The 72,089-nt window shown below is 36.0% G+C and overlaps 3 protein-coding genes across 6 annotated transcripts in view; 1 reads left to right on the plus strand and 2 right to left on the minus strand.

The window, feature by feature from the left end:
* Positions 1 to 10,410: 10,410 nt before the first annotated feature.
* Positions 10,411 to 11,842, plus strand: LOC132637798 (uncharacterized). The gene is made up of 3 exons (XM_060354835.1): positions 10,411 to 11,008; positions 11,144 to 11,532; positions 11,819 to 11,842. Exons 1-3 carry the CDS (start codon positions 10,411 to 10,413, stop codon positions 11,840 to 11,842), a joined length of 1,011 nt encoding a protein of 336 aa, XP_060210818.1.
* Positions 11,843 to 18,927: 7,085 nt separating this feature from the next.
* Positions 18,928 to 41,543, minus strand: LOC132636503 (uncharacterized). 3 transcript variants are annotated; one of them, XM_060353410.1, is made up of 14 exons: positions 41,256 to 41,543; positions 39,020 to 39,562; positions 36,807 to 37,985; positions 36,393 to 36,720; positions 35,623 to 35,878; positions 35,324 to 35,540; positions 33,933 to 34,285; positions 33,299 to 33,835; positions 30,871 to 32,062; positions 24,813 to 25,154; positions 24,448 to 24,685; positions 21,030 to 23,686; positions 20,801 to 20,928; positions 18,928 to 19,447 (listed from the first exon to the last, which is right to left on the minus strand). In XM_060353410.1, the coding sequence occupies exons 1-14, from the start codon at positions 41,370 to 41,372 to the stop codon at positions 19,174 to 19,176; spliced, it is 8,361 nt and encodes a 2,786-aa protein (XP_060209393.1). In that variant the 5' UTR covers positions 41,373 to 41,543; the 3' UTR covers positions 18,928 to 19,173. The 3 variants fall into 3 exon arrangements, with proteins under 3 accessions (XP_060209393.1, XP_060209392.1, XP_060209394.1); XM_060353409.1 differs by having other exon boundaries at positions 36,807 to 37,991; XM_060353411.1 differs by lacking the exon at positions 24,813 to 25,154 and having other exon boundaries at positions 36,807 to 37,991.
* Positions 41,544 to 68,381: 26,838 nt separating this feature from the next.
* The window catches only part of LOC132636504 (uncharacterized), a 17,409-nt gene continuing 13,701 nt past the window's right edge, over positions 68,382 to 72,089 (minus strand). For both annotated transcript variants that reach the window (XM_060353413.1, XM_060353412.1), the window contains exons 13-15: positions 70,035 to 72,089; positions 69,758 to 69,888; positions 68,382 to 68,872 (exon numbers count right to left, since the gene is read on the minus strand). The exon at positions 70,035 to 72,089 is cut by the window's right edge and continues 593 nt beyond it. In XM_060353413.1, the coding sequence (XP_060209396.1) occupies positions 68,608 to 68,872; positions 69,758 to 69,888; positions 70,035 to 72,089 (2,451 nt within the window). In that variant the 3' untranslated portion in view covers positions 68,382 to 68,607. The remainder of the gene's footprint in view (positions 68,873 to 69,757; positions 69,889 to 70,034) is intronic.

Consider the following 72,089-nt stretch of genomic DNA (forward strand, 5'->3'; position numbering starts at 1 on the left):
ATATAACGATTGTTACGCCCTATTTTGAACGGGTCCAAGATAGTTTGCAACTTCCCCGTTCTTCTAACTGGTTTAAAAGGATTAGAGTCGTCACCTTATTTTTAAGGGGAAAAAAAAGGAAACCTATATGTATTTGTGTGTCTACTCCATTTTTAGTCCACGAAACCTATGAGATTCTAGATAAGAGTTTTATTTACCCCGAGAGAAAGATATTAAGCATCCCTCAGAACCTGTCCAAAGACAGTCCTTAAACTTAGTTTAACTGAACACTAAAGGGGGATTATTTATCTGTTTATCATTTTTATTACTTGTTTCAAAATATTGTGATTTCATGGAAGTTACACTAGGTGATAATATGCTAAGTGTATACAGTGTATGAAAAATGTATGTATATCAAGTATCAAGAATTTATAAAGAATGTATATCGATATGAATGTACAAAGAAGTGTAAAGAAAACATACCGCGTTCGTATGGTAGTGTATTTATTAGTAAAATAAGTGTATATTTATTGGCACAAAAGGTATATCAGATGGTGTAAAGAATGTATACAACTATATAAAAGATGTATAAAATATATGAGAGTGTAAATAGGTATATCAAGTATATAAAGAATGTGTGTCCATGTATATTAAAAGGAGGTATGTATATTAAACATATAAAGAACATATTTCAAGTATAAAAGAGTGTATATCAAACATAGAATGTATAAAGAATTGTATAACTAGGTATATTAGTGCATAAAGAATGTAAAAATAATTTACGGATATTCATTGGTGTAAAAAGTTTATATAATAAAATTATTTAGAAAAGTGAAGTTGATTCGACTTGTTTCTACCGTTTAGTTAAAAAGAGTGTTCGTTTGGTGAATATCCTATCAAAAGAATAAGGAGCAAAAGGATAGTAAAAAGTTTTGGTAAAAAATAAGTATAAAGAATTATGTATTAAACAAAGGCATTAAAAAAATGAGTGAAAAGATATAATGCCTTTAAAGAATAAAAGATTTGTAAATAGACGGCCTAGTATCTACCTAGCGTCAAAAATGTGGATTTAACTTAACTAAAATATGTATCAGTGTATACGAAACAATATAAAATGTACGTTGTATTAAAAGTGTATAAAAATATAAAATAAAGGATGGACTAGTATTTTTGCCTAAACAGTAAAAGTGTGAATTTAATTAACAAAGTATTTATACTAAGTCAATTTAATTTATTTATGAAAGTATTGATGGCCTAAGTCTTGCCTAAAGCGAATGGAAATTTTTAAGTTAAACAGACAAGGCGACACGTAAATAAATATAGCAACCCGTCATTCCAAAAATAAAGTTTTCACTATACTACGAATTTATGTTTTGTACAGTTATAAAGAATACGGAAAGTAAATATAAACAATGATTCAGGTTCCTTCCAAGTATCGTCTTCGAGATGTATTTCCCAGTACCTGTATAAACACTTCGTAAAAATATTAGTAAGATAATAAATAACTATCTAATGAATTAAAGAAATGATAAATAAACTTAAAATAAAAACCCGTCTTTTGTACAGGGGAGGCCTTGGAAATCATACGGTAATTTCTTCATCGGCCAAAACTGTAGTATTTGTAATAAAATATAAGATGAAAGAAAAATGTATTGGTTAAAATAATTTGAAGAGTCAAGAAGTAAGGAATGTGACATAAAGTCTTTCAAAAGTGATTTGATATAAATTTTAAAAAGGTAATTTGACATAAAATCTTTAAAAAGGAAATTTGACAAAAGTGAGGGTGAAACTTGATTTGACCTTAGGATATGTATGTAATGTAAAAGTGTACATGTAAATGATGTATATAAAAGAAATATATGAATATAAAAATTAAAATATATGTAAATGTAAATATGATGTAGAGAAAATGTAAAGAGCAAAATGTAGAGGAAAAAAAATAGGCATGTCGTGTGATGATACAAAAGATGTAAAAGAAAAATGCTTGAAATGTATACATGTATACAAATAAATAAAATTGTAGTGACAATATAACAAAAATATAAAGATAATGTATGAAAAATATATAGATAATGTAGATATAATAAAGTGTATTCTTTTTAATGAAAAATTTCTCCCTTTACTTTTTGGTCAATAAAGTGCACTCTCTTTTTATGAAAAGTTTCTTCCTTCTTCACTTAATGGTTAGGTAAAGGAAGTATGTACATGTCTATGTATATAATGTATGGTATAAAAATATATAAAAGAATATAGAGATGTAAAATGATGTAAAGGAAAAAGTGTGGTTAAAGTGGAAAAAAAATGTATGAAAAATGTAGAGAAAATATATGAAGAAAATGTAGAGACTATGTATGAATAAATGTAAACAAAAATTCATGAATAAATGTAAAGAAAATGCATGAATAAGTGTAGAGACAAATGCCTGACTAAATATAAAGACAAATGCATGAGTAATGTATAGACAATGCAAGAATAAATGTAAACACAAATGCATGAATAAATATAAAGACAATGTATGTTATGTATATAAAAAATATAATGTAATGCATATAATAAATTTGAAGATAATGTATGAAAATATAAAGACAATGTATAAAAAAAAGAAGAGAGAAAAAAAAATATAATGTCACGACCCATTTAGCCTAGGTCGTGCGGACACTTACCTTTTCACCTCGGTAAGCGAACCTTCACCCAACAATGGACCAATACACAACAGGATGAAAATTAAGTAACAGAATAGAATAAATACATAAGTCTCATATATATATATATATATATATATATATATATATAAGTAGTAGAAAATGCGGAAGACAATAAACACACCCAGGGTCTAGTCTGAATAATACAAGAGCATCTAAGGGAAATAATACAATTTGGAATACTAATACAGAAAATGTCTATGTCTCTAAAATAAATAGGAAATATGATAAGAAAATCTTCAAGGTCAGCGGACAACCATGGTCACCCTGGAAACTCGGGAGAAGGCTGAATGCGTCTATCAGCCATGGGTCACGGAAGTGGATCCGACCTGATACTCTGCATTCATAAAAGAATGCAGCAAGTGCAGGTCAGTACAAACAATAGTACTGGTAGGCATCATCAGCCGACTAAGCATAGCGAACACAATTCAGATAATAAAGCAGATATGCAAATAAACCAACCAAGCATAAGATAATAATCACAACTGAGTATCCGTCATCGTCTATGTAAGCATCTAATCCCAATTATGTCAAGTTTGAATACATCCGATCCAATCCAACATCACAATCCAATCATCAAGCATCTCAATCAAATCATAATGCGATGCAATGCCATAATGGTATGAATGCAATGCAATGCCATGCAAATGAGGTGTACACATGTACTCCAGACGGAAATATCGACGTCTCAGTAGCACAACCTAGTCAACTTCGGGTCAAACATTTTTCACTTTAAGCCTTTATCTCCCAAAAGTTGTCTGAATCCGGTCTAGACACCTCGGGAAGCTTGCCACCGGTCCCCTCGGATCAAAATGAGCTAATCAATGCTCGGAAAAATGGAAAAAATGCCGGAAAGACTATAACGACCAAATGGGTCGTTACATATAAAGAGAAGAGGAAGAAGTCTTCCTATGAAGAGAAAATATGAAGAGTGTAGAGAGAAGAAAAAAATATATGTGAAGTAGTGTGAAGTGGTGGTCGGGGGCTAAGAGTGAAGGAATGAGAAGGAGGAGGAGGAGAAGATGTGTTTTAGGGTTTTCTTATAGAGGAAAAAAATCTGAAAATTAAGTTGTGTAGTGTGTAGAAGGTGAACATAAAATTAACCTCTCTCTTTTCCTTTATAATACAAAATGGCCCCTTGTTTTGACTAAAGAATAAAATAATGCACCCCTTTGTCCCCTTTATCTCTTTTAACTAATGTGTAAAGATGCATTAACCAATGGACGAAGAATCCAACCCATCACTTCAAATGTCACCTTTTTAAAAGGTGACAAGACCTTGTCTTGATCGAATTCTTTCTCCGAGTTTAAGATTAATTGCTCTGGTTTTTCTGTACACTAACGGGCTGTACTAAAATATAGTTAACTAATATATGTATAAATAATAATGTAAGTATATAAATAAAAACCTAGGTATTAATGTATAAGATATCAAAATGCACTTGCTGTAAAACTAAGAAACGATTATTAATTGCACAAAAATCGTAGTATTATGTTGTACATGTGAAAAATAATGATTCTTAAAAATGACAATAAATTGATAAAATTCCTCAAATAAGGATAATTGTCGAAAAATGTAAAATGTGTTAAAATGCTATGTCGCTCTTTAATAATTCAGGATCGCCCGAAACGTTAATTTTAAGCACGTCGAGCCAAAATTAAGTGTCAACAATGATAATAAAAATCTTCAAACTGTCTAGTCATACCATAAATAGATAAAGGTGCGGAAGTCCTATCTATTACAACCCTAAAATCCGAAAGTCATCGTACAAGGACTCTAAAACATAATTGTCTAAAGAATGAACATCAGTCTGAAATAAATATAAATGTCTGAAATAAAATAGACATCCAAAATGAGAAAGATCTTCAGGCGGCCTGCCATGGGTAGGAGCTCACCCTCAAATCTATCGGAAATTGGCCTCACGCTAAATATGAGGTCTGGTAGACGTATCTAGATCATAATATGTACTCAAAAGAATGCAACAAGGTAGGATCAGTACAAACACTACGCATCGGTAGATATCATAGGTCGATTAAGATTAGTATCATGCATAAAGTCACAAAATCAATAGAATAGACATATAGGCACAACAACACATAACCATATGAAGCTATCAACAAGAATCACCCAACACCGAAATAAGATAAGCCTACACAAACAGTAATCAATAAAAGTAACTCAATTCGTGTCATTACCAACACAATCATAACTCATGAAATATCTCAATTTTGTCACATATCCGCACACACACGCTAAATAGTATTGTTTGCCCAAATAGCCTGACCTGCAGGGTACCTATGGTGTCCATTTACCACTTGCTCTGGAACGGACCTCGGAGCACGAGGTCATAAATAGGCCACATCCTCACCCCCTGTCAAATATGTCTTTTCATATTTATATTATCTTTCTCATCACAATGTATTTTCGTTCCAAAATCAATAAGGAATGTGAACAATCAATAAATTAATATCAAGGAACACAAGTCACCAGGTCGCAAGTCATATCAAGACTCAAGAATCAATTCATCAATAGCATGAATAAAGGATTACTCCAAGTCAGAAAGAAGAGTATTCATTAACTCCTTCTTTATCATATCATAATAGTTAATCACATAATCAATCAACCAATATTAAATAAAGGAATTTTCAACCACACTTTATGTCTGAAATCCTAATCATGCTTCTTCTATCAATTTCATAACATATACAATTAACTAATCAAAGTCTAACTTAAGTAGACCGTAACCTACCTCAAAGCCGAACTGAAAGAATGCAATCACTTCGCAATAGCTTTCCCCTTTCGCAACGCTTCAGAACGTTCAAAGTCTAGCAATCATAACGATAAATAAATAATGAGTCATCTACTCAACAAACAACAATTGGGGAAGAGAACCAAACTACTTCTATCCTTTTTCAAATGGGTGAACTATCACTAAGTAATCATATTCTATCCATTTATGAGTTTTCTAATCAATTCAACTCATTTACAAGCAGTTTTATGTTAAAGTTACCATCTTTATGGAATCCTAAGTCTCAATACATCATTCTCATTATTTAATAATTGAATTCTCATCCTAGAAAGTGATAATCTATACTCCTAAATGATTAAACAGCAATAAAATCAATAACCCATTCATTTATTCAAGGGTTCGCAATTTCTAGGGTCCTATCCTTTCATTCACTATTAGAAAACCTTTAACTAATCATGGAATCTAATAATATGATGGAATGAACAAAGTGAAGGGTTGCAGCTTACCTTTCAAGAGTATTTTAGCCCTAGCCTTAGAATTTCGCCACAGGAGTTCTTGGAAACTATTTTGGAGTTATGTGGGGAATGGGTTCGGATTAAAGAATATAAAACACTGATTCTGCCTCCCGTCGACCGCTGCAGCAGTTAATGTCTCGCTGCAGCAATCTCGCTATAGTAGGAAACCTCCCGCTAGGGCGGACCTCATTTAATCCCCTGCTCCCCGCGACGACGAGCCTAGCCCTTCTACGATGGACCTACTACAACAATCCCCCACCGGCTGCAGCAGTCCATTTTGACCAGTCGCTCGGGTTGCCCCCCAGTTTTTCACCCAAAAATTCCAACACCAATACGAGGCCCTACAGATGCAAACAAAACATGCAAATATACATAATAACACGCTACGGACTCACCCGCGACCTCGAAATTTCCAACGGAGGTCTTGTTTTCTAAGTCACCCCCCATAACAACCTAACGGGTCATTACAACTTAGTATTGAACGAAAATCTTCAATTGGAAAAGAATCCATGTCTGTAACACTTTAATAACATGGAATTAAGTATGATGCTTGGAAGTTATTTGATTTTAAGTTGATTGAATCATTTCGCTAATGTACATGTACTTCATGGCAATGCTCGAGCAAAAATGGCTATCAGATGTTCTTTTTGGGTTGTTGGTATTTTTGACATTAAATGTCCTTAGTTCATTTGAAACAACTCATGAAAGAGCTGAACAATGAGGATATTCCTAGGTAGCCACTGCCAAGTAGACAGACTCCTCGCCTTTATGCTCCTGCTCGATGCCACATCTTTTCGGGGAGATCTCCAACTCCACTTCTTGTGTAAAATGCAACATTTTAAGTTGGGGGAGCCTTTATTTTGATAGATATTTTTGTGATGTTGTGTCAGGATGGATGAGAATTTGGTAGATTGACTTTATTTTGGTTTTTTTTTTTTTTTTTTTTTTTTTGTTTTTGTATTATGATTTGCTTGGTTTTTCTTATTAATAGGTTCTTTAGTTTTTTGTTAGTTAATTTTTTTTTGGAGCAATATCCTTGACTTTTTTTTGTGCCGCGGTTCTTTACACGAGGATACTAATTTTCTTTTGAACGGGGTGTTTTTAGGTAGATTTTTAGTGATGTTGGGTGGTGCCTTTTTGCCCTTTGGCCCATGTGTGGCTTGCTTTGTACCAACACAATTTAAACTTTGGCATATGAATTGTTGGTTTTTGATTTTTTTTTAAATTTTTTTATTGAAGTGATGATTCTTTTTGTGACCATTTAGACTCAATTTTTTGCTCTTATGATCACTAATTAGTCTCTTTAGGCTATGGGTGACTTTTTGAGTTCATTTGTTTCAATTGGATCTTGGATACATATTCTGCTTAAGTTTTCATGTGACATGTGTGGTGAGGTTTATTTGTGAGTTATTTTGCATATCTTGTGGTCTAGAACGTGGCCAGAATGTGTTTCAAGGCGAAATCCTAGGCTACACTTGGTTTGGAAAATGATGTTAGGCCTTCCTTGGACCGTTTTTGCGCCTTAAATTGCCTACCCTTGCATACTTTCCCTAGTCAACCCCTTTTAAGCCTTTAACCTTTTATTTGGCAACCATATTACAAGCTTTAACCTTTTGTTCTTTATTACTCTATCTTTTGGCACCCTACCTCCCTAAGTGTTTTGAAAGTGAAAACATAGGCTAAAAGCCTAAGTTTGGGGGTGATGATTGGAAAAATTTATGATGTGGGAGTTACTTTATAGGTGAAAAGGTGGAAAAAAAGTAGTAGAATAGAACAAAAAAAAAATTGAAAACTTCCTTGTTATTTTGAAAAAAGAAAAAGGAAGGAATAATAAAGAGTTGTGAATAAAGGGAAGACTAGTTGGTGAAATGAAAAATGAAGAAAAGGGTGGAAAAGTTTGAAAGGAAGTGTGCTTTGATTGTTGCAAACTGCAGTGCTTAGGGAGGTTTTGAGTCACTTTTACCCATATTGTGTCATACCTTAAGTTAGGAGTGGGCGTTCCGTTCTTCAGTTCGATTTTATCAAACTTCAGTTCGGCTATTTCGGTTTCGATTTTTTGAAGGTGGACACCGAACACCAAACCAAACTAGTTCGGTTCTTTCAATTTTTTGAAATTCGATTCTATTCGGTTTCGATTTTTGAAATTCGATTTTTCTGATATGATATTAGAAACGATTCCATTTACACTAATTCATATTCTCAAAAGGAATAAAACATAAAACTGATAAATTGAAATCAAAATCAAATAAACAAGATACACAAAAATAAAAAACCATAACCATGATGTAGGATTACTAGGTGTTTTATACATACAGTAAGAATAACTAAGAAAACACATAAAGGACATACATTAATACTAAAGACACATCCTAGTCACCTTCCTTTGTTAAAGATATTTTATTTTCTCAATTAAAGTTGAAAATTAGGGATACAAAAGCAAAAGAGGGCTTATTACAATTGGGGTTTTTCTGGGCATAAACTTAATGGGTTTGGACTATTTTAATTTTTTTGGTAATGTATTAAATTTCGGTGGGCGTTCGGTTCTTCAGTTCGATTTTATCAAACTTCGGTTCGGCTATTTCGATTTTGATTTTTTGAAGGTGGACACCGAACACCGTGGTTCGGTCTTTTCACTTTCGATTTTTTAGAAGTTCGGTTCAGTTCGGTCCGATTTTTCGGTTTTAAGTATTTATGCCCAACCCTCCTTTAAGTCCTAATTGATTTTGAACTAGGTGTGTCTACATTAGTGGAGAAGTAAATGAAGGGCAAGCCTATGGTACTACTTGTGTGCATGTGAACGTCTTTGTGTGTGTGAAAGAGAGAGAGTTAATTCTTTCCATTTGATATCTAATAAGTATTTTGAATTGCATTTTATGAGTTTGGGATTCTCTCTTGATTGTGAGAGCACATGAAAATTTGAGTGAATTTGATCCAATTTCCAATCGGAAGGAATGAAGAAAGAAAGTCGTTTCTGATAAAGAGGAAAATTTTGAAACTTTAGTGTCATGACTTGATTGTTATTTTGATTAGTTTGATATTTGAGCACTTGAAAAAAAAAAGGATTTTTGAGATGTTGGTGATTCATATGTTTTGGATTAATTGTTGGTACCATCAAAGTCACGTTTTTGTCCTTAAAGTAAACTTTTTGACTTGGTATGATGTTGGTGCACCATTTGGTTGATTCCTTGGAAGGAGATTGTATGTTTTTATTTGCTTGAGGTCAAGCAATAGTATTTTACCAATTTATCTTTTCTTTAATCTTAGATTTTTGTTATGTTTGATTGAGAAAATAGTGCATATAATGTCATTTACTTTCATTTTACAGGTTTTATGTGATTTAGAAGTGATCGAGAACAAACCAAGGGAAAAACAAGTCAAAAATATGTCAAATTGAAAAAATGAGAAAAATGGCTAAAAGCGTAAAAAGTGGCCAGATTTGTATATCTGAAAATTAGGGCTTATTGTCATATTTTGACTTTGGAAATTTGGGGATTATAAAAGGAAGACTTGGGGGAAATCATTTTCATCTTTGGCCATTCTTCCAAGTTTAGGAGCAAGAAACTACACATAGGGTTTGAAGATTTGGAGACACTCAATGAGAATTTCTTTACTCCTTTCTTCAACTCTTTCTTTTATTATATATCTAAGTATGTAGCATTTTATTCCATCACCTTAATCTTGTTTATGGAAATATTCATTTGCAAAGTTGGATTAAATCTCTTGTTATGCTTAGGTATTGAATGATTTTAATTTCTTATTGAAGTGGGTCTTTTCTCTCTCCTCTACTCTCTCTCTCCTCTACTCACCCTCTCCAACGGTAAGATCTGCTCCCCCCACCCCCCCACTATATCCGTCCTCTCCTCTGTCGCTGACATCGACGACCACCGTGGTACGTTTTCCGGCTGGCTAGAGCTTCCTCTCCTTTTTTTCCCTTTCTCTTTCCTCTTCTACCTTGCACCAGGAAATCCTCCCCCAGTAGGTTTCCGGTCAGGTCTGCGCAGGCACACAAGTATCCGACAGAATACGGCGGCGAACAGTGATTCTCGGCAGTGAACAGTATTTTTCGGCGGTGAACAGTATTTTTCGGCGTGAACTGGAATTTTCAGCAGTGAACAGGTTCTTTTTACCTAGAGGTGGTACCTCCAGTGGGCAGTATCCATTTAGCCTTTCAAATTTTGCCTGCTTTACTTTATTGTATATTTGTTTCACTTTGTTGCCTTTAGCTTAACTTGTGCTTTAGTATTGACCTCTATTTGTCTTGGATAAACCTTTGACTAGTGTTTGTCTGCTTTAGTGGCTTTATTGAGGGATGGTAGACTAGGGTCATGTTCTCGGTCGGGGACGGGGGCTAGGGGTGGGGGGGGGGGGGGGGGTTAAGGGAGCTTCTAGGTTGAGAGTAGGGTCTTGGAACATTGGGACTTTAACGGGAAAGTCCATAGAGCTAGTTAAGATTCTTAAGAAGAGGATGATTAATATTGCTTGTGTCCAGGAGACGAAATGGGTAGGACCTAAAGCTGAGGAGGTGGACGGGTATAAGCTTTGGTTCTCGGGTAAGTCGGGAGACAGGAATGGGGTAGGCATCTTAGTCGATAGTGAGCTAACGGATCAGGTGGTTGAGGTTAGAAGGGTTAATGACAGGATGATGACGATTAAGTTGGTCGTGGGAAGGTTCACCCTGAACATTATTAGTGCTTACGCACCACAAGTGGGCTTGGACGAGGAGGTTAAGAGGAATTTTTGGAAGGATCTGGATGAAGTGGTGAGAGGTATACCGCTTACTGAGAAGTTATTCGTAGGAGGTGATTTCAATGGACACATTGGGTCTTATTCGAGGGGTTATGATGATGTGCATGGGGGTTTTGGCTTCGGAGACAGGAACGGAGGAGGAGTCTCACTCCTGGATTTCGCTAGGGCTTTTGGCTTGGTGGTAGCTAACTCGAGTTTCCCTAAGAAGGAAAAGCACTTGGTAACCTTTCGTAGCTCGGTGGCTGCGACGCAGATTGACTTTTTGCTCCTTAGAAAGGATGATAAAGGCCTTTGTAAAAACTGCAAGGTCATTCCGAGTGAGAATCTTACGACCCAACATAAGCTATTGGTGATGGATTTGGAGATCAAGAGGAAGAAGAAGAAGAGGGTCGCCGATGACCGACTGAGGATCAGGTGGGGGAGTTTGACTTTGTCTAGTGCCCGAGAATTAGGGGAGAAGTTGATGTCTTTGGGGGCGTGGGAGAGCAGGGGAGATGCGAGCAGTATATGGGATAGGACGTCCAGTTGCATTAGAGAAGCAGCTAGAGAGGTTCTAGGAGTCTCAAGAGGTCGCCGTGGTGGGCACCGAGGGGATTGGTGGTGGAATGGGGAAGTCCAAGGTAAAGTTGAAGCAAAGAAGCAGGCATATGCGAAGCTAGTAGACAACAAGGATGACGAAGAGAAGCGGACGAATAAGGAAAACTATAAGATGGCGAGAAAGGAGGCGAAGTTGGTAGTGTCGGCAGCGAAAACGGTGGCGTTTGAACTCCTTTATGCAGAACTAGAGGACAGAGGCGGGGATAATAAGTTATTCAGGCTTGCCAAGGCCAGAGAGAGGAAGGCACGCGACCTGGATCAAGTGAAGTGCATCAAGGACGAGGATGGCAAAGTGTTGGTGGAGGAAGCTCTCATTAGACGGAGATGGCAGTCGTACTTCCATAAACTCTTGAACGAAGAAGGGGACAAAGACTTTGTGTTGGGAGATTTGGAGTACTCTGAGAGGCATCGCGATTGTGGTTATTGTAGGAGTATAAGGGTCGACGAGGTTAAGTGTGCTGTCCGTAGGATGTGCGGGGGAAGAGCGACCGGACCTGACGAGATTCCTGTGGAATTTTGGAAGAGTGCAGGAAAGGCAGGCTTGGAGTGGCTGACTGGGTTGTTTAATGTCATTTTCAAGACGGCGAAGATGCCCGAAGAATGGAGGTGGAGTACAATGATCCCTTTGTACAAGAACAAGGGCGACATTCAAAGCTGTAACAACTATAGAGGTATCAAGCTGCTAAGCCACACTATGAAAGTGTGGGAAAGGGTGGTAGAGATGAGGGTGAGGAGAGACGTGTCTATTTCAGAGAACCAGTTCGGATTCATGCCGGGGCGTTCTACTACTGAGGCCATTCATATTGTTAGGAGATTGGTGGAGCAGTATAGGGAGCGGAAAAGGGACTTACACATGGTATTCATCGACCTAGAGAAAGCTTACGATAAAGTGCCAAGAGAGGTTCTGTGGAGATGCATGGAGGCTAAAGGTGTACCTGTGGCGTACATTAGAGCGATCAAGGACATGTATCATGGAGCCAAGACCAGAGTGAGGACTATAGGAGGAGACTCGGAGCACTTCCCAGTTCTAATGGGTTTGCATCAGGGATCAGCCCTTAGCCCATTTCTATTTGCCTTGGTGATGGATGGATTGACGCGACAAATTCAAGGTGAGGTGACATGGTGTATGTTGTTCGCGGATGACATAGTCTTGATAGACGAGACTCGCAGCGGAGTCAACTCTAAGCTAGAGGATTGGAGACAAACGTTAAAGTCTAAAGGATTTAAGTTGAGTAGGACCAAAACAGAGTACTTGGAGTGCAGGTTCAGTGGTGTACCTCAGGAGGCTGACGTGGAAGTGAAGCTTGGTACCCAGGTCATTCAAAAGAAAGAAAGTTTCAAGTATCTTTGGTCTATTTTATAAGAAAATGGGGATATTGACGATGATGTCACACATCGTATTGGTGCAGGATGGTTGAAATGGAGGCTCGCTTCCGGGGTGCTGTGTGACAAGAAAGTGCCACCAAAACTTAAGGGCAAGTTCTACAAAGTGGTGGTTAGACCGACTCTGTTGTACGGGGCAGAGTGTTGGCCAGTCAAGAACTCTCATGTGCAAAAGATGAAAGTCGCAGAAATGAGAATGTTGCGGTGGATATGTGGGCACACTAGGAGAGATCATGAGGACATCAGGGATAAGGTGGGAGTGGCATCGGTGGAGGACAAGATGCGGGAAGCGAGGTTGAGATGGTTTGGGCATGTGAAGAGGAGAGACATAGATGCCCCAGTGCGGAGGTATGAGAGGTTGGCTTTGGACGGTTTTAGGAGAGGTAGAGGAAGGCCAAAGAAATATTGGAGAGAGGTGATTAGGCAGGATTTGGCGTTGTTTCAGATTACTGAGGACATGACCTTAGATAGGAGGTTGTGGAGGGCTCAAATTAGGGTAGAAGGCTAGTAGGTAGTCTTGTTTTTCTGTCGCACTAGTAGGCGTAGCTTTGCTCTACTTTTTATTGCCCTATGTTTCCTGCTTTTATGTGTTGGGTCTTGTCTCCCCATTCTGTTTTATCATGACTTCTTTGTCCTTGTTTTTTTTCTCATTTTCGCATTGCTTTGATTTGCCTGTCGGTATCTGACTTTTCTCCTCTTGTTTTCTTGTTTTCTTTTGAGCCGAGGGTCTTTCGGAAACAGCCTCCCTACCAAGGTGGGGGTAAGGTCGGCGTACATTTACCCCTCCCCAGACCCCACACTGTGGGATTCAACTGGGTATGTTGTTGTTGTTGTTGTTGTTGTTGTTGTTGTTGTTGTTGTTGTTATTGAAGTGGGTCTTTGTTTCTTAATATTTCGTAAGGAATTAGCTAACCCTAGGAACCGCCCATTTATTTCGATTTGAGCTCAGAAGATGAAAATTGAGGTTGGAAAAGATTAATTAACTAGGATTTGGGGTTTTAAACCTCATCTAATAACTTGAGCTAGGAATAGGAAAGTTAACTTAAGGTTAAATTGATTATGCTTAACTAAACACTCTAGCTTATAGTGAAATTCATTGATTTGGTTGGAAAACTTTTAATGAGATTTTAAAAATCATTATCTATTAACATAGACTCGCTCTTAGTTGTAAAATCGTAAAATATATTGGATCACTACTTGAGAGTTTTTTGTATCCATGCTTGTGGCTATTGATCATTTTACTTGATTTCTAGGTTAGTTTATATCTCCGCATTAGTTATAATCTTTCTCAAAATCAAAATATTATCAAGTGTTTGGCATAGTGTAGAAACTGAAAATTCCCTACTTGCTTGATCGCCTAGTATATTGTTCCCTGTGGGATTAGACTCCGACTCATAATTGAGTGAATTATATTGCATGCGACCGTATACACTTTCTCTTTGAGGAGTGGATTTGAACGTTATCAAGGGGTCAGTCTCCTCCTTCTACCTTTCTTTTCTATTGGTTTAGGTAAGTGAGTAGTGGGGTTAGTAGTAGGTTTAGTATATGGGAAAAGGGGAGTCTGGGATCTGTTTGAATTATTGTGGGTAGGATAACTGGAAGAAGTTTTCATGGCTTTGAATTGTTTAACATAAATAGACTCTTGTAGTCTAGCAATGTGGTAAGCTTGTGGAAGAGAAAAAGGATTGTAGATCCTTACTGCATCCCCTAACTCTGGTTTCAATCCAGTAAGAAAGATACTAATAGAATGATTAGTGTCTAAATTCAATTTAGTCATGGATCTATCAAAAATCTCCTGAAATGCAGCCACACTTCCTATTTGTCTAAATTTCAACAAATCAGTCATTGGATCATCATATGCAGCCCCAATCCTATCAGCTAACGCCATCAAATACTCATCCCATGTAGGGAAGGGCAAGTGAGATCTACTTCTCATATAAGCCCGGTGCCATTGCAATGCCAAGTCATCAGTCATCAAAGTGGATTGCAGCCACAGTCACTTTTTGATGTGGTAACACTTCATCAAAGGAAAAAAATTGCTCCACTTTATACCACCGGTCTTGGAAACCTTGTCCATTAAATCTATGAAGCACCAATCTAGATAATTTGGTCAATGTTTGGTTATGTGCTAATGGAGGAAGAGAAAGGTTTTGAGGGTAGGAGTGACCGTGGTTGTTAGGTTGGATGTAGTGGTGCTGTTGAATATGAGTTGAATAATGCAGATTTTATTGGGTATGGAATGAAGTCATGGATGTTGAATGTGGGGTTTGGGTTGTGAAAAGGGGCTGTGTAAGGTGGAATTTGGAGGAGAATAGGGGTTCTGCATAGGTGAGGAAATTGGGTTGAAAATGGGTTGAGATACTGGAATTCTAAGTGAATAGGGGGTTGTAGCATTAGGTGATTGAAAGGAGCTCGAAAGAATTAGGTATGGTGCTTGAGTGTATCGAACATTTGTCAGGCTCACACTTACTCTAGAGGGTTGGGCGTTTACTATTCCTCTTGAGTTAGCAAGAAAATTAGTGGAGATAGGTCGAAATAGGAAATTTCCGGCTATACCTAACAAATTGCCCGGACCTTTCCTCGACGAATATAGTTTCGCTGATGCTGAAGGTTGGGTAACTGGTTGTTTATCCTTTTCCTTTGTTCGTTCGTTATGCATCACCTCCTTCAGTTCACAAAAGAGTGTTCATGGAACCGATCCAATTGATCTTGCCGATGCGCCATTTTCTCTAATCAGGTCAAAATTTCTTGCAGCTCGCCGGACATAGTGTTTCTTCTATAGAGAAGGAAATTGCTCTGATACCACTGTTAAGACTTGGGACAGAATTGAATCAATCAACTAAGAACAAAAGAAGGAAAATGCAGAAAGAAGAAATAACATGTTATTCAGCATAATGTTTTCACCCCTATTACAATGATGACTATATGGACAAGGGCAATGCTCAACTCGTGAACAGCTGAGCTGGATAACTAACTCGTGGGCCCCATCTGGTGGTTGAAATCTACTATTCCCTAAATTGCAATTTCGGACTTAAGGACAAAAAGGAACATAATAGAAGTACTGGCCTAATTATTAATAAACAAAAGTATCCTAACACTTATTATTCAAATGCAGCATCTTGCTAATTCGTAACACTACACTCTCTAATTTTCAAAGAGGTTGAGAATTGGGTGTAATTACAGGGTTACTTTTTAATTTCTTTTTTTCTTTTTATTTTAATCTATTTTTATTTCTATTATTTTAATTTCTTTTTTTATTTTATTATATATTATTTATCTTTCATTCTCTTTCTTCTCATTTCCCAACCTTTACTTCTTGTGATTCCATGTAATTGCTCGTACTTGTTTTTTTTTTTTTTCTTATTTTCTTCATTTAGCGTAGCTACGTTATTATTTTAGTTTTTGAAACTACACTTCCTAATATTAGAAAGAATGACTCATTAACAAACTTGAAATATAACGAGTGATGTTATTAAAGTAGAATTCTGTTGTTAGAGGAGGTTATAGATTTATATATGTTTTCACTTCTTTTGAATTATATTTACTTAAGTTATGGTGGAAAGTATTTTATGTTATGTTGGATTTTGACATAAAAGATCATGTTAAACCTTTTTTTTTTTCTGGATTTTATTTAGGTTATATTTTCGATTCAATTTATTTGCCTTAGTCCTATTCACTTGTTGTTTTACATCGCGTGTTGTTCATTTTCCACTTATAATTGATAGATTATATTTTTGTCAAACTTTTGAATAGTGTTATGACATTATATGTATAAATATTAATCTTTTTGTCAAACATCCAGCCCATGACGTTCTTACAAAATGTGTGCTTTTAATATTTATAATTAATTAAATTAAATCATTATTAATTTGAAAAATATATACAATTATTCTTACAATATTATTTACAAATATGTGATTATTAAATAATATATTTTCAAGAAACAATATGTATCTTAAATACCTAATTTAATATATCATTTATAAAAGTGCACATTTTTAAGTATTAATTTTTATTTTTAAACTAATCTAACAGTGTAATTACCCATGTGCAACCCAACAATATGCTTGTAATTACACTATAATTGTAATTACGTTATGACAAACAAATATGTCTCCATAATTACTATACTGTGTAATTACTAAGTTGTGTAATTACTACCCTAGTAACTACTCCAATTACCAGGTGGCTTTCCAAACAGACCCTTATAGACAGGATAATTCTCTTCCAACAAGAACTTTGTTATAGGCATGTTATTGTTGAAACTAAAAAGAAAGCATGATTTCTTGTGAGATTAAAGTATTGAAATAATAAAACTATTTGAAAAAAAAATTAGGCGGAATAATACCTACTCAGTTGATTGAGGACTTCAATAAGACATTGTTTCTTCTTTTATAGAGTCAGCTAAATAAGATCAACGAGCATTATTTCAAGAACTTAGCACCTTTTTTTATTTTATTTTTAACTTCTATTCTATAGTTCAAACAAAGTTTTCAATTTCATATTTAAGTGCTTTTTAAAAAATTTGAACTCACTAAGAGGGAATACACGTGCAACACGCGCAATTTAAGACTAGTACGACCAAAATCGTACACATTCTTCCATCAAATGCACCTTAAAGTGGGGGTGGGCGTTCGATTCTTCGGTTGAATTTTTTCAAACTTCGGTTTCGGTTTTCAATGGTTTGGGCTTGAAATGGGTTATTTTTCTGCTTGTAAAGTGGACTTCCTTTTTAATAAAAAAATGAGCTATTTTATGTTTTATAATTCAAAACGGGCTATTTCAATTCATTGGGATTGGCTTTTCTCCATCTCTAGCTTCCAAGTAACGTCTGCTTGAGTCAATTGGGATTTTAAAGCTGAGATCAATATCTTCCTCACTCTCCATCACCTTATCAAGTCACTGATGTTAGTTCAGGAGCCTATAAAATAAAATAAAAATAGAAATATAGGGGAGTAGTAACTAGTAGAAGACGGTCAAATGAACCACATGGGAATCGTATCAAAAGTTTAACTCTAATCACCACCATGAACTCATGAAGTTCTCGCCTTATGATAAAAATGGTTAATTATATAAAGATCCTTCCAGGGTGATATTAATGACTTTCATGCATAGCAGAATATTCATATAAAAAGGGCTAAGCTAAACTCTGTTAGAACTAGTTGAGGAATTCCGATGGATAAAGCATATCAAATTTAAAACCTAAATCTACCTCTACGTAAACAACTACTATTAGCTTTTCCCTGGACATCCAAATTTTAAGCAGTCTAATTTCATTCATAAACTCCTCATAAAGACAGCATTTCCAAATAAAGTTTATTAAGATCACTATAAAGTTATACAAATTCGTGACAAGCTGTGCATAAGCACGCCTGAGGGAGGAAAGTAAAAAAATAATTTGGCAGCGTGTTTAGGTGTCACTCAATTGAGTACATCCATATTAGTCCAAAATCCAACTGCCAAAATGGCTTCTTTGATGAATTAAGATCATATAAATTCAAGAAACAGGAAGTTAGGAACCCCATTATTCATATCGTAACTGTTTAGTTAAACTGAAATACCAAAGAACCGGTGACCCATAAGTGAACACCGAACCAAACACCTTATTTGTTTTAAAAAAAAGAACCATAACCGAACCGAAAAACCGAAACCGAAAAACCGAATTAATTCAGTTCAGTCCGATTTTTCGGTATTTATGCCCAGCCTTACGGCCTAAAGGAACACATTTATCAATTAAATAAATTCTTAAGAGTTGCATCATCTCAAAACAAAACTTCAAATCCGTCCGGAGCAATTTTTGTTTCAGCAATAACTAGAGGAGCATTAAATAATTTGCAAAGCTTTAGGAGTTCGAAGCACACTTCTGCATACAACAAAACTTTCTTGCTGAGCCCTTAAGAAAATTAAAACTAATTAGCTCACCTTTGATACTATACTAATTATGAATCCTTGTCTTAAGTCAAACAGGTACATTCAATTTATCTTGTTGTACTCCCTCCATTCCATAATAAGTGACTTTTTAGGCTTTTTATTTTATTTTAAAATAAGTGGTGCTTTAGGATTTCAAGAAGAAATTGATCTTCTTCTTCTAAAATGACCCTTATTTACCTAATTAAGAATTATTAAGTTTTTCTTTTTCTAGGCATTTAATTAGGGGTTAGTAAAAATACTCCTAATTTTCTAGGAGTGAACACTTTCCTAAGGGGTGTGCATAAGCCTAAAAAGTCACTTATTACGTAATGGAGGGAGTATCAAATAGCATCAACTCAAACTTGTAACACTTGTCCATATAAGGTCCAAATCTCTTGTAAAAGGTTCAGAGAAACTAGCACAAAAATATGTAAACAAGTTGTTCTATTGTTCCAATTTTTCTTTCTTGAATATTGCATTTACAGCACCAGGCAATCACACAAAAGAGTTCACTTCACCTTCCTTGCCCAAAAATCATAAAAATGAGGGCCCTAAGCCTATACTCTCCATAATATTGTTGCATATTGGCTTGTTACTTCTTGTTTTTTCCTTTCTTTTTAGATTTCTTAGACTTGCCCTTCCCTTTCTCTGGCTGCTTCCTTTCAGCAACCTGGTTACTGCTCTCAGCATTGGTGGTGACAGACGTCAATTCAATCTTCTCGACTTCACCACCTACTGTATTGCCTTTTTCCTCACAATCCTTCTCTATTGTTGGTACAATGCACTGATTCAATAAAGCTCCAAGCTTGGGCTTTCTTGACAACAAGCTCTTCAACAGTTGTTCAGCGTTTCCCGCTTCCAAATTACTGTATAGTAGTATCAAGGTAGCACTTCATCAATAGTTTTTATTCAAAAAAAAGAAAAATGGAACTCTTGCCTCGACACACTATAATGTCTTTCCAAGCGTGACAAAATGAGTAGAATTACCAAGACCAACTTGGATATATTAAGTAGTTAGCACAAAATATTTGCTAATAAGACGTCGTAATATCAAGTTGATATGATTCGCTAAAGCGCCAGTTCCACTGTGACAAACTGAAAAGTTAGCAAAAGGACCACTATGTACAAGTCACAACAGGAAGGAAGCAGAAGGAGGAAAAAGACACCAGATGATGTTTATTACATAGCGTAATTCTTTTCTTCCACTTGCCTCTTTTCACAGTAGATAGACATGAGAGCCAACAGGACAGAAATAAATAGAACTTTTTCAGATGATATGACAGCTAAACAACAGATCGCGAACAAGAATGAACAAAATCTGGAAGTAAATATTAATGAAGGTCAAACATCTTACACAGACAAACTTCACAAATCAGAACCACAGATTACTTCTAAAACATGCATGTAGCAAAACTCTTCCGACAAAGCAGCGACTGCTCAAACTGTATATTCTATTCAAGTCACAAACTGATCTTTTTTCACACTGGGGTCCTGCTTCGTCTTTGGTTATGTTACTTTTGTTTCGTCTCTCTCTCTCTCTCTCTTCCTTTTTTTTTTTTGCTTGTGCTACAGAAGATACATATGAGGAGTTCTATGTTCTCCTAGTATCAAGAAGTGCTTCTATTAAAGCTCCCTATTACTTTGTAAAGCTTATCATTATAGCTGAAAGCTTAGATGAAGTAGCACTCATGTAAACATTGGCTAAAGCCTAAAGATGAAAAAACAAATCACTGGAAATTGCTAATATGAAGTCAAAAACGAGAAACGTCATTTGATGTTGAAAAGGAAGTTTGTTTCGCAAATTTATAAGGAATATCTCAACAGAATTGTAGCAAGGTTCCCTTGCACCGTGAAGTTCAAAGAAAATTCTGCACAGCTGGTGAATCAGGCACAAGCTAAGCCCTTTAGCAGAGAAAACACTTAAGAAGGTCCAACTTTTTAGATGACCGAACAGCATATTAAATGCTTTAAGGTATTTCAATGATATGACGTGCTTTGAGCTTGAAAGAATTCCGTCAAAATGGATTTTACACCCCTAACATATATTTTGAACCTAAACAATTTCATCTTGACACACTGTGATCCCATCAGCCCCTTAATATTCAAGTTAATTTTGCGGAAGGTTGTGGAATTTCATGTACCTTGACCGAATCGGATAAAAATAACTCTCATCCTTAAAAGAACCGAGTCTACATTACAATGGTAAGAAACCAACATACCTCGTATCCAACAATGAACGGAGCTGTTGCAGCTCCTGAAGCATACTGTGCACTTCAATCATGTCCTCACCAGCGTAAGGCTTCTCCATGGCAGCAGTCAAGAATTTTATGTGCATATTTATTTCCTCCTTAAAAAATAAGAAGTTTAGTACGTTAATAATAATTTATCCTTGCCTAGCAGACAGCTTTACGAAGTTCCACGTTACAATTAAAAGAGAACTAGGATTACCTTTATCTTCTGAACAACTATTGAGGTAGTTTCATCATTTTTACTTCCAATTCGCTTCAAAGAATCAGATATTTCCTGAAAGAAGTCCCAATTCACTTGTTGCAGATTCTGCTCGGACTGAGGAGAGACTTCCGAAAATGGCATTGTCAAAATCTTTGGTTGGTCAACATTATTCGAGGGAGAAGTAGCACATGGATTAGTCATGACTTTTGGAACTGTGGAAGTAGGAGCTTGCAAGACATTTCTAGCCGGAAACAGCAACTGAATAATGTCTTCTAAATTATAGTTTGTTCCCAACTGCACATGAATGACATTAGAATAGTTCCTGGTAGAATTCTCACCCAAGTTGACAAACAAAAGCGGATCTCTGGCAATTTGAAAAGCTTTGCCGATTTCACTGATTTGGATGTACTTCCGCTTCATTCCTGGTACAAGAATTCCGTAGAAATCCTTTGGAAGCTGGTTCCTAACATCATTGTTTCTGAGCACCTGGAAAAGAATATCATAGTGTTTCCCACTGTTCACACACAACAAGCACAGGATAAAAACCAGTCTCATGACCAATAGCTTATAGTATGCAATAACATTGACTTCCGAACGTGAAATCCACTCAAGTGTATTGAGTTTATCGGAAATGAATTGTTGTACCATCACAAGAATAAAATCATGAAATTTTTCCAAAGACTGCCTGTTTATAGAAACCCTACAAGTGGGTAGGACCTCAGACTGCTCAAAAATCAACCATTCCACCAATGAAGATTTTGTAGTGAAAAAGAACCCCCGACACTGTGACACCAAAATCAAAAAGCGCTCAACAAGATACAAGAAACAACCGGGGGAGATATAGTCATGCAGTTTGATCCAGTTCGCATTATAGGTATCTTGTAATGCTTCATAAAATTTCTCGACTAATGTGAACTCCACAGCTTCATTGCTTGATGAATGAACTTTATGAGACTCGGAACGTTTGCCTCCACAAGCACTGCCTGATTGAGATTCTTCCGTTTTGGTCGCTTTAATGCAGCTAAGAATTTCCATGAATGATTTCCATGATTCTGTTGGAACTCTTCCAACAATTTTCTTGTACAAATCTTCAGAAAGTTTTCCAGAGGCAAGCCATATCATCACCACCCTTCCAATCTGTCCATAGCTCGGACCTCTGGTGTTAATATCTTGATGGATGAATTCTTGCAGCAAGTCACGTGAAAGCTCTTTCCTCCTTAGAGAAATCATATTATCCACCAATGATTGTCGGGGGTCCAGGGGGAAGGCTTTTTCAAAGTATTTGGTAGACAGTGTCAAGAAATTCCGTATTTTCCACTCAAAACTCTTAGAATCAAGGTCCTTAGACTCACTTAAAAGTTTTGCAATCTCATATATATTCAGAAGGCACATGCTTTGCTGGAAAAGAGACAATGAAGTTGCAGCCGACTTATAGATGGATTCAAGAGTTTCCAGAACCTTCAAACCAACAATAAGTAATTCGGTGTGCCAATGACGTCGAGCGGCATAAATAAAATGCCGAGCATCAATAAATACCGTCTTTTTGCTCCGTCTGATGAAACTTTGCTGAATTTTTTTAACCCATTCAGCAGCAGGATGCAACAGTGCATATGTAACATTGATATCATTCAATTGCTTCCTAGCACCAAAGTAACTTAGGCAGAAATTACAAAAGCTGTTATATTCACCAAAGTCTTTTATCTCAAGGCCCTGAAGAGATTCAAGAAGATCAAAGATAGTCTTCCTCCACAAATTCCAAAAGTGAAGTAGTGTTCTGACACTGACTTGGCTGGACATAATCAATTCTTCCGAACTCAGTATATTGACTGATGAATTATCATCCCAAACATACTTTGCCGCATGATTTTCAAAATGAACATCCAATATTTTTCTACAACACAAAAATTCACCAATTAGACTTTCACATTTCTGAGACGCAATGAAAATGTGCTTCAAGCCGGACCAGTCACTTGACTCATCTGATAAAACTTTAACCACAGTGTGCGTGGTCTCAAAGTTGGATCCAAGCTTCGCAAATGACTTGGCCTTTTCCAAAAGTTCCTTCTTTTCTGGGAACGACTTCAAAGGCCAGCCTTTATTTCCCGAGATCCACAGAGAGTTAGAGAGAACATAAAGAAGAACAAGAGAAGATGCCTTGTCAAAATCCCCAGCCTTCCCTGTTATATCCGCTTCACGAAGAATATCCCCTTCCATCCGAGCAATTTCTGCAGCTTCAGTGAAGTTTCCTAATTCTTCTTCCAACAATAGCAGCTCATCAAGGCACCCACGAGACTTCAAGAAATTGCGTTTCATGTCAATTGAAGGGAATGCTTTCACAAATTTCATCATGGAACCTCTGTCGTTGAGCTCAAAATAATTAAAAGCGCAGTTTTCCAGGAACTCCCCCTCAATTTTGTCAATTTCCTCCGCTCTTTTCCCCAGAGTACTACACTGAGCAGCATCATGTTTCCAGTACTCGACATATTTCAATCCCAGGTCAAAACATTTCCCTTTGGTGCAAACAGACAAGCATTCTGAGAGATAATTGCCTTTTGCATAAATTCTTGCAGCATGCTCATAGCATCCAGCCAGTGTAAAACACTCGGCAGCTTTTACTAATTCAGGGTTTCCACATTTCTCCAAATAAATGTGTCCTGCGAATAAGTTTAACAAGATAAGAAAACAACACTATTTAGTCATGTTATAAGGTTACGGTGATGAAAAGCAAGACTGGGAAAGGATTCTCTAGTCATCAACTCAAAACACATAGAGCTCAAAAGCAGAAGAAAGAAAAACACTGTATATTTGTCACTCGAGCAATAAGCTCCGTAGATAACCATGGCACTAGAATAAACCACTTGTAACATTTTTTTTTTTTTTTGATAAAGGTAGGGTACCACTTGTACCATTTTAACTGATGATTTTACTGTCGGATCCAAATATATTTCATTTAACTAATCAACATGTAAAAAAAGGGCACTGACTTTGATTTTTTGTTCTAAGGTTTAAGAAATGACAGGAGAAGCGGGGATTTGCAGAAAGAAGAATGTAACCCAAGTAATATGTCCACAGAGCTCCTTTTTTATGACCTAGAAATCAGTCTGGACTCTGGACTCAACCCTTTGGGTCAACCGCAATCTTCTCCACTTAAATACTAGACATAGTTCTCTTGGCACAGGGCACGAACTTAAATAAGTACCTAGACGTCTACCTAGCATAGAAGTACAATTCAATATCTCTCGGTAATATGTTCTGAGATGTATATTACTAGAGCTCAAAACTGGATCCAAGTACTTGATAAATGGAAATGAAGAAATGTTCTATAATAAAAACACTAGAAAGGTACACAATTAAAGAGGCAAAGAAAATGCCTAGCAAGAACGGAACTCTTGAGAAAGTGAACACCAATTGTTACCTGCCCTTTCATACTCCCTCAAATCATAAAAACATTCTGCTGCCGACTCGAACCTCCCAATAGAGTCAAATATTTCAGCCGCCTCACGCAGGTAGGTGCAAGCCTCTGTGGGATTAGAATCACGAATTCGCTCAGCAGCTGCCCTAAATCTAGCTGCCTTCGCCCTTTTTTCCCAATTCTTTTCACCTGCTTTTTCGAAGCACATGATGGCCATCTCGTAGTTCTTCTCCCAGAAGAGCTGCATCATAACACCAATGCACTTTATCAAAGTCAATTAATGCTCAGAGGCGCATATAGCAACACAAGAATGAGATTTGAACAGATGAATTTGTTAATAACAATAAGACAAGGCGAATCAACTTGACCTTAATTCCCCTTGACTTCCACTCCTCCGGGGTGCTAGAAGTTTGCATTGCTTGTGCGAGTGAATCATCTATTTCCCTTGTTTCCACTAGACACAACCTTCTCCAGTAGTCAAACATAGGCTTGCAAAATTCTTCTATACTTTCAAAAATCCATAACCTTTGCCTTGTTCGAGTGATAGCAACGTAAAGCTGCTTTAGTTCGGAACACAAGAGACTATGTCGTGCCTCACAGAAACTTGGGAAGGATATATCTACTAAACCTTGTTCTTTCATGAACTCATACACCACTCTCCACTGATTTCTAAGTGGCGATGACCCAAAAAAATTATATAGCAATACATCCTACAAAAGATCAAAGAAGGAAATAAGATGATAAAGGAGACCATCAAAGGATGTGGTGCAACGGATGGGGTGCTCCTCCCTTAACCAGAGGTCTCGGGTTCGAGCTCTGGGTATGGAAAAATCCTTGGTAGGGAGCACTTCCCCCAAATGGAGCCCTACGCGGCGCGAATCCGGATATAGTCGGGCTCCAATGCGGATATCGGACACTGGGTGGGAAACCCAAAAAAAAAAAAAAAAGATGATAAAGGAGAATTCAATACAAAGGATAATAAGCTTTAGCAGAGGATGTAATCTAATTAGCAGAGTATGTTTTACAGTGTTTAAGCTCTTCAAACGACGCATTTCAATACACCGTTCTTTGCTACTAAAATGTAAAGTTGGTTGAGATAAATTAGTTCATTCGGCCATTCCACCCTTACCCAAAAGTGAAATTACAACCCTAATGAGCTATGAGCCAGGGAATGTGCCTCAAATAAACCTACATCCAGATCTCCTAAAATTCACCTTGCAACTTTTCGATCAAATGAACTTTATACAAGCAATACATAGATGCATCAATAACATCTTCATATGAATAGTATGCTGATGAAGTACTTGAAATTATATACTTTCCACAAGACAGTAACTTTATGCAGTTTATAGTTATTGGCGATTGCATAAAATGTAAAACTACAATGACACAAACAAATGCACTTTGACTTTGAAACTCAAATGTAGGTAAAAATTTATGGGAGATGGTCAGAAACACATTGCAAAATAAAGACCAAGATAGCTCATAGCAGCAATCCAGCCAAAAACTGTCTTGTGTGACCTCTTCATTTCCCTTGATGCACATGCATCTCACAGGTCAACTATATTTTACCTACTAGGCTTCAATCCCAAGCTAGTCGGGGTTGGCCATATGAATCTGTATCAGTCAGCTCTATTCAGGTCCATTTTGCTCTATCCATTCACTCTTCATCCGCGTTGATGCGCATGCATCTAACAGGTCAAGTAACCAATCTAGCAAGTAGGATTCAATCCCAAGCTAATTGGGGTTGGCTATGTGAAACTATCTCTGTTCTCTCTATTCCGGTCCATTTCATTCCAATACTAAATAACAACTCCCTTAGTTTCAATTTATGTGTCTTACTTCCATATCATTCCATTACTAAATAACTACTCCCTTAGTTTCAATTTATATGTGTTGATTTGGTATTAATGACTAAGATTGAGATGTTGATTTGATATTGATGATTAAGATTGATAGCTTAATTTTAGGAATATATTGTATTGATGTGAATGATTAGGAATTGATTGTGTAATATTGTCTTTCCTTATTTAGTCTTAGAACTCATGTATAAGTACCCATTCTTATGGATTGTATATTCATTCAGAAATACAAGAAGCCCTTTCTTCTTGCTAAAAATCTTCATGGTATCAGAGCCATTGCTGCCTTTTTGAGGTGAGTTTTCTCCCTCGCAGCACTAGGGTTCCGTGTTTTATCAAAGAGGTCGAGTTTTTCTCTCTCTTTGTGGCTGTCCGCACAAAAAACTCCTCCCGTTCAGTTCGTTTCTGGATTATTTTTCTCTGTTGGGTCGCTGGAACATTCTGAGCCTATCCCTATCAGTTTTGATTTTTTTTCGATCACCGGAATTAGGATTCCGGCGTGGCAGCCAACCTTCCGGCGATTTTTTTCTGGAATTTTTTTTTTTCAGTTCTCGGGTCATAGGCCTATTCTAACCCTTCCCATCCAGATAATATGGGTGACACTACTTCTGGAGAGACTTTGTCTCAAGATGAAGTTAAATATCTTCGTCGTCTTCTGAACAAACTTGGCTCTTCTAATGTTGCTAGCCCCAATTATGTGCAGTCAGGTATTGCTTTTAATGCTCAGCTTAATTGTTGGATTATTGATTCTGGTGCGAATAGACACATGACAGGCTCTTCTAAAGGCCTTCAAAATTACTCTCCTAGTCCCAAAGGAGATTATGTCAGAATAGCCAATGGCTCCCTAACCCCTGTCTCTGGAACAGGTTCAATCTTTTGTACTCCTGATATTACCTTATCATCCATTCTTCATGTGCCTGATTTTCCTATTAACCTATTATCTGTTAGCGCTATCACCAAAGAACTAAACTGTAGTGTCAAATTCTTTCCTGATTATTGTGTTTTTGAAGACCTTCATACAGGGAAGAAGATTGGCAGTGGTAGATTGCATGATGGCTTATATTTGATCGATGGAACTCGAGACTCTGGTCAGGCCTTTTTTGTAGGAAATAAGGATGTCAACCGAGAAATAATACAGTGGCATAGACGGTTGGGACACCCATCTTTTTTTGCTTTAAAAAAGTTATACCCTGGTTTATATTCTAGAACTGAGTTTGAATCTTTGTCTTGTGATGCATGTGAATATGCCAAGCACACTAAAAACTCTTATCCTCTGAGTGACAATAAAAGCACAATTCCCTTTTCGACTATTCATTCTGATGTCTGGGGTCCTACTCAAACACTTTCTTTGTCTGGTAGTCGATGGCTTGTTACTTTTATCGATTGTTGCACTAGAATGACATGGGCATATCTGTTAAAAGCCAAAAGTGAAGTTTTCTCCTGTTTTAAGTCATTTCATAAGATGATTTGTACTCAGTTTGAGGCTAAGATAAAGATATTTCGAACTGACAATGGCACAGAATACATGGATAAAACTTTTGGAGCTTACTTGGAGTCTTTTGGGATAATGCATCAAACTAGTTGTCCTTATACTAGTGCACAAAATGGGGTTGCTGAAAGAAAAAATAGGCATTTGTTAGAAGTAGCAAGATCCCTTTTGTTTACTATGAATCTGCCGAAGCCTTACTGGGGGGATGCCATTCTAGTAGTTGCCTACCTTATCAATAGAATGCCACTTAAAACTCTTAATTTCCGGAGTCCTTTAGAAGCTTTAAAGGGTAAAAATGACTATACTGTTCCTCCAAAGATATTTGGGTGTGTTTGCTTTGTTCACGCTAGGAACTCTGGGAAACTTGAACCTAGAGCTCTTAAATGTGTTTTTATTGGGTATTCTCCAACACAGAAAGGGTACAAATGTTATCACCCTCCTTTTAGGAGATTCTTTGTCAGTATGGATGTTACCTTTCGGGAATCTGAGCCCTATTTCAGTATTACACCATCACCTCTTTAGGGGGAGAATTATAAGGAAGAAGAGATGGTTTTTCCTATTTCTATTGTTGAAACTACTGCCACAAGGGAAAGTGAAATTGGAGAAAGAATTCAGGGGGAGACTATTGAAACTACTGCCATAAGAGAAAGTGAAAGAATTCAGGGGGAGACTGTTGGGCGTTTGGATAGGCCTGATTTGATTACTTACTCAAGGAGAAATAGAGCAGAAGAAGCCATCATGCAACCTGTCGAAGCCGAACCTTCTTCTTCTGGTGAATTATCTATACTTCCTAATGAGTTAGATTTGCCTATTGCTCACAGGAAAGGAGTCAGATCTTGCACTCAACACCCTTTATCTAACTTTGTTTCCTATAATTCTTTATCGCCCTCCTATAGAGCCTTTTCCTTGTCTATTTCTTCTGTGTCTATTCCCCAGAATTGGAGGGAAGCTTTTGCAGATTCTAAGTGGAAGCAAGCTATGATGGAAGAAATGAAGGCCTTATCAAAGAATGAGACTTGGGAACTTGTCGCATCACCACCAGACAAGAAGTTGGTTGGTTGCAAATGGGTCTTCACTGTAAAACATAAAGTTGATGGTTCCATTGAAAGGTTCAAAGCAAGATTGGTAGCTAAAGGATTCACTCAGACTTTTGGAGTGGATTATCAAGAGACATTTGCTCCTGTTGCAAAAATGAATACTATTAGAATTCTTCTATCTTGTGCAGCTAATCTTGACTGGGACTCGCAACAGTTTGATGTGAAGAATGCATTTCTTCATGGAGACTTAGAAGAAGAGGTGTACATGGAGATTCCTCCTGGTTTTGGTACTGAATAAAGTCAAGGAAAGGTATGCAGACTGAAGAAAGCCTTGTACGGATTGAAGCAATCTCCTAGAGCTTGGTTTGACAGATTCTATAAAGCAATGATCTCCTTTGGTTACCAACAAAGCAATGAGGATCACACCCTCTTTATACGACATTTAAAGGGTAAACTCCCTCTTCTCATAGTTTATGTTGATGACATAGTAATGACAGGAGATGACAAAGAGGAGATGACCCGATTGAAGAAGTTGTTGGCACAGGAATTTGAGATCAAGGATCTAGGAAAATTGCAGTACTTCTTGGGAATTGAAGTTGCTAGATCAAAAAGAGGAATCTTTATTTCTCAAAGAAAGTATATTCAGGATCTCTTGAAAGAAACAGGTATGACAGGTTGCAAACCAGCAGAATCACCCATTGAAAGCAATCACAAACTACAAAGCGGAGTTGGAAAGTCAGTTGATAAAGAGAGATATCAGAGGCTAGTTGGAAGACTCATTTATCTCTCTCACACTAGACCAGACATAGCCTATTCAGTCAGCCTAGTGAGTCAATTTATGCATGATCCTCGAGATCCTTATATGCAAGCTGTCTTTCACATCTTGCGGTATCTGAAGTCTGCTCCAGGAAAAGGTCTACTTTACTCCAGACATGGTCACCTCCAAATAGAAGCCTTTACCGATGCAGATTGGGCTGGGTCTTTAGATGACAGAAGGTCTACATCCGGTTACTGTACACTCGTAGGAGGAAACTTGGTCACTTGGAGAAGCAAGAAGCAAAGTGTAGTTGCTAGATCAAGTGCGGAGGCAGAATATAGAGCTATGGCCCAGGGTGTTTGCGAACTTTTGTGGTTACAAAAGTTACTAGAAGAATTGAGATTGTCTGAAAAAAGGAAACTTTCCTTGTATTGTGACAACAAGGCTGCAATCAGTATAGCTCGAAATCCAGTCCAGCATGACCGAACAAAGCACGTTGAAATTGATCGACACTTCATCAAAGAAAAAGTCACAGGTGGTGTCTTGAGTTTATTCCACGTGTCATCAGAAAAACAACTAGCTGATGTGTTTACTAAAGGCCTCAACAAACGGACTTTTCATACACTAGTTTGCAAGTTGGGCATGTGCGACATCTTTGCACCAACTTGAGGGGGAGTGTTGATTTGGTATTAATGACTAAGATTGAGATGTTGATTTGATATTGATGATTAAGATTGATAGCTTAATTTTAGGAATATATTGTATTGATGTGAATGATTAGGAATTGATTGTGTAATATTGTCTTTCCTTATTTAGTCTTAGAACCCATGTATAAGTACCCATTCTTATGGATTGTATATTCATTCAGAAATACAAGAAGCCCTTTCTTCTTGCTAAAAATCTTCAATATGTCTTGCTTTCTTTTTTTGTCCGTTCAAAAAACATCAATTTCTATATTTAAAGTAACTCTTTAATTCCAACTTCTCACATGGCATGTCTAAGACCATCAATCTAAGACACGTAAAATGAAACGGACGAGTATATGTTTAGGCACATTATGGGTTCTCTGAAACTATCAACAGGAGGTATAGCTCACTTCATATACTTCCAAAAGGATACTAGTAGATGGGTTAAGTAAATGATCCATATGCAAGTAGTAGAGACTTATTAAAAACCAGCTAGGCTACACATAAATCTGTCAACTATCATTAAAAACAAAATAGAGCTGTTTGACGTTAACAATTGAAATCCCAAGAATACTAATTGAGCAAACCGAGGACTTGCCTGAAACTCGAGGCCTTTGCATTCAACAATGGTCAAAACAAGTGCTTGCTTTCCAATACAACCAGAGACTTCCTTTTTTGCAGATTCATCCCGCACTAATATGACCTGCTCCGCACCAAAACCTATTATTTTTCCTCCAATACTCCCACTATTTCCAAAAATAGTAATAATTGCATTTTCATCAGCTCCAGGCTTCAGCAATACTGGAGCCTCACCAGATATGAGACTAGTCTCAGGTTTCAAGAAATCAACAGATTGAGGAAAATAATGACACAGCAAATCAATTACAGTCTGCGCTAGTTTGAGTACACCAGCATGTGTCCGAAAGTTCTGAAGCAACTGAAAGACACGTGATAGATGTCCTTTATCTTTTCTTCCAGCAACTTCATCACCCCTTGAGTCCATCACAAACTCATTGTAGAATAGATTCCTAATGTCTTCAAACCTGAAATCTATCCCCCTAGCAATTGTTTGTGCTGTATCACCAGAGAAAACAAACCCTTCATCAACATTTCTACAAATATATTTGAAAAGGGCTAGTTGTCTCATTGTGAGATCTTGAACTTCATCAATATATACAAAATCTACTTTGTCACCATCGAGATGCTGATTCTTTAGCCGAATATGAAGATCATTAACGACATCAGCTATATCATATTCACCACGGTCGATCTTCATCTTTTCATAATCCTGAAAAATACCATATATTCTATCTCTTTTTTCTGCACTTATAGTAGAGACCCGACATTCAGACATTAAACTATAAGCCTCTTTGGTGAGTTTCCCATCATGAAAATCCCCTGATTTTAACCCTCCTTTTATATAAGAAAGTATTTCAGTGAACACCCTCGAATGATCAAGATTCTTTGTCAACTGAGTACTAAAATGAGGCCAATAAAAGCTACAGAAGCGGTCATAGTTGACCTCTTTCTCCCTAATGAAAGTTTGTACAGCAACTGACCTCAAACTTATGTCTTCAGACAATTCCCACTTCAAATGGAACCTATCAAAGTAGGAAGAACCTATGGTTCCGTCAAGCATCAATAAGAACTTATGGAATGTGATCACAAGAGGGTACTTCATGTACGGAATGCCAATAAAAGAGTTCGGTAGACCTCTAAACTGTGTCGTCCCATCCAACTCATCAATTTCAAAACTACTTTCTGCTGAGAAACTTCCACCACAAGCAAAGCTGCAAATTTAAGAATGCCAATTAGAGAAACACGAATTATCATGAAAGGATCAGGTTGAACACCTCTAAATTGAACAAAAATAAAAACCTTGTTGAAGGTTATAGCCACAACATTGACTCTGTATGATGAAGAACATGTCCGAACTAGTAAAACATAATCACACCAAAACAAAATGCAATTAAGTGTGAAAACCTACAACTACCCCAGCTCCAAATCATTTAAACTAGCTCACTAAATCATCAAATTTATGGGATGAGTTCTTATCATGTGAATAGTTTAACTACCCACATTCCTACCTTGCTTATTCATGAGGTAAATCAAATTCGGAAATGCAAATATCATGTGTTAGTAAAGGTTAAGAACATAGACTTTTCTACGTTGCAAATTTCTTTTTGACAATAAAGGTTTAGAAAGGTCAAGGAGCAGAAGTTGTTCAAAAAATAAAAGGTAGCGTTGAGTAATGCTTATGCCTTGGAATATTAACAGCATCTTGTAACCTTTGCTGAATTCAGAGAGGGTAAATGAACTAACTGCTGCTCAAAGATTACATCATTTTCACATTCGGTCATACTACTGTTCGGTGGTTTTTATGGTTAAGAGCTCAAAGCACCTTAGATTTATCAATTCATTTGGGATGAATTTTCTAGATCAATTAAACTTTATTCGAAACATCAATAACCATGGCAACTAGCTCTCGTTAGGCATACGCCAGGTACAGAACAATCAAGCATATAACTAATTCTTACAAAATAACCTAGAAATCCCCGAGGGCCAGTGACGCACAGCTCGAACTCGGTGGAGAATGCGCCCTCTCTCCACCTTTCTTTTGGTGCAGCGGGTTCGAACCCATGACATGTGCATAGCCGCGATCGTGCATTGTGCTCTTACCCCTGAACCAAAGCCCTAGAGCTATAACAAAATGTTCCAAATTGTAGTATGAATGATCGTATGAAGATTATTTCAAAATCACCTCACTTTATTGCCTACTAAGGAATTTTCCTAGTCTCTCCTGGTCTTTATTCTAAGCTTCATTGACTGCTAAATCACACCTTTGAGAACTAATTTAATTATTCTCTCTCAACACATTATAGATTATTGTAATTTTAGGAAAAACCACCCACCCCAAAAACAAACAAAAACTAGTTAAGAGGTTCATTAGTCATCAAGGATGAAGCGTGTAGCTCATTAAAACAAGCAATCCCAGTAAACTCTGTGACAAAAAGATTAGATCACACCTTTTTAGCTGAGAAATCTGTTGTTTGACAGCATAACAAAGTTTGGGACTAACTGTTACAAAAAGTTGGCGCAAGGTAGCCCTGCCAGCCTCTCTTACACATTGAATCTCCTCATTTATTGGCACTGCACATTGATTTACTTCTTTGTTCGCCGCTTTGTCTAATCCTTCAATAGAATTGTGGTGTTGTTGCTCCTTCTGCAATAACTTCATGGTCAAAACTGTTGTTTTTCCCGTGCCTGAGCGACCAAGGATAAAGCTACTTCTCCTAAATTGGATTATCTCCCTCTCTTCGTTATTAACTTCAAAAGGGAGATCTAATTCTTCACCATGGTGATTGGAGAGCAAATGATTGACAACACCAGATGATAATGAGTAAAACTTCATTAACAATAGGCTTTCGCTGACTCTTGAATTTTCAACATAACTTCTACCATCTATTGCACCAGTTGATTCATCATTCAAACTGCTCGCAGTAATGCTTTTATATTGAACAATCTCACGACAAAGCTTCCAACTCTTTGGAACTTCCAAGTCCCTGTACAAAAGTGAAAACGTTAACACAAGAATTTACAAGAAGCAATAGCAGTTCATCGTAATATTCGAATCTATAGAGCACAAAAGAACCAGTTTACCCCTCAAGACATTTCTCTTTGCAAAGATTGATAAATTCATCAGTGTACATTGAACATATGTTATCGAGACGTTTCAACAACTTTGCGACCTCCTCCAAGGGCAATACATCCCACACCCTCAGCACTTGAGTATAGGTGGATTCTTTCTGAATATCAACAGAGCAAACGACATAACGCCCTTCAACCTTAAATTGTTTTACAATTTGAGATGAGCTCTCGGAAATTGAATCCACATTCTTTCTCTTGGGACGCCATCCACTAGCCAACTTAACCAGAAGATTTATCACAGATTTCTTCAAGCGAGAAGATGTTAGCTTTCCAAATGATTTTCTAAAATTGTCACTAAAGAGTACCTGAGAAACCACGTAGAAGACAATACACCAAGATGGCCAAGTAAACTCATTAGACAGGAACCAAAAAACGTATGTATATGGGACAAATAATACAAGAACAAGGTTTACCACCTTGAATGAGTGAAGCCCACACTAAGAAAGAATAAACATATAAAATGGACAAAGACTGATGTTTGCATTGACAACAACTGATGTAAGTAGAACACATTAAACATAGAATTAATAGATGCACCGGGAGGAAGAGTCCTGGTAATGCTAATGCAAAATGTTACATTAGAAGTTAAGATGAACCATAAGAAAGACAACACACATAACCCATTAATGGTTCAAACAAACTACATGAACAAACAATCAGAAGTGCAAAGAAACACATGAGCCCCCTAAGACAATACAAGTAGGTATAGCAATCCAAAAATGAAATATTTATCCTCGGTTAAAAACTTTTGAAGAAGAGAATGAAAATCAACAACTAACTTTCTTCACACTTTACTCATTTCAATAAACAATTGTGAGCAACATAGAAGTACATATTCTTTTCATGGAAATAGGCCCTAACAAATCACACTTGGAGTTCAATATACAAGAAAAATAACAACGGAAAAAGGAGGGGTTGCGGACCCAACACTCAAGTGTTAGAATATTCATGGTGCCATAACTTCATTATACTTAGACATTAACCGACCCCATGTCATATTCAACCAGTGTATTTAAGAAAAAAAAAAGACTCTGTGTCCCAATTTATGCGACACTCTTTCCCTTTTAGTCAGTCCCAAAAAGAATGACATCTTTCTAATATTTAGTAACAATTCAATTTTGAACTTTCCATTTTACCCTTATGAGATGATTTACAGCCAGAGAAATTTTTATGGCTTATTTTAGATCACAAGTTTCAAGTCTTTTTTCTCTTAAACTTTGTGCCTAGTCAAACACCTTCACATAAATTGGGATGGAGGGAGTATGTAAAATATCCAAATGCATCCTTCGGTCTAAATCTATGTGAGGGACGCAATTCAAAAACTCACAAAGCATAAGTTGTACCTTCCATCTCTGAGATTTGAACAGAATACTATCCGAATTAAGTAAATCATCAAGCTGATCATATTCTTTCTTAACATCTAAAATTGTTGTCCTCATGTCATTGTCTTCCTCGGCATGAAAGAAGCACTGACGATCCTTGGCGTCACGAACTAATGCTTCCCAGACGGAGTTGCTCTGACGTAATGTTAGCTCATTTCCAAGAATCCATAGACAGTGTCTACAAGAATAAAACCCCGAGACGTCAGCTTAGAAAAATAAGATCCAAATGGGACGAAACAGCAAAACAGATTGATCCGTACCGAGCCCTGGTCAAAGCAACATTGGTCCTTTGAAGGCTAGACAAGAAACCAATTGATCCACCACAATTAGATCTCACAGTAGATATTATTATAATATCTTTCTCCCCTCCCTGAAATCCATCTACCGACTTCACCTTAACTTCAAAACCATCAAGGTTATCAAACCTCCGCCCAAGTTTACCTTGTATGGCCAAAACTTGTGCAGCATACGGTGATATAACACCAACACTGAGTTTCTTCCTGGAGCCACTCCAAGCTGCAAACAAAGTATAGAAGAAGATAACAAAAACTAAAACAAAAACTGGAAAAGCATTTAAGCTAAGAAGAACTTCCCACCCACGCAATCCCAATTAAACATTAATCAAGAGAGAGCCAACTTAATATTGGAAACAGTGCAGTCGTTTGAACAATACACAAATCAAGTTGTGCGTATAATCAAGTTTGCTAGTAAACATTTCGCAATCAAAGACTTAACGACACATGCCCAAGGACAAAATTTGTGTTATTAGGTGTTCTTCATTAAGGATTCTTGCACAATCACAGCCACGTTTGAATAATACACTTGTTTATTTTTGCTAATATTGGGACCAAATGAGTCCGTTCAATACCCTGATACACCAATGTACCATCTTACGTCACGCTTTGAACAGGACAAAAAATTAATGTTGATTTCGAGAAAGGTACATGTAGTTATTAAGGCAAGAAGACAAAAGAGCATTTCAGGAAAAACTCCAGCCACAAAAGTGTAGGTTTCATTAATACGAGTATACCTTTAAACAAGTTATGCACTATCTTCATCACTAATGCCACCTCAACCATATTTCTTCGGCTATGTCCAACATCATCCATTTCTTCTTTACCCATGGGAACATTAATAAAGGAATACGGGCCAAAACACCTTCCTGGAAGATATCTTTTCTCGTACGTTTTATGCTTAACATCAGGGGCATCACGAATTTGCTTATGGTAGAAAGTTGAATTTGGGAATTGGCTAATTGACGGATGCATCCGGTATTGTATGTTAAGCAAATGCTTAGAATGACATAGCGAACTGAACCTTTCAAAAAGGCTCCTTCCAAAGCCAGCTTCTTCAGAAACCTGATAAAGAGTAACAAAATTGTGTTAAAGAAAACATAGTGCAGTTGCAATTCCTTTAAGTTGCATGCAAGAAAAGGCAAACTTACTCGACTCTTAACTGCTGCGGGTAGTTGACACTCATCGCCTACCAAAACAGTATGCCTTAGACCTTGAAGTTGAAAGGGTATGACAGATTCACATTCCTTCAATTGCGCAGCTTCATCAATGACTAATAAGTCAAATGGCTTGATATCCACTGAATGAAGCTTATACGAACTAGAAGCCGTACAGAAGACCAAGGAAGCCATTTGTATACAGAACTCTCTAATCGACTCCATACCCATTGCACTAGGAAGACTGAGTTTACCGAGAGATTGGCGAACATCTTTCAGAAGAACAAGGCACTGGCTTCTCAAACACGGTAAAGACAACTCACCCAAAAATGCCTCGGAAGAGATTTCACATGAAAATACTTCCTCCACTTCTTTAGATCCAACATTCTCTTGAAATAACATTCTCTCCAAACAACCAAGTAGGGAGATAAGGCTTACCACTTTTTCAAAATTCTCCTCCCTAATAAAACATAAGGGTAGATGAGTACAGAATATTAACATGCATTTTCTCAAAGATGAAGCTGTAGAATTAAACCGGGATCTAGCAAAATCAATCAATGAGCTGATTTTTTCTTTTTCCTTCTGAGCTTCCACTTGATCAGCAAGTTCCTTAACTTTGATCAACTCGTTGTCCACGTATATGTGATACTGAGAAATGCAATCTTCAAGAAACCCGCTCGTGGAACTTATACAGTGTTTCCAACCAGTCACCGGTCCAAGGCACTCCACCAGCCTATCGACACGATAATCAAGGTAAATCTCCTCAATATCTTGATCAACTTTTAGCCGGTCCTTATTCCCGAATAAGAGAACATCACCCAGAGGACAAACATTATCTATTTCCGCAGAAAGATTTTGAAATGACTCTTTGATCAGCTTAACCAACCGTGAAGCTACTTCTTTTATTGCTACATTTGTTGGGGCACAAGTAAGAGTTCTATACTTCGTTTTCAATAGTATGAAGAGCATGACACTCGTTGTCTTAGTCTTTCCCGTACCAGGTGGACCCCATATGAATTCCACCGAAGGCTTGTGGTGACACTTCAATGTATCAAGAGAGGTCAAGACTGCATTAGCCTGCGAATCATTCAAGTTAGACAGCAGAGTGCTAACAACTTCTCCTTCAGGTCCATCAGTAATGGATGCAGAACAAACGTCACATTTATCCTCCCCCTGTTTCTGCACAAAAACAAATGTCTTTTCATATAAAAACAAATGTCTTTTCATTCTCAAAATCAGCTAAGTAGTACTGGGTATATGTCTATTCGAGGGATAGCCCATAGTAGGGGTGTCACAATTAGGAGAAACGGAAGAGGCGCCTGTCTGAGAAACTAGCCGTACAGTAGAGTACATATCGTTTTTAATTGCTTAAGAGCACATTGTTTTTTATTGTTCAAGAGTACAGATTTTCTAAAATAAAGAGTAGAGGTTTAGAAATATGAGAAATGCAAAACAGGTCAGCCATTTGCGACCCAAGAGACCGGTGAATCTACATTACAAAGGTTGGGGTAAAGGAACATTTCTTAGCCAAAAACACAAATTTGACAACTAACCATCAATAAAAAGATGAAAACTAGAAGATTTTGTCCAGCTGCTGTAAATCGAAGAAGTATAATATTACTTAGCATTACAGTAATATTATTACAACCAACACATAACTTTGTCAAACATTCATAAGCTGCCATTTTTGTTTTGCATTTCTAAAAGAATGCTAATGTCATCTCTGTTGTGTGTTTTTCCGGCCATACTTGAGCTACACGACCATCACACATTAGCTTGAAATATAATCTCATCACACCAAAGAGGCCCCTAAAGGGTACAAACATATTACTCCCTCCATTTTAGTTTGTTTGTTTTAGTTTGACTGGGCACGGAGTGTAAGAAAGTAAAGAAGACTTTGATTCTTATAGTCTTGAACTAAAAATATGTATAATGTACCAAAACTCCTTTTAATCTTGTGGTCTTAAACATGCCATGTGGGATGTTGAAATTAAAGAGCTACCAAATTAGGAAACAAACATTCTTTTTTAAACGGACTTAAAAAAAGAAATTAAGACAAACAAATTAAAACAGAAGGAGTATACTTCATTATTGCAGCCAAATATCAGAACCAGGGAGAAGGGACAATACATTGGTTGATGATCTAAGATAATATTAAATAGGCTAATAGGGACGGGGTTCAGAAGCACAGCAGCAAGATTACTTACCTCATGCCCACTGCATAGAACTTTCTTAATGATGTTCAAATTCTCTCTCATTCCCAGTGCATTCCATACTCTCTTACTCGGAATCACATTTACCAAAAACACTACATAATAGGATTTTTGCGTTACCTCAGAGGTTCCAATATCTCTAGCAACTTTAACTTTAAAATTAGTGGATGCATTTAAATCATCATTCTCATTGTCACTGATATCAGTTACAGATGCGAATGTCCAATTCCATCCCGCTCGCTGTAGGTCGGAAGCGGTTTCAGGTTTAGCATCTGAGATAACAATAATATCCCCGGGCAATGTTCGATAAGGCTCCCTACCATCACCAAATAGATTCCTCCAATAATCAACATTAGCATAGAAAAGAAGTTCTCCATATGGTTCGACTTCATTGAACGAGATCAATTCACCGAAGGGTGCTTTGTTTATGACTTCCAAAGAAGCTGCGATATCTGCTCGTGTTTCTTCCAGTAAAGGGAAGGAAAATGATCCCAGGTAATGATCCACTGATTCAAATGATTCTGGAATCTTCTCCACCTACACAACAGGAAATTTTATATTAAAAGAGACGAGTGAATGTGAAACAAGAAACTTATTTTGGCATTTTGGAAACCATGCATTCCATTTACAAGTTGGTAACAATAATATCTTCTTAATACATCATTTATATGGGGGTCAAGAAGTCATCTTCTCTTTAAAGTTCCAAAGCAATCTAATCTTTCAAAGAGGGAAAGGAAACTTCAATGGTTGTTTGGCTCAAAATCAGGTTATCCTAGGATTATAATGCTGGAATCATCACCAAGTTATCAATCCCACCTTTTAGGGATAAGGCATCATTACCCCTGAACAATACCCGAAGTTGCTACGACACACCTTACTTTTTCCTAGGTCCTATTACCCCTAAACTTTTTTAAAACGTAAAAATTATCCCCTAAAAGTTGATGTCCACTCTTATATGGGAGAGTGACATACACTCTCCTTGTCACATGTATATTTATTTGCTTTCTTTTTTAAAAAAAATATATCGCTTACGTGTCAATTTTAAAAAAAAAATGAAAAACTGAATTCTGTTAAAAAAAAATGAAAAATGGATATTTAAATGATCTGAAAATTTGATTTTATTTTATTTTTAAAACCTGTCTTTTTATTAAAAAAAAAAAAAAAAAAAAAAAAACTGAAAACATGGATTTTTTTAAATATGGAAAACTTGATTATTTTTTTAAAATGTCTTAAAAAATCTTGATTTTCATGATTTCATTTTCTTAGAACACTTTTATTTTTCAAATAAAACCTGGATTATTAAAAAAAATTGAAAAAGGAGTTTTTCTTGTCAAAATGTGAAAAAACTGAATTTTATAAAAATTTGGAAAAATTAATTATTTTTTTAAAACGTTGAAAACCCGTTTTTAAAACTAAATTTGGAAAACTAGATTTCTAAAAAAACGGATTTTAAACAAAAATCATCTATAAAAGTAGAAACAAAACAGTCAGTTCTTAGACATCTTAAATGATACGAGTAGTATATTTCTCTCTATCATCCTTTTCACCGGTAGATGTGAGAAAAAACTATTTAAAGATCAAGAAAATCACAGGGGAATAATGTGTTCCGAATACAAATAAATTAGAGACTGATGCAACTTCACGAGGCTTACAGAGATATATAAAAATGGAAGAAAATTTATTTTGTGCCTCACACAACTGATGCTAGTTGAGGGAAAATACTTCTTTCCATAATGCAAACAAAACATCAGTTATGCAGCATATTCATTAATTTTGACAAATAAGGTTCCTGATCACCATATAGTTCATAGCTAGGATATTAAAATGCAAAAAAGCGTGTAGATCATTGATCCTAATATACCACAGGCCATGAAGCGAAAATTTAAAAAAGTTAAAAAAAGATTGTATCCCTTTCTTTATTTTATATTGAAATAAACTCTTTCAAGATCACTCTTAAAACAAAACAACACTACTACTAGAAACAAAAGTTTTTCCTACTGACATTCAGTTGAAAATATATGCTATAAAACATGATTTTCCTACTCTATTCCCACTGAAGCAGCTCACTGAAAAACGCACTGTGGGAATCATATTCCCATTGAAATGCTGAAAACACTATTATTTTGATTTTCCCCAACGACATTCACTGGATATTTCCACTGAACATTATTCAGCAGGAAATCGGTGAGAAAATAGAGATTTTTTGGTAGTGTAAGTAGCCAAAAAGTACCTGATTTTGATACAGAGTGTCGTCAAGAATATCATCGATAGACCAGGAGAAGACCAAATCAATGAAGTTATCTTTAGGCCCTTCTCTCTTTTTCCTAGAATTAGAACGTCTTTCCATAGTCTGATCACCCAAAATAAATCTGCTATTTACCTAAAACACATATAAATATGTCACTGTCCAAACTGTTGCATGCAAGAAAACATGAAAATTTTGTAATAAGATACTAGTGTATATTGTGCCCAAGGACTACTTAAAGGAAAAGCAAGGATGGATTTCTTCGTCATGAAGGAAAAAACAAAACAAAAGAAAGAAAAATCAACCTTAGCACAATATGAACGTACAAGTAAAAAGCTACTAGCACTGCCAATGTCGAACAAAAAAGATAATCAAAGGACTTATCTAAAACTTTTTTCTTTTTCTATAAGTAGTCAAAGTTAGTCTCTAATCTTTTTTAAAGAAATGAAACAATTACAGTGAGAAGAACCACTCACAATTTTGTACGAGAAAGAGGAAAGGTGCTTCACAGGTGAAATGAACAGTTCTTTTTTGGGAAATGAAAGAGGCGGTCTTTTCATTTTCAAGGAAAAAAAAAACTTTCACTGAACCAATGAAATGTTTTAAATTTATTTTTACATATAATTTTGTACTCAAAATAAATTTTCACTTTTTACTTATCTACTTAATCATATCAAGGAAAAATAATTTTTTTTCTTTTATTATCCTTAACATTAATTACTCATTTCTAAATCATTCTTCAAGTTCAATTAGACTATACACCAACTAATATAAGTATTATAGTAAAATACATACTTCATTTATTAATTCTTAAAAATCGTGTAAAGTCAAAAGTGCAAGTAAAAGAGAACGGAGGGAGTATTAAGAGTTAATGGTCAAAAGCGCACTCAACTACTCCCTCCGTTCATTTTTATTTATCTTTTATACTAAAAATAAATGTCCATTTTTACTTGTCCAGTTTAAAAAAACAAGACAGATATTAACATTTACTGTAGTTCCTAATTTACCCTTATTATTTACTATAATAACTTATCAATATCCCAAAACATTGCATTCATTATATTCAGAGAGTGATATAGTAAAATTGTCACTCTATTTTTTACTCTTTAATAGGCATGTCAAGTCAATGCATGACAAGTGAAAATAGACAGATTTTTTTACGAATTTCACATTCCAACTACCATGTTCCCTTCTCCTACCTTACCTGGAATATCAAGTAGATATGTTTTAATATATAGATGGTGCTAGTTTATGTAGAAAAAGAGAAAAATTGATAGTTGGGTGTGAAACTCGCGAAAAAATTAAAGTGTGTTTTTCACCATTATCTCTTTTACTAATCATGATTAATTTATACACATATATACTCTCACACACTAGTTATCTTATGGTAAATTGATTTCATGATTCGATAATAATATTGAGGATGTGTTATGAAATAATTATGTGGGGATGTCTATTTGCATTAATAACTTTTAGAGGAATGAATTTTTTATCTTTATCTTTTTTATTCTCATAACCTCTACAATGTTAATAACCATATTCATGATATCTTGATATTTCTCAACAAAATCAAAATTATATAGGTATTCAGAATTATGTTGGTAAGATTTGAAGAAATAAAAAAAAGTTTTGCCTACCTCTTACTTCAAAATAACGTTATTTTATAACAATTTATGTAAGGCCATACATTACGTTACAACAAAATGCTGAAATACCTACTCGTAGGATGTGTGAATTTGTAATTATCCTTTGATAATGCTCTAAGGTACGTATTATTCTTGCTATGTTTGTGTTCATCGCCTAGCTGTAAGCTTGCCTTCGAAATTGCATGCCAAAATCTTCATCCATTATTATATATACTAGGTGAGAATGGCCCGTGCCAATATTTTGAAAATTAAAACTATAAATATTTTTATCAAAATAACAAATCTATATATAATATAAAACTAGGCATAGACAAGGTGATGTGGCACCTCTCTATAGCCTAGAAGCACAATTATCTTTTTTTCTCCTTTTTCTGGGATTTTCTCTATATTTTTCACATTTATGTGCTATGATAAAAAAATCTCAAAAATCTCTCATTTAACTCTCTTAATTATATATATTTGTAAATATGCTATCTCAAAAAACTAAAGAAGCAATTCTTTAAATTTCTTAATTACAGTGAAAAACCCAAATTAAAGTCCCGCAATCTAATTCTCCTTCAGTTATCTTCTCCTTCCTATGATTAATGCCTATTATTATTTTGTGTAAATGTGTACGTACTATTACTCCTATTACGTTACTGGCAAGTCCAATAGCCACTTTCTTAATTATTCCCTTAATTACTCTTATTACACGATACACTCTTTTCCCACTCCACTTCTTATGATTTAATTATATTGAATGTGGTATTCATTCAAGGTGAAATGCTTAATCTTAGTATATATAAACCAAACAAGACAACAACAGTTGGACATTCGCATTTCTGTTGCTCCTTAGCTTTCTCAATTCCAACATTTTAATAGTTTATGTTTGACATATTTTTTTTTTATAAACCCCCTAATCTTTCTCAACTTCTGTCACCTTACTATTTGAATTCTCATGTCATTTTAGTAATAAAATTGTAAATTTTCTTATCTAGGTGAGTTTGGAGAAAATATTGTTTTGGATGATAAGAGTAAAGACTGACGTGGTTCTAAGTTCTAAAAGATAAGCTACATAAAATAAATATTTTTAGGTTGTTTTCATCTCAGGTGCAATATATATAGCTATTCGAATATTTAATTTTTAGAGAAGAGAAGGATATACACTTTCATCTTGGTAGGCTATAAAAATTGAGAAGATTAGAAAAAATTGATTGCTTATGACACAACAACAACATTAAAAATGGCTATGATGGTACATAAGGTAAAAGGAAATTTTAACTTTTCTTTGTTTCTCAATTTTTTTTCCTGTAGTTCTTTTTTATGCAAAGATTATTCTTTTGACACAGGGAGGTTCCAATTAATGCGAAATGAGAAGACGTTGTTTAATTTGATGGATTATTTATTTGATTCATTAGGTTTAGATACATTGGCGTCAATTTTTTGTTCTTTGATATTTGATAGGAGTATTTGATTTTGAGTGTGGTCGCTTTTTGTAAATGTAAATAGATGCTTAAAACTCTACAATAACGGTTCTCTGTCTCCTGTATTCTCAGTTTTCTTTAAAATATTTTTGACATTTTTCACAGGCCATGTATGTTTTAGCTCCTCCTTTTATATACTTGTTATATTTCATAGATGGATAAAAAAATGGTTTACTTTTACTTTGTATGTTTAAATTTTGAAAAAAAATATCAGTTCGTAATTACTTCATATTATAAGTAGTTGCATACCCAAGGAGGCAACGGTAGGTCAGATAAGTAAATCGGAAAGGTTCTCTTGCTAAAAGTTTAATATTTCTATGTTGATCGTTTAATATTTCTATGTTGATCACTTAGTAATTAAGCAGTACTAAATTCATGAAATATAGTATGAAATTGTTCTACTACTTTTTTGATCTAAAAATACTGTTACAAGTGTGTCTTCTTAAATTATTGAAATTTCATATGCTTTTTTAAAATAAAGTTGTGCTAAACAATCAAACCAACCATATAATGATCTGTACAAGAATGAGTTGTTGGAACTGAAAGACGTAAAAGAATATGATTGAGATATACAAAAGAAGGGGATAAAATAAAAAAGGGGGAAAAAGTAACAGAACTAGGAATTTGATCTAACGTGCAACAAGAATGAATACATTTAGTAATCCTTATTAAGAAAAAGGTTTTAGATGAATAATGAAAAGATGCGTCGATTTACATCTCCAGATTTTTGCATTGCCTTTGTTTTCTTTTTTATTATTTTCTTATTTTTTGTATTTCTTAATCAAGTTCAAGTAGACTCATCTCAATGGGTTATTTCATACTAAACCTGCATATTCCTAAAAATTCTTTGTCAAATAATTTTAATGAAGGAAATGTTAGAAAAACACTATAAAGATAGAATCTCGAAAAGGTGTTATAAAACCCCCCAAAAAAAAAGTTTTTAAACAAAAACTATAACATTACTTTTAATCTCACTTTGTTTGTTCTCATGACTGCGCGAAGCGCGGTTGTGTACACTAGTATCAGAATATGCATAGTCTATTGATGTTCTCAATTCTAAACTCTTAATTTTGATTCAGGAATATAGCAAGTACTAGGCGAAGTTGTTTTTTTACTTTACAGCTTATTACCTCCCGGGAGTATAGGCCCACGCCCACATTGAAAAGGTTCAATTTATTACTTTTTTCATTTTACATAATATTATTTTTTACATTTAAAAAAAAAACACTATTTATATTTAGGGGAAAGGGTCAAAAATATCCCTCTACTTTGGAAAAAGAGCTAAAAATATCCTCCGAACTTATTTTGGGTCAAAAATACCTCTCTCATCCTTAAAGTTTTCAAATATACCCATGTCTTGACGGAAATTATCCCCCTAAATAACCCAAAATCATTTTTAAACCCGCTTCATCATTTAAAACCGACTCAACTAAATAATAACCCATAAGATCCCCTTATTCCCCCAATACGTAGGTATGAAGTTTGAGGAAATTGGGGAAATAAGGGGATCTTATGGGTTATTATTTAGTTGGGTCGGGTTTAAATGATGGAGGGGGTTTAAAAAATAATTTCAGGTTATTTTGAGGGATAATTTCCATCAAGACAGGGGTATATTTGAAAACTTTAAGGACATGAGGGGTATTTTTGACTCAAAATAAGTTCGGAGGATATTTTTAGCCCTTTTTCCAAAGTAGAGGGATATTTTTGACCCTTTTTCCTTGTATTTAACTTTAAAGATCTTATTTTATCAAGATCTTGTACATTGAAAACCATATTTATGGACTCAAAAATGTTAATATGAAATATTCTTTTCCAAGTGAAATTTCCTAGTATATGAAAGAGTGAAAAAGTGTGTGTCAAGACAGAATCACCCTTGTTAGGGAATACTTAGCCACCCAATGTGGACCCGACATGAATCCAGATTAGTCGGGCCCCATGTGAGTACCGAACACCGGATGGAAAACTCAATATTTAGTCAAATTACATCAAAAGTTTAAATGAAAGAAGTAATTTTTTTTGTGCTCTTGTTCTTTCTTTTTGTAACATCATTTTAATTATAAAAAAAATAATTCAGTATATGTAAATTGAGAAGCTTCTTATTGATCTTATAAAAGTATTTGAAAGCTGAATAAAAGAACTTTTTTTTTTTTTTACTTTCAAACAAAAAATGTCATAAGTTCTTATCCTTTTTATGTTAATTAATTTTATTTAGGAGTATTCTAGTACGTATTCCATTAGGAATTTAGTCCCTAAACAAAATCGTCCACTAATTAACTACTTGGGTTAGAAAAATCCTAAATCTCTTGTCCATTTATTTTTAAAGCACTCCTATTTCGTATCCCAATTCCACCGTAGAAGTTTGAAATCTTCAACTTAAGTCTTCTTTTCACACTTCAATTTTACAGACCGTAAAACAGAATACGGTTCGTATAATTCCACCGCAGAATGACGCTTCAGGCACTAAGTTCTATTGCAGCTTTTACGGTGGATTTCACGGGCCGTGAAACATTTCATGGTCCGTAAATCCTCACCGTATCTTGACAAGTCTTGAACAGGTTTCTGTTGATGTGTGAAACAAGAAATACAGTCTGTATAATGTTTTACAGACCGTAAACCGCATCGTAAAATGGGATTCTTGTATCTGCCTTCTGAACTTCACATTTTGACACTTTTTCTTTCTATTTTCCACGTAATCGCCATCACATGGCTAAAACACCTACAACAAGACAAAAGACATCAAAAAAGATAACAAGTTACTTGAAAACAAGTAAAACTTTGCGTGAAGAGGCATCAAAATATATCCATATCTTGCACCCAAAGAAACAGAAGATAACCGCTAGTTCTAACGGAAGAAACAAAAAATCTATACGTTCTAATGGAAGGAACAAAAAATATATACTTAATAAACATTTAGCTGAATATAAAAAAACATGAAATCCACTTAAACATACAAAAGCAAGATGAAGGATAATGTTGTGTGTATGTATATAGATGAGTTCAATGTTTAATGGTGGAATCCTTTCAAATTCTATTATTAATTTCCAGATTAATGGTAAGGATTTGTTTCTGCTAAAATTCATGCTACGTGGGATCTAATTACTTCGTGAAGACCAAATGACTTTTTGAGCTTATCCTTTAACTAGTGAACTTGTCCGCGCTTCGCGCGGTCTTATGGCCTGGCATATATAATAGTACAATTTATAAACGAATATATAATCAAGCTAGAAGAAATAATCAGACAAAATAAATTTCTAGTAACTAAATGAATCACAAAAAAAAAGTTATCGCAAGTAGAGCTAATTAAAAAGTCCGTTTGCAATGACATATATCACTCAAAAATCAATTACCATGTTACCTTGCAATTTTTTATGAAATATGTTTAAATTTTTTAAAAAGGAATCAACTAAATATGCATTACACTTAGTATATTTTAGCAATATTCCATTAAACTTTTCTCTCGTTTTGTAAAACCATTTTCTCTCCAATTGAGGTCCCAAAACCTATTTGTTTCAACAACATGAAATAAATCAATGTTTATTTAAGTATAGCTGCAAAACAAACAAAAAAAGGATTATCATTGTAATAAAGTATTGGAAAATAGACCCAGAGAATAAATAACTCTATACAAATCTTTCTTGTTTAGTTCCAGTAAGTTGTTGATCCCTTTTTTGCCGTATCCTACTGGTAAATTCACCTAAATTTGTTCATGTTATTGAGAACAACATTTTATATATTTTTGTATAAAATTATTTGATATTTTTATCCCGTGAGGGCTAGGGCTCCGCTCAAAACATCCTTGAATGCTAGCAATCATTAATCGAACACAAAAAATAACTTTTTATTATACCAAAAATAAAAGCAAATACATGATGTAAGTAAATTAAGCTGACATAACCAAAATAGAAGGAGCATAAAAAAAATGTCAATAATATGAAAACAAAGTTACCAGCAGGTTACCTGCTCTTTGTTAGAAACAGAGACCAATATTAAGAGAAAATTAATTAGAGAAGCAATAATAATAAATGCCCATGCATAAGAAAACTTTAAGAAGAGACCGTAGGAGCTTCTACTACTATGTATAACCAGGAATCACACTTGAGTAAACCAAATCACTCTCCGAGAACAATTTTGGAAGAACAATAACGCTGCTCCACCACCTCTTCTTTAAATAAATGATCTTTTATATAATTCTAGGTACTATTGCATGTAATGTAGGTTTAGCCATTTTAGAATCATCAATGATTAGTTAAAAAACATAAAGAAAGCTCACTAATTACGATAACTGATCAACATCCAAAATCATAAAATATTAATTAACAAAATAGTAGACTATAAAGAAGAAAAGGAATCAAAACTAATTTCATCTAAATTATAAAATTAAATAAAAACTAATTATCTACCATCAGATCTACAATTAACCAAGTCCATATCAACAGAGGCATTCAGGTGGCATTTTAAAAGGTGTGCGGGAGTTAAATTTGAGCATGTATATATTGGCTACGTAGACAGAACCTGAAGAGTGAAGTCTAAATAATCTTCACTAAGAGATTAAAAAGTTATAACAGGAGAAAAATGGAGGTTTCTAAGTGAGAAAAAATTTTGAACAATATATAGTGAAACAAATAGCCCCAAAGTGGTGGGATAAGGCACGATCTAAGAAGCTAAAAGCTGATGGTGGCTTTTCAATTCTCCATTAGTATATACAATAATGAACAATGAATGCAGCAACTTATTATCGTGATGTATCTTTTGAAACGGTTTCTTTGCCTTTTCTTTTTCATTATGAAGCTGCAATTAATACCTCATTTTTTAATTTATAAATATAGTGTTGTATTAAAATGAGAAAAAAACCCAAAAATCTGAGAATTTAGATAAATAGTGATCCTAGCTTGTGAGAGTACCACGTCACCGTTTTCATTTCCAGCTTTATATTATATATAGATTGGTGATTAAATAACGCAACCATTCTTATGATTTCGGTTAGAAATTTTTTATGTGTTTGAGTCTTATGTGTTTCCTCTAAATTAATATGGCTTTATTGGTATATAGTATCATAGTAATTGTGATTATACTTAACAGTCAATTTGTAACTGATGTAAAGTTTTTAATACTCATAATTTATTTTAATGTAATGGGCAAATAATTACAGAAAATAAAAGACAAAATAACAAAAAGGGTTGGGAAAATTCTAAAAAATGAGAAAAAAGATAAATAGAAATGGTGGTCATAAAGAGGTGCCACATCACCTTGTTTATGCCTAGCTTTATAATATATATAGATTTTTGACATTTTTTTTTTGGGGTCTAAAAGATCTGCAAAAAAAATAATAATTAAGGTTACTATTTATTTCTCTCCTCACTATTACTACAATTTATTACTTTTCCTAAAGTCCCTCCCTCTTCTTTTAAAGAAAGGCAATGAAAAATTATAAAGAAAAATGAATAGTCACGTAAAAGTGAGTTTCTTTGTCAGGGCATTTATTTGTCTTAAGGAACATTCATGAGAAAATACAACTGATGGAATGGTAATTATTTATCTTAAAGTCCCGTTAAAGTAATTAATTATCTTTAAAAAAAATTCCTCACTGATGGTCCCTAATTCCCTATAACTAAGGACCAGCTACTAAATACGTCCAAATACTAAAACATTTGGCTGCCATTTGAAGTACATTCATGGCTACCAGTACCACTACTATTCATTGGAAGGTAAATTTCGTATGTAGGTATAATTTAGCCATTTACTTGCAAGAGCTTATAATTATCATTTCAATATTTCTTATTCTAATATACATATTATGATATTTTTTCGAGTTCCTCAAGATTGCTATATGAAGGCATGAGATTCATATCATGGCATCTGATCTAAAGGAAACAATATATAAGCTAAACTTAATTCAATTCCTTAGTGCCTTTTTTAATATTTTTATTGCTATAAATTTGTCTTCTATTTTCTTTTTCCTCTTTTGCGACCCCTCTCTGTGCTATAGGTAGCGGATCATGTGATCTCCATTTTTCTGTTTTGGCATATTAAATTAATTTCCTTTCTACCTTTAATCCGTTAGAGTTATGTTTCAGTTCGTTATTGTAATTTATATGTGATTTGTTTTTTTCTTCACTATCGTTTGCAATATTTTTTGTTTGTTTGTTATCTAAGTTAAATAGTGAAGATTATTTTTCATTACGATATTGTTCTTGGTAATATGAAATGGCTTGACCTTTAAAATTTCAATATTGAAAGTAACGGTACCATATTTGAGGTCATGATATTGAAGCTTGAAATTACACAGAAAATTTCTAATTGCCTTTTTTATTTTATAATTCTCAATATTTTTATTATATATAAGTGTGGTGAGAGGACTAACACAGCATCACCAGCTTGTACCAAAAATTTTGTAAATTGTACACGCAATGAATGCTTGTACTATCAGATATATAAACTTGTACACTTTATTCAATTATTTTTTTATCCCACGTGGACATATGTCATAGTATTTAATATTTATTTCTATTATATATAAGTGTGGTGGGAGGACTAACACAGCATCACCAGCTTGTACCAAAAGCTTTACAAATTGTACACGCAATGAATGCTTGTACTATAAGCTATATAACCTGTACACTTTATCCAACTAATTTTTATCCCACGTGGAAATATGTCATAGTACTTAATATTTATTCGCTTCTCATGTATAGACGTATGCACTTCAATTTTAATTCTCCGACACATTTATTTCCTCCGTGCACTTTTACTTGTTCGCTTTTGACTTTTCACGGTCTTTAAGAATTTACAAATCCCACGTGGATATATGTCATATTACTGAATATTTATTCTATTCTCAAGTATATGTATACACTTCAATTTGAATTCTGCGACACATATTTGTTTCCTCCGTGCACTTTTACTTGTTCACTTTTGACTTTTCACGTTCTTGCTGAATATTTATTCTCTTCTCATGTATACATGTATGCACTTCAATTTTAATTCTCCGACACATATTTATTTCCTCCGTAAACTTTTACTTGTTCACTTTTGACTTTTCATGCTATCTAAAAATTAATAAATGAAGTACTCCCTCCGTCCCATGTTACTTAGCCACATTACTTGACTTTTCATGTTCTTTAAGAATTAATAAATGAATGACTCCCTTCGTCCCATATTACTTGGCCACATTACTATAGTTGACTTTTCACGTTCTTTAAGAATTAATACTCCCTCTGTTTACTTTTACCTATCCACTTTTGACTTTTCACGTTGTTTAAGAAATAATAAGTAAAGTGTATATTTTACCATGATGCCCCATATTAATTGTTAGAGTAATTGTATTGGATTTGGAAAATGATTTGGAATGAGTAATTAATGCTAAGGGTAAAACAGGAAAAAAAATTGTCTTATCTTGATATGTGAAAAATGACAAGTAAAAATGAAAATCTATTTTAGGAATAGTGGACAAGTAAAAGTGAACGGAAGGAGTAAAAATGAAGTACTCCTTTTGTCCCATATTACTTGGCCACATTACTAAAAATATATATCTATTTTTCTATTCTATATTTTCCTTCTTCGTATATATAAATTCCCAAGGTGGACGACCACAACAATAATAAGTTGTACAAAAAGTAGCTGAAATTATGCTCTAAGCAGGAACTAACATGTGTACATTTCAGAAGTTAAACATTAATTCTACCTCTTGTGTGTTTACTTTTTAAGTCTCCACAGGTCCGCAATATCTTAATTGTCCTTTCATTTCCTTCATTTGGCATGTACTCCCTCTGTCTCAATTTAGGTGTCTACGTTTGACTAGACATGGAGTTTAAAAAATAAAGATAGAATTTCAAATCTTGTGGTTCTAAATTAAAAATGTGTACAATATAATAAAATATCCTTTGAATCTTGTGATTATAAACTTGACATGTAGAATATTTGAATTGTCAACATACTAAATATAAAAAGAGGTGGAAATAAACAAAATAAGACAAACTTTTTTATTATTATTATTATTATTATTATTATTATTATTATTATTATTATTATTATTATTATTTTAACAACAAACGCCCAAGTGGACGAACACAGCAACAATAAGTTGTACAAAAAACAACTGAAATTGTACTCTAAGCCAGGACTAACATGTGTATATTTCAGAAGTTTAACAGTAATACTACCTCTTGTGTGTTTACTTTTTAAGTCCCCACGTGTCCGCAGTGTCTCAATTGTCCTTTCATTTCCTTCATTTGGCATATACTCCCTCTGTATCAATTTAAGTGTCTACATTTGATTAAACATGGAATTTAAGAAATAAAGATAGACTGTCTTGTGGTTTTAAATTAAAAATGTGCATAATATAATAAAATATCATTTGACTCTTGTGATTGTAAACTTGACATGTAGGACAAATTTAAACAACAATTGAGAAATTAAGAGAAAAAATAAGACGAAAAGAAAAAAAACATGGAGACTCACTAAGGAGAATCGCGGTATCTTTTGTAAAATATACAAATCATAAGAATAACTAAATTGAGTAACCAAATTAATCATGTTGGGCCTCGTGCATCGCCCGGGCATAGTTTGCTAGTTAGTATAGATGGAGGGTGAAATTGATCAAATATAACTTAACTATTCTTAATAAGAATGAAACTTCAATATTTGTATCTCTCATTTATACTTTTGTAGAAGATGTACTTTTATCATGTGAATGCAAGGGATGAGACATGAACTTTAATTCAGATTGATACTTTATTGGAACACATATTAGGTAATTTTGGTGCATAAGCCATCTCAGGACTGACCCTAAGTTGTACTGTTTTCTCTTTTTTTTTTGGTTTGTTTTATTTGATTATTGATTAAGTTATGTGAAGAGAGATTAAGTTATGTGAAGAGAGAAAATAAAGTTTTGCCTCATTTATGTAATAACACATTTAATTAATTAAAGATTATTTTTTCATAAAAGTTATACTATATTTACTTTATTTTTTACTATACTTATTAACCTACTGGTATAACCGAGCGAAGCGCAGACAATTTCACTAGTATAATGATAACCATGAATAATTTCAAAGACTTGCCTTCAGTTTTGGCTTCATAACACCCTCGCGGTTTAGGATATTACACTTGCCTCTTTTGTTTTAATTTTGTCACGCCCCGAACCATGGCCTGGACGTAACACGGCACTCGGTGCCTGACTACATGTGACCGAGCGAACCACATGACTTGCTGAACTAACATGATTTCATATTATAAGCGGAATATGACGTGAATGCATGATGAACCTTTGTACAACATAATAGGTCATATTACATAATAAAGTACTTGTTTAAACATGAGTGTGCCCAAATGTCCATATGACTTCAAATGTCTATCATGACATAACTGATTTGTCTAGTCTATGAAACCTCTATTTTGAGTTTGGACTGGAAGTCATACGTACTGGGACAAGGCCCCCAGCATACCTTTACATGCAAAACTACATAGAGAAGACAATGCTTAAAACCCCGAATGAAATGGGGCTCACCAATAAGCTAGCACGAGCAAATCCTAATGATCAGAAGCGTCGTCCTGTAAATCCGTACCTGCATCGTGAAATACAGGCCCCCGGGAAATAAAAGGGGACGTCAGCACATTGAATGTACTGGTATGTAAAGCAACCGGAAGAACAACATGGGACATAGAATAACATGATAGGAACTAAAAACTGAAAACTGGGACATGAACATGAGCATGAGTACATAACATGGAATTGAAACTGAAACTGAACATAAAACATGAGTACTGTAAGCATGAGATAATCTGAAATGATCTGTAATAATCTGTAATACCGACATAAACCACCACGGGGAGAAGCGTGGAGTCTGATCTCTGCCCGATCAGCTAAGCCATCTCGTACCTTGCCGGGGCACGAGACATGAACATAACATAAATGGATCCAAATCCCTCAATGGGGAACATATGAAGGAATCGTCCTACTGGGCGGAGCGATTCTTATCCTACGTTGGCATACGTAGTTTCAGGCTATCTGAGCCTTCTCGGTATTATTACAACTCCCGAACATGAAAATAACATAGTTGGCTAAGAAGCCCATAACTTTCGTGAATTAACTTGTACTTGTCTTGAAATCATGATTTTCACGAAAGGACTTGTAAACATATTTTCATGAAATAACTTGTAAAAATAACTCATGCAGTTTCATATGAACATAATGAGAACACATGAGAAAGAATTCATGATTCATGGATTAAGCTAGGATTCCTAATGTCCGAAATGGAGGTTTAGGAACACAATAACGAACATACATATGGAATTCATGTTCATACATACATACATAATTACGGGCTACCAATACATTGGGTTTAATGCCCTAGGAGTTGAACTTCATAGAATTTACTAAACGGATCACGGGGAAGAACATAGAAGTTCCCACATGTGGATGGAAGTTCTACATACCTAACCTTCCGCTTTTGAGCGTATCACAATGTCCTTCACCCCCTTCAACTTCAATCTATAGCATACAAGTCATAGGGATTCTATATTAGCAACAATATCCATGTTTTGTTCATCTAAGCATTTTATCAAACACTTAGTGGGCATGAAGCTCTATAACCCTCATTAATGGTGTTTTCTTCACCAAATCCCCATTCTCTTACTTCTAGTCATTTATACAATCCCATTTAGATGCAATTAACATCATTCTTCATAATCCATATGAATACAACAATCCCAAATCAACAACCCAACAATTCTAACATAGTTCATATAATTATCTTCAACAACCCAATCATTATTCTCCCAATAAATCATCAATTCACAATTATAAATGATTTGGGAGTAGAAATATTACCTTTTGGGTAGTCACCACGAAATCAACACTCCCAAGCCCGATCTTTAGCTTAAAATGACGACCACAACTCGTACTACACTTTATCCTTCACGAGCTTTAGGATTCGGGGCCTTAAAATTGGTTGATTTTCTCCTTCTTCTCTCTAAATTTCTCTCTCTCTTTTTCCTCTCTCTAAAATCTGAAATGAGGGGAAAAAAAATGAGGCTTCTAGGGTTTCATTTTCTTTAAATACCAAGGGAAAATGGGTTGACCCAACTTGAAAACGGGTCGGGACTGTTCTGTCTTAAAACGTCCATATCTCCCAATCCCGACGTCGCTTATGAACCCACAACCTATGGTTGGAAAGATATTTCAATAATCTACAACTTTCATTCTTTGAGTTTTCCCAAATTCTCAACTTACGATGGGGTTATGGCCTCCCGAAGTCAGTTGACCCGAATCTCAAATGCGGACCAAAACGCGCCCACGTTACGGTACCGTAACACAGGATACGGACCGTAACGTCGCGTCGTACCCTGATGAAAATTTCCAGAAACTTTCTGGAAATTTTCCCTGTGTTACGGTCCGATGTTACGGTCCGTAACACAAGGTACGGTCCGTAACACGAAGGGACGGACCGTATCTTGATGAAAATTTCCAGTGAGGTTCTGGAAATTTCGTCTGTGTTACGGTACACTGTTACGGTCCGTAACACGAGTTACGGTCCGTAACTCGTCACCGTAACGCAGGCGATTTTCCAGCGAACAAGCTTCAGTCAATGGGGCATAACTTTTTGCACATATATCCATTTAATCCCCATAATATACCGTTGGAAATCTTGTTAATAGGGCTACAACTTTCAACAAGGAAGTTCTTCCAGATACACAACGGATCAAGGAGTTATCGTTGCCCGAAATAGACCTGTCAACCCACTAGAACTTTAATGATATGAGTTTAAACTTGGTTCCAAGATGCGGGGTGTTACAATATCTCCCCCTTGGGATCATTCGTCCTCGAATGATGGATAATGGTTAAGATTATGGCTGGACATGGCTTGATTACATGAATGTGAAGGAAACATGACTTGAAACATGAAGACTGAACTAACATGACTTGATCTCATGGAAACATGAATACATGAACTTGAACGTGAAACATGAGGCATGAATACATAAGGAACATGACATGGAAACTAAAGGTATTTACCTTGAAAACTATCTGCCTGGTCTTTGAACAAGTGAGGATATCTAGATTTCATGTCCTCTTCGGCTTCCCATGTGGCCTCTTCAACCTTCTGACTCCTCCACAAGACTTTTACTGAGGCTACTTCCTTAGTTCTCAACTTGCGAACTTGACGATCAAGAATGGCTATAGGGATCTCCTCATAAGTCAACCCGTCCTTAACTGTGATAGTATCAGTAGAAACAACCAACGATGGGTCTCCTACACACTTCCTCAACATGGACACGTGAAACACGGGATGTACAGCTGCCAAATCTTGTGGCAACTCAAGTTCATAAGCCACTAAACCGACCTTTCGTAAAATTCTGTAAGGTCCAATATACCTGGGACTTAGCTTCCCTTTCTTGCCAAATCTCATAACACCTTTCATGGGTGAGACTTTAAGGAACACCCAATCATCAACGGAAAATTCTAAATCCCTTCGTCTCACATCCGTATAAGACTTTTGGCGGCTCTGAGCTGTTTTCAAACGCTCCTGTATTAACTTGACTTTCTCCATAGCTTGATAAACCAAATCTGGTCCTAGTAACTCTGCTTCACCTACTTCAAACCAACCAATTGGTGACCTGCACCTTCGCCCATACAGAGCCTCAAATGGTGCCATCCCAATACTAGCATGATAACTATTATTATAGGAAAACTCGATGAGTGGTAAGTGATCATCCCAACTACCTTTGAAATCCAAGACACATGCGCGCAACATATCCTCCAGAGTCTGGATAGTACGCTCTGCCTGGCCATCTGTTTGGGGATGGAAAGCTGTGCTGAGGTTCACTTTGGTACCCAATCCTTTCTGAAAGGATTTCCAGAAATTCGCTGTAAACTGAGCTCCACGATCTGAAATAATGGACACTGGTGTCCCATGCAATCTGACAATCTCACTAATATACAGCTTGGCATAGTCTTCTGCTGAATATGTGGTCTTGACTGGCAAAAAGTGTGCTGACTTAGTAAGCCGGTCAACGATCACCCAAATAGAGTCGTGCCTCTTAGCTGAACGAGGTAAACCTGATACAAAATCCATATTGATCATTTCCCATTTCCAAACAGGAATATCAATATTCTGAGCCAAGCCACCAGGCCTCTGGTGTTCAGCTTTCACTTGCTGACAGTTCAGGCACTTAGCTACAAAATCTGCCACACTCTTCTTCATGTCGTTCCACCAGTACATCTCCTTGAGATCATGATACATCTTAGTGGAACCTGGGTGAATAGAATACCTGGAATTGTGGGCCTCCGACATGATTCGCTCTCTGAGTCCATCTACATCTGGGACACATAATCTGCCTTGGTACCTCAAGGCACCATCATCTCCCCCTTGTTCAAAAGCCGTTGTCTTATGTTTGTGAATCCCTTCCTTCAGCTGCAATAAATAGGGATCACTAAATTGTTTCTCCTTGACTTTAGCGACTAGAGAGGAAATAGTACTATTCTGAACAACCACCCAACCGTCTCCGGATTCTAAAAGCCGGACTCCTAGATTGGCCAAACGGTGAACTTCCTTCGTCATAATTCTCTTATCCACATCCACGTGGGCTAAACTCCCCATGGAATGCCGACTAAGAGCATCCGCTACAACATTCGCTTTTCCCGGATGATAAAGAATATCCACATCATAATCTTTAAGCAATTCGAGCCATCTCCTCTGTCTAAGATTTAGCTCCCTTTGCTTGAAGATATACTGCAGGCTTTTATGATCCGTGAAAATATCAACGTGCACCCCATACAAATAATGTCGCCATATCTTAAGTGCAAAAACTACAGCTGCCAATTCTAAGTCATGAGTCGGGTAATTTCTTTCGTGAACCTTGAGCTGACGAGATGCATAAGCTACAACTTTACCATGCTGCATTAAGACACATCCGAGACCAACTCCCGAAGCATCACAATAAACCACGAATCCTTCGGTTCCCTCTGGCAAGGTCAAAACTGGGGCAGAAGTCAATCTTTTCTTCAGCTCTTCAAAGCTTCGCTCACAAGCATCTGACCATTGGAACTTAATTTTCTTTCGAGTCAACTTGGTCAACGGAGCAGAGATAGAAGAAAATCCTTCCACAAAGTGCCGATAATAACCTGCCAGACCCAAGAAACTTCTTATATCAGAAACTGAAGCGGGTCTGGGCCAACTCTTTACGGCGTCAATCTTTTGAGAATCAACTCTAACACCTTCACCCGAGATCACGTGGCCTAAGAATGTCACTGATTTAAGCCAAAACTCACACTTTGAAAATTTTGCAAAAAGCTCTCGCTCCTTAAGAGTCTGCAACACTATTCTGAGATGTTCTGCATGTTCGGCCTCATTACGGGAATACACCAAAATATCGTCAATAAAGACAATGACGAATAAATCGAGATAAGGCTTGAAGACCCTGTTCATAAGATCCATAAAAGCAGCTGGTGCATTTGTCAACCCGAATGACATAACGAGAAATTCGAAATGGCCATAACGGGTCCTAAAAGCTGTCTTAGGAATATCCACTTCTTTAACCTTCAACTGATGATAACCTGACCTGAGATCAATCTTGGAATAACATTGGGCACCTTGCAGCTGATCAAATAAGTCATCGATTCTAGGAAGAGGGTACCTGTTCTTAATGGTGACCTTGTTCAGCTGTCGGTAATCTATACACATACGTAAAGAACCATCCTTCTTTCGGACAAATAGGACTGGTGCACCCCAAGGCGAAACACTAGGCCTAATAAACCCCTTATCAAGTAGATCTTTCAATTGGGCTTTTAACTCTTTTAACTCCGCTGGAGCCATTCTGTAGGGTGGAATAGATATCGGCTGAGTATCGGGAAGTAAATCAATTCCAAACTCAATCTCCCTGTCAGGAGGGACTCCTGGAAGATCTTCGGGGAAGACTTCCGGAAATTCATTTACAACTGGAACAGATTGAAGAGTTGGAGTTTGAGCATCTGAATCCTTGACCCGAACTAGGTGGTAGATATAGCCCTTGAAAATCATTTTTCTGGCTTTTAGGTAAGAAATGAATCTACCCCTGGGTACTACTGAATTACCCTTCCATTCTATGACTGGCTCATTAGGAAACTCGAATCTTACCACCTTAGTTCTACAACAGACTGTGGCATAACATGAAGCTAACCAATCCATACCCATGATCACATCGAAGTCTACCATTTCTAATTCTGCTAAATCAGCTATGGTTCTGCGGTGGTAGACTAAAACTGGGAAACCCCTATACATATGTCTAACTGTGAGTGATTCTCCAACGGGGGTGGACACTTCAAAGGGTTCATACAATTTTTCAGGTTCAATACCAAATTTCTTAGCAACAAAAGGGGTTACATAAGATAGGGTGGATCCTGGGTCAATAAGGGCATATACATCGAAAGTGAAAACTGTTAGAGTACCTGTAACAACATCTGCCCGAGCCTCTGCATTCTGACGGCCTGTCAATGCATACATGCGGTTTCGCCCCCCGCTTGCGTTCCCAGCCCTAACTGCATTGCTCCCCTGCTGGGCCTGATTATTACGAGGGACTGCTGAATTTGTGGTTTGCGTCACATTACCTCCGGTACCTTGCCTAGCTGATGGACAATATTTCTGAATATGGCCCCTCTGGCCACAACCATAACATACATTCCTGCCCATGAGACACTCACCTAAGTGTTTCTTATTACATTTGCCGCATATCGGATAATTATAGTTCGACTGACCCCCACTAGTTTGAGAGTACGAACTTGATGGCCTGAAATTCTGCCTCTTATCATTGCGGAACTTAGGGGGTGGGGCACTTGCTGTGGACGGAGCAGGTGCTGCTGACCTATTCTTGAAGAAGTTCCTATTTCGGTTCCCGCTGAACTGTCCGGTAGATTTGACCCTCTTGTTGTACTCCTTGTCTTTCTCTTTTTGTAAGGCTTCTTCCTCCTTTAGCCTTGTCTCCTTGCCCTGCACAAAAGCAACCATCTTGGAAATAGTCATGGTCCCATTTTGTGCAACAATATTGGCTCCATCATACAAATGGGAATCAAGACCTCCCACGAATCTTCTCACTCTTGCCCTCATATCAGGTACCATGTGTGGGGCATGCTTTGCCAGACTAACGAATTCCAAATAGTATTCTTGAACTGGCCTGCCATTTTGCTTAAGTTTCAGGAACTGTTCGGCCTTAGCCTCTCTGAGCTCTATTGGCATAAAGTGGTCTAGAAATGCGCTAGCAAATTCATCCCATGTAGCATCAGGTGCACTCTCACCTCGGGACAATTCCCAAGATTCATACCACGTGTTAGCAATGCCCTGTAATTGATGAGCTCCAAAAGTAGCTGCTTCTGTTTCGGTAACTGTCATAATCCTGGAGATCTTTTGGAGAGCGTCAATGTAGTCCTGAGGATCTTCATCCTTTTTCGTTCCCGTGAATACTGGGGGGATTCATTCTGAGAAAGTCTTTTGCCTTAGAAGACTCCCCATTACCTCCTGAACTTGGCCCAGTTTCCTGACGTTGGGTCTGAGCTGCTACTAGCTGGGTGAGCATATTGATAGCACTCCTAACATCCCTATCCGAAGCATTCGGAGGTGTAACAGTAGAGGTGGTTGGAGCTGTTGCCTGAGTCGGAACAGTATCTTCGTGAGCTACTTCGGCGGCAGCCCTTTGGCTAGTGGCTGTGTTTTTCTTCTTGTAAGTTCTTTTGTAAGGCATTTTCTAAAAACACGTATACGCACGAGTTAGGAAATCATCCTAAAAATACTGCTCTAATTGCACGATCTAGAATATGAAAGAAATGAGACAATCCTGAATGTCCTGGTGGTCAACTGTTTATATGTGTGGGGCCCTCACACATATAAAAGAGACCCCGCTAGACACGGTTTCATAGACTCCCTAAAGACACTTGAACCTAGGCTCTGATACCAAGCTTTGTCACGCCCCGAACCACGGCCTGGACATAACACGGCACTCGGTGCCTGACTACAAGTGACCGAGCGAACCACATGACTTGCTGAACTAACATGATTTCATATTATAAGCGGAATATGACGTGAATGCATGATGAACCTTTGTAGAACATAATAGGTCATATTACATAATAAAGTACTTGTTTAAACATGAGTGTGCCCAAATGTCCATATGACTTCAAATGTCTATCATGACATAACTGATTTGTCTAGTCTATGAAACCTCAACTGGACGTAACACGGCACTCGGTGCCTGACTACATGTGACCAAGCGAACCACATGACTTGCTGAACTAACATGATTTCATATTATAAGCGGAATATGACGTGAATGCATGATGAACCTTTGTACAACATAATAGGTCATATTACATAATAAAGTACTTGTTTAAACATGAGTGTGCCCAAATGTCCATATGACTTCAAATGTCTATCATGACATAACTGATTTGTCTAGTCTATGAAACCTCTATTTTGAGTTTGGACTGGAAGTCATACGTACTGGGACAAGGCCCCCAGCATACCTTTACATGCAAAACTACATAGAGAAGACAATGCTTAAAACCCCGAATGAAATGGGGCTCACCAATAAGCTAGCACGAGCAAATCCTAATGATCAGAAGCGTCGTCCTGTAAATCCGTACCTGCATCGTGAAATACAGGCCCCCGGGAAATAAAAGGGGACGTCAGCACATTGAATGTACTGGTATGTAAAGCAACCGGAAGAACAACATGGGACATAGAATAACATGATAGGAACTAAAAACTGAAAACTGGGACATGAACATGAGCATGAGTACATAACATGGAATTGAAACTGAAACTGAACATAAAACATGAGTACTGTAAGCATGAGATAATCTGAAATGATCTGTAATAATCTGTAATACCGACATAAACCACCACGGGGAGAAGCGTGGAGTCTGATCTCTGCCCGATCAGCTAAGCCATCTCGTACCTTGCCGGGGCACGAGACATGAACATAACATAAATGGATCCAAATCCCTCAATGGGGAACATATGAAGGAATCGTCCTACTGGGCGGAGCGATTCTTATCCTACGTTGGCATACGTAGTTTCAGGCTATCTGAGCCTTCTCGGTATTATTACAACTCCCGAACATGAAAATAACATAGTTGGCTAAGAAGCCCATAACTTTCGTGAATTAACTTGTACTTGTCTTGAAATCATGATTTTCACGAAAGGACTTGTAAACATATTTTCATGAAATAACTTGTAAAAATAACTCATGCAGTTTCATATGAACATAATGAGAACACATGAGAAAGAATTCATGATTCATGGATTAAGCTAGGATTCCTAATGTCCGAAATGGAGGTTTAGGAACACAATAACGAACATACATATGGAATTCATGTTCATACATACATACATAATTACGGGCTACCAATACATTGGGTTTAATGCCCTAGGAGTTGAACTTCATAGAATTTACTAAACGGATCACGGGGAAGAACATAGAAGTTCCCACATGTGGATGGAAGTTCTACATACCTAACCTTCCGCTTTTGAGCGTATCACAATGTCCTTCACCCCCTTCAACTTCAATCTATAGCATACAAGTCATAGGGATTCTATATTAGCAACAATATCCATGTTTTGTTCATCTAAGCATTTTATCAAACACTTAGTGGGCATGAAGCTCTATAACCCTCATTAATGGTGTTTTCTTCACCAAATCCCCATTCTCTTACTTCTAGTCATTTCTACAATCCCATTTAGATGCAATTAACATCATTCTTCATAATCCATATGAATACAACAATCCCAAATCAACAACCCAACAATTCTAACATAGTTCATATAATTATCTTCAACAACCCAATCATTATTCTCCCAATAAATCATCAATTCACAATTATAAATGATTTGGGAGTAGAAATATTACCTTTTGGGTAGTCACCACGAAATCAACACTCCCAAGCCCGATCTTTAGCTTAAAATGACGACCACAACTCGTACTACACTTTATCCTTCACGAGCTTTAGGATTCGGGGCCTTAAAATTGGTTGATTTTCTCCTTCTTCTCTCTAAATTTCTCTCTCTTTTTCCTCTCTCTAAAATCTGAAATGAAGGGGAAAAAATGAGGCTTCTAGGGTTTCATTTTCTTTAAATACCAAGGGAAAATGGGTTGACCCAACTTGAAAACGGGTCGGGACTGTTCTGTCTTAAAACGTCCATATCTCCCAATCCCGACGTCGCTTGTGAACCCACAACCTATGGTTGGAAAGATATTTCAATAATCTACAACTTTCATTCTTTGAGTTTTCCCAAATTCTCAACTTACGATGGGGTTATGGCCTCCCGAAGTCAGTTGATCCGAATCTCAAATGCGGACCAAAAAGCGCCCACGTTACGGTACCGTAACACAGGGTACGGACCGTAACGTCGCGTCGTACCCTGATGAAAATTTCCAGAAATTTTCCCTGTGTTACGGTCCGATGTTACGGTCCGTAACACAAGGTACGGTCCGTAACACGAAGGGACGGACCGTATCTTGGGACCGTATCTTGATGAAAATTTCCAGTGAGGTTCTGGAAATTTCGTCTGTGTTACGGTACACTGTTACGGTCCGTAACACGAGTTACGGTCCGTAACTCGTCACCGTAACGCAGGCGATTTTCCAGCGAACAGGCTTCAGTCAATGGGGCATAACTTTTTGCACATATATCCATTTAATCCCCATAATATACCGTTGGAAATCTTGTTAATAGGGCTACAACTTTCAACAAGGAAGTTCTTCCAGATACACAACGGATCAAGGAGTTATCGTTGCCCGAAATAGACCTGTCAACCCACTAGAACTTTAATGATATGAGTTTAAACTTGGTTCCAAGATGCGGGGTGTTACAAATTTTTTCTTAACGATTCTTAAATTTATTTATTATTAATGTAAAACAATTATGTGCAGACAAATTTGCCCTTTCTGACATAATTTTGTTAGATTAATTTTGTAAATTTCTTTTTTGTTAAATCGTTTTCTTCTAAACACTGTTAATATTTCCAAGTAAATCTGCGAATCGAAGTTCATGTTATTAGAAATCAACATTCACAGAAGAAAAAAAAACACATTTGGATTTTTCCTGAAAAGTTTTCTTTGTGGTAAAGTTTGGTTTCTGATTGTGTATCAGCTCTCTGTCTTTGATTTTGCCATATCTTAAAGAGTGTGAACCTCTCTAAAAGCCTCTCCTCTATTGTTTTAAAATAAACGCTGAATATTTGAAGACCCTTACAATTTTCTTCCATATCTTTTCACATCTTGCGGGATGTTGATTCTAGGATCGGGCTTGAGTTGACCAAGAATTGGCTTTGATCAAAAGGTGTCCTAAAATTATGAAATTGTTTTTACTAAGCTAATTTGAGCCCTTTATTTTTTTAATTTAAATAGATTGCAGTCATTGGTGCTTATTTGAGTGGACTTTGGCACCTCAAGTAAGGTTTGGACTATCGGAATTCAGGCAAGTGAGGCTTGAACTCCAGTTTGCCTGTTTTTCTCAAAAAACATGTTATGTGTGATGCTTGTGTGCATTTAAATCATCTAGTTCGTGAGAGTGGGAAAGCATGAACTAGATTGAGTATTTATGAAGTATGGAGTTATACCTCGAGGATTACTTATTGTATTTTTACACTATTTGATACTTCTTGAGCATGTTGTGATATCTGATTAGCTATTGAGTCTTAACGTTGGAGCATTCATTGTCATGTAGTTAAGCATGCTACGATGAAGTCGAGCAGCTAGTCATGTAGTGCTAGTGAGACCGGGTAAGACGTGAGGTTGCTGCATTGCTGAGACAGGTAAGTCAGTCTCCTACGCTTCAAAGTTGGATAAGACGTGAGGTTGATGCTCTGTTTGGGACTGATCATTCATGCAATAAATAACAATTATTTATAGTTATAATGTTGTGTCTACTCTTGTTATTTATACCAGTAATTTTAGTCCAGCTGCTTTACTTGTATATGAATATGATACATGTATAGCATTGTTTTATGTCTTTATGCATTACCAATGATTTTCTACGAACTTGCTCTAAGGGTAAGCTGAGAGGGTAAGTTGATGATCTTGCTGGGTTTTTAAACTCACACTTGTTGTTATTTGTGTGTGTGTGTGTAGGTGGTGACCAGGCAGCCGACCCGTAATTCCAGCTTCTATCAGTCACTTCAGTTGAGGTGAGCCACAATTTCACCATGGTCGCTACTTCTTCTATAGTAGACTTAGTATTTTTATTTTATCGAGCTCTCATATCTTGTAGCCCTGATATTAGAAGCTCTACGATTTATATACTTTGGGGTTATATTTAACCTAAGCTCCCGCACTTAGTCTATTATATATGTACAGTTTGAGACTATAATCTTTTTTATTTCGTAAGTATTACATATATTAACTTAGAGGGCTCGCCTTACATGGATAGTAGCTCGTCAGGTGTCCTGTCGCGGCCTAGGTGATAATTTGGGTAGTCACAATGTTTTAGTTAGGAATATGTTTGCCAGAGATTATTCCTGCCTTAAAAATCGCTATTTTTTATTATAGTTAAAATGGTGGCTAAACTTTGATTGTCGGCTCAAAAATTGGTCAACTACCTAATATTCGTCCAAATCCGTCATCCTATAAAGTTCCCACTGGACTATTGAACAACTCCTTTGAAATGTCGATAGCTGCTTAGCTGATTCCATATTTCTTCAGAAGCATTATTGTATTGTTTTCTACGAAATCATGTTTGTTTCTGTAATTTTTAAAATTATGTTGTATCGTGTTGTAGACTCGTTGTAATTCCATGGTTATATTACCATGAAAAAGTTCAATTTTTATAACCACGAATTTGGTGATTTTTGCGTGGTTACATATTTCATTTCCCCACTATACCCCCACTCCATCCATCCTCCTCGGTGACACCCAAACCCACCCCCACCCCCACCCTCCACCACGCAACTCACCCCCACCCTAACACCCACCACCACCCACTACCCTTACCACCACTCCACCATCCCATGCCCCACCCCACAACCACTCACCCCCACCCACAACCACCCACCATCCACATTTGGGCCTAATACCATGAGCTGGCAGGCCAGCCCAAACTATTCTCGAGCGTTGGCCGGCCCAGCAGCCCAAATGCCTTATTAAAAAAAAAAGACTTTCTGTGGCGACACTAAAGATCAATTTTTTTTTTTTTAGTGGCAATTCAAAAAGTCTCCACTAAAGGTTAAAATTCATATTGAGCCTTCCACAAATGTTTCAAAATATGTATAATATGTGTATATTTATACAGTGATTAAACTTTCAAAAAATATTCCAAAACATGTATAGTATGTGTATATTTATACGTTGATTGAGCCTTCAAGAAATATCTCAAAACACTTTTGTGGCGACTTTAAAGGTTCACTGCAAACTTCCGTTTATTTTTCTATCTTCTACTAGGGATTAAAAAAGAAGAACTAAATAAATAAACTAAAGATTCCATCATCGAAAACTTAACAAACTAAAATATATCAACTACAAACTAATACAATTAGTAAGTATACATTTATTAAACATAAATTATACGTTAATTATACATTTATTATACATAAATTATATGTTAATTATACATTTATTATACACATATTATACAATAATGATACAATTTCTATACGTATGATACATTTTGTATACATATACAGTAGTGACACATATTCTATACAACAATGATACGGTTTCTATACGTATATGTATGATATATTTTTTATACATATAATACACTTTCTATACAAGAATGATACAATTTATATACACTTTCCATACAAGAATGATATAGTTTATATACACTTTCTATATAAAAATGATACAATTTATATACATATGCTAGAATTATATATACACTTTCTATACAAGAATGATACAGTTTATATACAGTTTCTAAACAAGAATGATACAATTTATATATTGTATATGTATGATACATTGTCTAGACGTATGATACACTTTCTATACAAGAATGATATAGTTTATACATAAATTATACAACAATGATACATTTTCTATACTTATGTAAGGAATATGTAGAATATGTGAATCATTAGTGTATAATCAATGTATAATTAATGTATAATAGATGTATGATTAGTGAGTATACGTTGATGATACATTTATTATACACAAATTACTCAACAATGATACAAACCTATGATACATTTTCTATAGATATACATGTTCGATACATATGTGAATCATTAGTGTATAATCAATGTATAATGTACATACTAATGTATAATATATGTATGATTAGTGATTATACGTTGATGATACATATTATGTATGGAATATGTATCATATGTGAATCATTAGTGTATAATCAATGTATAATGTACATTCTAATGTCTAATATATGTATGATTAATGAGTATACGTTGATGATACATTTATTATACACAAATTACACAACAATTATAAAAACCTATGATACATTTTCTATACATAGTTGATCTTCGGTGGCTTTTACAAAAAAAAAAAATGATCTTTAGTGGCGACTAAAGCCGCCACAAATAGTCCCTTTTTTTCTGCAACGGACTTTTAGTGGCGACTTTAAAGGTCGCGCTGGCTACTTTGGGTTTGGATAAATATGAGTCATCCGATGGGAATAGTTTGGGCCAGACGGCCCTTTATGTCCTTTTTCATTTTTAAAGTTCCTATTTTATCCCTTACCGTAGTTTATATATATATATATATATATATATAAACTAATTTTTATATATATATATATATATATAAACTAATTTGTAATTGAGGGTTAAGAGTATTTTAATAAATTTACATGTTATTATACAGTACCATACAATCAATCCTTTTTAAAGTTCCTATTTTATCCCTTACCATAGTTTTATATATATATATATATATATATATATATATATATATATATATATATATAAACTAGTTTGTAATTAAGGGTTAAGAGTATTTTAATAAATTTACATGTTATCATACCGTACCATACAATCAAATCAAACAATAAAAATGTTATTAAACCATAACAAACAATACAGTTCATCCAAACATTGTATTCATTACTATAATGCAATACGACACAACACCATATTATATTATACAATACCATACTGTACATTATGAAATCATGGGTAACGACCATCCCAACAGAGGCTAAATAATCATTTCATTAAACCATGTCCATTTCAGCAATAATTAAAGGAGCATTAAATAATGTACAAAGTTTAGGAGCTCGAAACACACTTATGCATACAATAAAGTTTACTTCCTCTTTCCTTTTCCCTTTTTGGATCTCTTGGACTTGCCCTTCACTTTCTCTGGCTGCTTCCTTTCAGCATTGCTTTCAGAATTGGTGGTGACAGATGGCGACTCAATCTTCTCGACTTCACCATACACTGTATCGCCTTTTTCCTCACAATCCTTCTCTGTTGCTGGTACAATGTTCAGATTCAATAAAGCTTCAACCTTGGGCTTTCTTGACAGCAAGCTCTTCAACAGTTGTTCAGCGTTTCCTACTTCCGAGTTACTGTATAGTATCAAGGCAGCACTTTATCAGGAGTTTTTATTCTAAAAAATGGCTCTTTCCTCAACACAATATATGTGCAAGCGTGACAAAATGAGTACAAGTACTAAGACCAAGTTGCAGAATATATTCTTTGAGTATGTACGAGTTAAGCAGAAGTAGTTAGCACAAAATATTTGCTAAAAACTAAAAAGGACATTATAAAAGAAAAGGGCTAAACAAAGGATTACATCAAGAACCAGAGGCAGAGCCAACAGTTTTACTTTATGGTTCTGGATTGCAGATTATGAGCCCGTTTGGATTGGCTTATAAGTTGCTTATAAGCTGTTTTCAGCTTTTTTGAGTGTTTGACTAGCCAGCTTAAAGTCATTTTGTGCTTAAAATAAGCGCAAAAAAATAATTTGGCCCATTTGACTTAAGCTTATCTAAAGCTGCTTATAAGCTGAAAATAGCTTATAAGCCAAAAAAAATAAGTTAGACTACCCAACTTATTTTTTTTAGCAACAGCTTATAGGCATAAGCCCATCCAAACAGGCTCTATATTTGCTTACTGGGTTCTATATAAATTATCTGAACACATTAAATGAATTTTAACACAAATCTACAAAGCTACAGGACTCCGCCATATTCAGGAGCTAAGGCTGCAATTTCAAAGATGACGTGACTCTAGCAAGAAAGAATCATTTAGAAACGTATTTTACACACTAACATATATTTCGAACATAAACAATTTCATCTTGACAACTGTGATCCCAGCAACCCCTTATGATTCAAGTCAATTTTTGGGGAAGGGTGTGGAATTCCATTTACCTTGATCCAATTGGATAAAGACAACTCTCATCCTTAAAAAAATCGAGTATACAATACAATGGTAAGAGACCAACATACCTCGTATCCAACAATGAATGGAGCTGTTGCAGCTCCTGAAGCATACTTCGCACTTCCTCAATCATGTCCTCACCAGTATAAGGCTTCTCCATGGCAGTAGTCAAGAAATTTATGTGCATATTTATTTCCTCCTTGAAAATTAATAAGTTTAGTACCTTAATAATAATAATAATAATAATGATGATGATGATGATGATAATAATAACAATTTAATCCTTACCTAGCAGAAAGCTTTACAAAGTTCCAAGTAACAATTAAAAAATAGAATTAGGATTACCTTCATCCTCTGAGCAACAGCGGAGGTAGTTCCATTATTGTCACTGCCCATAAGCTTCAAAAAATCAGATACTTCCCGAAACAAGTCCCAATTCACTTGTTGCAGATTCTTCTGTGACGGAGGAGAGACTTCCGAAAATGGCATTGTCAAATTCTCCGGTTGGTCACCATGATTCGAGGGAGATGTAGCAAATGGATTAGTCATGACTTTTGGAACTGTGGAAGTAGGAGCTTGCGACACATTTCTAGCCGGAAACAGCGAGTGAATAATGCCTTCTATATTGCAGTTTGTTCCCAACTGCACATGAATGACATTAGAATAGTTCCTGGTAGTATTCTCACTCAGGTTGACCAACAAAAGAGGATCTCCGGCAATTTGAAAAGCTTTGCCAATTTCACTGATCTGAATGTACTTCCGCTTTATTCCTGGTAGAAGAATGCCATAGAAATTCTTTGGAAGCTGGTTCCTAACATCATTGTTTCTGAGCACATGGAAAAGAACATCATAGTATTTCCCACTGTTCACACACAAGCAGCATAGGATAACAACCAATCTCATAACCAATAGCTTATAGTATGCATCAACGCTGATTTTCATTTGGTGAATCCACTGACATGTACCATGTTTATTGGAAATGAATTGTTGTACCACCATAAGAACAAAATGATGAAAATTTTCCAACGACTGCCTGTTTATGGCAACCTTGGAAGGGGGTAGGACCTCAGATTGCTCAGAAATCAGCCATTCCACCAATGAAGATTTTGTAGTGAAAAAAAATCCCTGACACTGTGACACCAAAATCAAAAAGCGCTCAACAAGATACAAGAAACAACCAGGGGAGATATAGTCATTTAGTCTGATCCAGTTCACATTATAGGTATCTTGTAATGCTTCACAGAATAGCTGAACTAATGTAAATTCCTTAGCTTCATTGCTTGATGAAAAAACTTCATGAGACTCGGAAGTTTTGCCTCCACAAGCATTGCCTGACTGAGATTCTTCCGTTTCTTTAATGCAGCTGAGAATTTCCATGAATGATTTCCATGATTTTGTTGGAACTCTTCCAACAATTTTCTTGTACAAATCTTGAGAAGGTTTTCCAGAGGCAAGCCATATCATCACCACCCTTCCAACCTGTCCATAGCTCAAAAGACCTTTGGTGTTAATATCTTGATGGATGAATTCTTGCAGCAAGTCACGGGAAAGCTCTTTTCTCCTTAGAGAAATCATATTATCTACCAATGATTGTCGTGGGTCGAGGGGGAAGGCTTTTTCAAAGTATTCGGTAGACAGTGTCAAGAAATTCCGTATTTTCCACTCAAAACTCTTAGAATCAAGGTCCTTAGACTTACTTAAAAATTTTGCAATCTCATATATATTCAGAAGGCACATGCTTTGCCGGAAAAGAGACATTGAAGTTGCAGCCGATTTATAGATGGATTCAAGAGTTTCCAGAACCTTCAAACCAACAATAAATAATTCGGTGTGCCAATGATGTCGAGCGGCATAAATAAAATGCCGAGCATCAACAAATACCACCTTTTTGCTCCGTCTGATGAAACTTTGGTGAATTTTTTTAACCCACTCAGCGGCAGGATGCAACAGTGCATATGTAACATTGCGATCATTCAATTGCTGCCTAGCACCAAAGAAACTTAGGCAGAAATTACAAAAGCTGTTATATTCACCAAAGTCTTCTATCTCAAGGCCCTGAAGAGATTCAAGAAGATCAAAGATAGTCTTCTTCCACAAATTCCAAAAGTGAAGTAGTGTTCTGACACTGACTTGGCTGCATGTAATCAATTCTTCTGAACTCTGTATGATAGATAAATCATCCCAAACATACTTTGCCGCATTATTTTCAAAATGAACATCCAATATTTTCCTACAACCCAAAAATTGACCGATTAGACTTTCACATTTCTGAGACGCAATGAAAATGTTCTTCAAGCCAGACCAGTCACTTGACTCATTTGATAAAACTTTAACCACAGTGTGTGTGGTCTCAAAGTTGGATCCAAGCTTCGCAAATGACGTGACCTTTCCCAAAAGCTC

Source organism: Lycium barbarum, chromosome 4 (assembly GCF_019175385.1).
Source record: "Lycium barbarum isolate Lr01 chromosome 4, ASM1917538v2, whole genome shotgun sequence".
Classification (NCBI taxonomy): Eukaryota; Viridiplantae; Streptophyta; class Magnoliopsida; order Solanales; family Solanaceae; genus Lycium; species Lycium barbarum.

Coding starts and splice junctions, on each gene's coding strand:
- LOC132637798 (XM_060354835.1), top strand. CDS start 10,411: ATGATTAATATTGCTTGTGTCCAGGAGACGAAATGGGTAGGACCTAAA. Junction 11,009..11,143: donor AAACTGCAAGGTCATTCCGA/GTGAGAATCTTA, acceptor CCCGAGAATTAG/GGGAGAAGTTGATGTCTTTG. Junction 11,533..11,818: donor CCAAGGCCAGAGAGAGGAAG/GCACGCGACCTG, acceptor GGAAGAGTGCAG/GAAAGGCAGGCTTGGAGTGG.
- LOC132636503 (XM_060353409.1), bottom strand. CDS start 41,372: ATGGAAAGACGTTCTAATTCTAGGAAAAAGAGAGAAGGGCCTAAAGAT. Junction 33,836..33,932: donor AAAGAGAAATGTCTTGAGGG/GTAAACTGGTTC, acceptor ACTTTTGTACAG/GGACTTGGAAGTTCCAAAGA. Junction 32,063..33,298: donor CAGATTTCTCAGCTAAAAAG/GTGTGATCTAAT, acceptor TTAAATTTGCAG/CTTTGCTTGTGGTGGAAGTT.